This window comes from Equus quagga, chromosome 5 (assembly GCF_021613505.1).
Source record: "Equus quagga isolate Etosha38 chromosome 5, UCLA_HA_Equagga_1.0, whole genome shotgun sequence".
Taxonomy (NCBI): Eukaryota; Metazoa; Chordata; class Mammalia; order Perissodactyla; family Equidae; genus Equus; species Equus quagga.
In genome coordinates, this window is record NC_060271.1 from 57,287,622 (window position 1) to 57,359,710 (window position 72,089).

Consider the following 72,089-nt stretch of genomic DNA (forward strand, 5'->3'; position numbering starts at 1 on the left):
GCACGTCTTTATTTCTCCCTACAATATGTATTCTTGTGTAATAATCTCCTCCCCATTTCCTATACGCTCTTCCAGCCAAACGATGACAAATATATTACAAACACCACTTACAGAAGAGATGGCCTTTTATTAGTTCTTAGAAAGGCCTGGATTTCCTTCCAGGCTCATCTTTATAAGTGGGAACCAGCTGATGGTTGGGAATGGAGCAAATAGATCAGAAGAGTAAACACCAGGCTTTGGAAATATGGTTCTGCTTCTAATGGTAAAGTAATTATAAGAGAGGCCTTACAACAAGCTTTAGTTTGCCTCTAGGAAGAACTGTACTTTTACGGTTTTATGCTAGACTAAGATTGGAGTTTTAAATGATTTAATTGTGTCTCTCTTGAAGTGGTGCTACTTTATCTCTGGAGATAGGGAGCAAAGGATATTTGGTTTCTTATTCATAATGTTTTTTTCCTGAGGAGCTGTCTGCATTTCAGAGCTGACTTCTCATGCGGAGGAGATGTGGAAACGTCAGGAACTTAATGCCCAGTTCTGGTTGATGATCACCTCCTGGGATGGTTTGGTCAGCCACAACGAAAGAGCAGAGTTTCTGGTTCTGGTATGTAGGTTCTTTTTATGAAAATAGAATTTTACACAAATGATCTAAAATCCCAGTTTATTCATTTCTCCATTGTTTATCACTCACTTTTAAGTGAGAATTGAGTTCAAACCATCCTAGTTACAGACTGTACAGACAATTCATGCCACCCGCATATCCCCTCTCTGCCCCAGTGACTGTTGCTGCCACTTGAAATTAGCAGCCGTTGGGGTTTATTTCTGCAAATCCACATGCCTCAGCCCAGATATTGCAGATCATTAGCAAGCACAAATTGAGGCTTAGGAAATGAGCACCCTCCAGCGCTTGTCACTTCGTTTTGACTGTTGCCTGGTCTGATAAAATGGAACAAGCCAGCACGTGGGGATTTTCTCCTGACTGGGACATTGAACTTGCATAAAATGAGACAGCGCACTGGGCTGAGGCAGTAGGATGTCTCCAGAGAGACTGGCATAAATGTACATCTCCCCAGTCACTCAAGGAAAAGATTCCAGTGGATGGCAGGAGGCCAAGTGACAAAGAAAGCGAAAGTCACAACGGGAAAGATCCTCTGAGGCCACACCGTGAAGAGGTGAGAGAGACACTGACAATGGACCAATTACTGCAAAAATATCAAAGGTGCTGGCTGTGTACCTGGCACTGAATTTTTGAGTGACTTGCAGAAGGGAAAGGCTGGCCCAGAGTGCCTTGTCTAACGGATGCAGGTGGTGCATGTGAGCATCGGCTGGGCCTTTACTGATCTATCCTCTCCCAGGCCTGCACTGTGAGAGCCACAGGGGGAGTTCCCACAAGATCAGAGAGATTGGACCTCCTGGGAGAGTTCCGTCATCCCTGGAGGCCTTCCCTTCCACGGGGGAGCTCTCTGTCCAAGCAGCTGTGCCTGCATTCCCCCACCTGCAGCGGGTTAGAGAGCCTAGGGACCCCTCCCCCAGTCCCCTCCGCTCAGCAAAACCATCCAGGAAGCCTGGGAAGGAAGCCACTGCGTAATGAAAAACGAATGAAGGCCGTTATACCTAAATAATAATTATTAATTGATGCCAGGGACAAAATGTAGAAATTACCGTCGTGACATTTTTGTTGCCAAAACAAAGGAAACTGGTGGAGTCCATATTCCTTTTAAATAGCATACCTTTTAGGATGCCCAACCATCCTGGTTTGCCCAGGGTGTTCTGGTGCTCGCTTCTGCACAAACCAAGATGGTTGGTGACCCTAGTTTTAGTTAACATCAGGGTAGCTGGTTTAGGATGGTGTAAGGTAAATGATTAAGTTTTTTCAGACCTGGATAGAAAAATCTAACAGAGGATTCCCTCCCTTATCTTTATCTAGAGAAATAAATGTATTAAGGAAACCCCTGTGAATCAACTTAGCAGGTAGACCCAAATGACTCTGAAGTCAGGCTTGAACCCTGGCTCCACCACCCACCAGCTGTGTGAACTTGGCAACTTATCATCGGTCTCTCTGGGCCTCAGTCTCTCTCTCTGTAAAGTGGAGATGATAGGAGAACTCAGAGGGTTTTTAAATGAATTAAATGAGCTCATACATGTAAAAGGCTTAGAGCCGCACCTGGCACACATAGTTAGCGCTTCATATGTCTTAGTCATCATCAATCACTATTATTACCTCTTTTTTCATAAGCCCTGAATTACCCTCAAGTACAGCAAGGGTTAAAATAAACAACTCCTAAGTACGCATTAAGCCGCCGTGTCGTTACTTAACTGTTGTAATCCCTATGTCATTAAACATTGGCTTCTTTGAGATCTAAAAATGTGATTCTTTTCTTGACTGCCCTGGCCTGAAACCTTTCCATATCCTCTGGCTACATCTGCTTCATCCTGCTCAGAGAAAGGCATCAAGGACCTTTCTACAGCCCCCCTGCCAAAGCTCTCTCCTTAACCTGTAGTTCAAACGTCTTTAGCCTGCTGTCTTCCGTCTCTGCTCTAGGGCTCTAGCTGCCCCTCCTACACACACCCCAACATACACGTACATCACACACACATGTATGCACGCATATATGCATCACATACACACCACATAAACACGTATGCATGCACCCACACGCACACACGTACGTATAAGCGCACACATATACATAAACACACGTGCATGCACCCACATGTGCACATATACACACATGCACACACATATACACAAACGCACATGCATGCACACATCCACACATATACAAACATGCATGCATGCACATACACATGTGTGCAAACACACATGCACACCTAACATGTCACATATGCACATATGCACCCATATGTACACACACAATGTTGTACACCACATTCCTAGTAAGCTGTAAACTCCAGTTCATTCCCAGAGATCATGGCAGAATGTTTCCGCCATTTCCACATGGATTTAAAGATCGGCCTTTTTCTAATGAACCTTTAGCAAAGGAAAAAATGACGCTTATAAAAGGAAATTATATGTGGTTTTCTTCACTGTCAATTTACAAATATAGATCATGTACAGGACTATTTCAAATATTAAAACTTTTGTCTACATGCCGGCCATTTAATTTATTCAACAAATAATCACAATTGCATTGTTTGTCTCTAGGACTCCATAGTTTACAAGATGCTTCCTGACATGTCATTTCAATTAATGAGGAGCTTCTACACGTAAGACACTGCATTTAATGCTGGGAAATTGTCTGGCCTTGGAGCAAGTGTGTCTGCTTGGGGGGCAGCTCAAATGCGAAATATTTGGGGATAGGCAGAGGCCAAGGAATATTGACTGGAAGTGGAAGGAATAGAGACTGACCTGGCTCAAAAAGTACAGTTGTGGTCAGGCATTGTGGTGGACTGATTTTAGAAATGATTAGCTCTAAGTGACCAGTCGGGCGGCTAAGGGAAAACAGCGGGACATGAGTCCTGGCTCCTGGAGATCTGCCTCTGTCAGAAGTACCTCAGGTAAGGAAGGTACGTCTGTCCCTAGGACTACAAGTCCCTACCCCTTCATGATGTAAGCGGTTTCCTGTAATCAAGTTGCCACCACGTGGATGGCTGATGCACAAAGAGAATGGTGCCATATGAAGGCCTTAGCTCTGGCTCTGTAGTTGACAGGTTGGGCACTCAGCAGTGACAACAGCCAGACAACCTTGGCAACAGAAAGCACATGTTGCTGTTGCAGCTAGGCAGAGCCTCCATCCCTTATGCCATGGTTACACTGTAAATGGGCCCACTGAGCAAGGTTGAATGGCATCTCCGGATGAGTCTTGTCTACTCAATTATTGAGAGCCTCCTCTGCAACAGGTGCCCAGTGGGGCGTGGACATCTTCCAAGAGGTTCATCACCTCCTCCTCAGACCTCCTTGTCACTGATCTTCCAACCTTGTGTTTTTCAAAATCCCTAACCAGCCAACCAAACCAAAAGCCACTGCACTTAAACAAATGTAGATTCATTATTCAGGCTATGTGTCTTTCCACGTGAGTGAACAACCGGATGGACTAACGAAGTTTTGCCCACCAGAAGGATTCACTTCACCAGGAGCTTTCAGAGCATTCTAAGTGGGATTGTACTGCAGCAGCCATATACTTCCTGCTTGCCTAGCCATCCTCATTTTATTGATCATAAGGAACTACCCATAAGGCCATAGGTTGAGGGAGAAGGGGGAAATAGGAAAAGGAGCAGGTACCATGGGAATCTGATCCATTGGCTTGGGCAGTGTATTCATGCCTTTCAGACCTGCTCTGGCTCAATTGTATATTTAACATTTTGCATTTTACAATGAGATGCTATTATGTATGTGCTCTTTTATGATTTGACAGATCAAATAACATCTCGTTTGTGATAGCCAGTTGAGATTGTGCAATCACTTGATATCTGTAATGGATTACAAGTGGCTGCAAGTCTTTGTCACTTTTTCCCATCAAGAGATGAAGTTTATTTCCCCTCCCCTAGAAACTAGACTGATTGGCCAAGATAATGTGGTGAAGTGCCTCTGTGCTACGATGTTCTAGGCCTGGACATTAAAAGGCCTGGGAGCATTCATTTCCTCCTTCCTTTGCTCCCTGAAAGTCAACTATCATGCTGTCAAAAGCCCAAGCCTCACAGACAGGCCACATGTAGGTGCTCTGGTCAACCTCCCCAGCCAAACTCCTAGTCAACAGCCAACATCAACAGGCAACCATCTTGGACTTGATGAGCAATTGGATTTTCTAGGTCAATTGAGTCCCCAGATGATGCAACACAAGCTGACATCATGTGGAGTCTAAAAACTTCCCAGCTAAGCCCAATCAACCCACAGAATCAGGAAAGAGTAAATGGTTGTTTTAAGCCACTAAGTTAACTTACGCAGCAATAGATAACAAAGATTGAGTCCCAAGGGCAAGTCTTTGGTCCCCATCAGGACTCAATAGCATGCCAGGAGCTGTTTCTCAGGTGGATATTTGTCACCAGATGAGGACATTTTCTACAAAGCCTAGGGGTCTGCACTGTGCTCTTCTATTGAAGCTTGCCATTACAATATCCCTGTCTGCTAGAGATACTTCCAGTACCTCAGATTTGCTAGATCAAAGGCCCAAGAAGCGAAGGCAGCCTGCTGTAGAGACCTTTCTTATTCCAGGCTCCACTCAAATTGGCAGCCTCATGGTATGAAACCTAATATGTCAGTCAGAACAGCATACCTGAATGAGATATATGTTGCCCGCAAAATCCAGGGAGGCCCCGTAAGATTGTGCCTATTTCTTCATAACGGAATGGAGCGAGGTATAGAATTTAGCTTTACTTTAGAAGGAAGAACCTGATTTGCTCCCATAATGGGACCCCTAGAAACATCACCAATATGGCAGGGCCATGAACTTTCATAAGGTTTATCTCTCACTCTCCAGCATGCATGTGACTTTCTAAGGCATTGAAGAGAGCTGGCTGCTTCCTTCTGACCAGGTCAAATTATCATAATGTCATCAATGTTATGGATCAGCATGACTTTATGTGAGATAACAAGAAAATCAAGTTCCCCCTGGACTATATGTAGATGGGAATTGGGAGACATGACATAGCCGTAAGGCAGGTCAGCGATGTGCCTATTCTGTAGATGAAAACTGATTCTGATTATCTTTGCTGATATGGATGGGAAAAGAAGGATATGCTAGGACTATAGCTACACATCAGATACAGGGAACATGTTGATTTGCTTTGGTAATTATACCACAACCAGAACCACAACTGTGATCATCATCACCATCTGGTTAAATTGGTGATCATCTCAGTTACTCTCCAGGAGCTATCAGGCTGTTTCAACAGGTGATTTAAATAGAGATATGGCTGAGTCTCCACCCCAGTATATATCAGATCTTTGACAGTGGCATTAATCTCCACAATTCCCAGGGATGTGGAATTCCTGTAGTTTACTTAACGATGGGGTGGGGGGCAATTCCAGAGACTTTTCCTTGGCTCTTTCTACCATAACAGTCTTCACTCCATAGGTCAGGGAACCAATGTCAAGATTTGGCCAGGTGCTGAGTATATGTAGTCCCACTCTAATTCTGATAGTGGAGAAATTAACCACAAGACGGATTCTTTGTCTCACTAGACCCACGGTGAGACAGATTAAAGACTTCGTCTATCATTTACCTCAAAAAATGTCCCTGCCATGGCTTTTTGATTCTCCAGGGATTAGTGTCAGATCAGAGTCAATATCTAATAACTCCTGGAAAGTCTGGTTATCTCAGGGCAATGTCATGGAAAACAGCCTCTAAGGAAGGCTTGGAGGAAAATTCACAACTTGCCGCACTTCTGTGTACATATTGCTAGATCCTTCTTCAAAGGAACCCAGTCAATCTCTCAACTGAGCAGTTCTTGATCTGTGAACTGGCTTTTGTCAGAGAACTGTATTAGAGACATTGAATTCCCACTATAGGAACTCAGGTAAAGTTTCTACCCATTGAACCTAGAATTTTTTCACCTATAGATGCCAAGCAGCACCTTATGAGGCTGCCTATCTATTTCATTCCCGGGATCCTAGGGACCCACCTCTTGTCATGGGAAGGTCAAAACATTCTGATAATGGCTCTGTCTCTGTTGCTTATTGTGATCATTGCCCCTACCTTGTTTCTGAAGGTTGAATACCACCACTTCTAAATAATACCACTTTTAAAACTTCAAGTTCTCTTTGAGATCAGAAGACCCAATAAATTGCCACACCTACCAATATCCCCCACCTGCAGAGACAGCCACCTCAGTGCTTTTCAGTGATTCGGAGCCCTTCTCACCAATGCTCCTGGTATGGCCTCGGGAAAGGGAGGGTCCTCCCTTGGTTTAGGGTTAGCGGGTGTCTGAACACATTGCGCTTAGTGGATCCATCCCATCACTCCAGACGCACTCCTCTTCAGCTACCTTTTGAATGCTACTCAGTCTACCTTTAGCATAGGCATCACCTGGAGGCTTGTTAGAAATGCAGATTTTCAGGTCCTAACCTAGAGCTAATTAATGTAAATCTCTGGGGGCGAGGCCCAGGAAACTGTGTTTTAACAGGCTCACCAAAGTCTGCAAAGCATTACCAGGAAAGTTCAGTCTTGTTGACTATAGCCCACCATTTGAGTCAAGTCTTCAGTTAATCCTCACAAACAATTATGTCACTTTCAGGTGCAAAAGTCAACACTTTAAATCCCAAATCCTGAGTGAGTACACCCGTATTAATTAATTTGGCCTGGTTATGTTTTATATTTCTTCTTCCTTGGCTTTACATCATCAGAATTCACTTCCACACATGCTTCTGCAGCTCTCTTGGGTGTTTAGGTTATTGCCTTCCAGAGCAGATCTTGTTCATCCTTCTTTATCAGAGCTACACTGCCATGGAACTCTCTTTAGGGTTTAGAGGTGATGAGGGGTGGTGGCAGTGGCTCTTGTGATACAACTGTCCCATCGCAATTATGGAAAGGCTGCAGGAAAGGTCTTTGGGGAAGAAGTGAGGGTCTTCTTTCCATTGTCAAAAGATTAAGAGGAATTTCGTAGTTCAAAAGTCTCAGCCTCTTCATGTCTGCCAAAACGTCCCCATCCCATTTCTTAGGGTTCATATTATTCTTTACAGTGTCCTAGCACAGTGACAAAAAATCTTGGCATAAGAGGCTATGGAGTTGGGAGCTTAATGGATGCAGTAACACTAGTTGTTACAACCAGACCCTAGCCTTGGTGTTCAGCTCTGCCCACCTTACAACTATAGGAAGCAAGAGACTCCTTCAATGCGGTCACAGAGACTCTGATTTTTGAGTGTTCTGGGTTTTCTTTCAATTTTGTCTCTTCTCTCCGTATACTCCTTAGAGCTATCAAAAGCAGTCATCTGAGCCCATATCATTTGTAATCACTGTTGTTGCTTGCACTGGGTCAGTGCGAGTGTCCCCCCAGAAATTCATGTTCACCTGGAATCTGTGAATGTAAACTTATTGGGAATAGAGTCTTTGTAGATATTATCAAGTTAAGAAGGCAGACATACTGGATTAGGGTGGGCCTCAAATCCAGTATGACTTGTGTCCTCATAAGAAGATGGAAATTTGGACACAGACACACAGAGGAGACGCCATGTGAAGATGAAAGCAGAGATTGGAGTGGCGCATCTATAAGCCAAGGAACGCCATGAATTTCTGGCAACTACCAGAAGCTAGAAGAGGCAAAGAAGCATTCTTCCTTAGAGCCTTTGGAAGGAGCATGGCCTGCCAACATCTTGATTTTGGACTTCCAGCTTCCAGAACTCTGAGAGAACAAACTTTTGTTGTGTTAGGCCATCCAGTTTATGATACTTTGTTATGGCAGCCCTAAGAAAATAATACATTGCCATGGCCACCCACATCCCAATACCCAGCCCCCACCCACACTTCAACCCGTGCTGCCACAGGAAATCATTGAGTGCTGTTGCCACTCGTCCCCTGCCCCAGACCTAATTCTACTCAGGGACTGGAATCTGCTTTGTTATCGTTCCCACCCACCCATTTGACTTTTATGCCCACTGAAGTTTGAGAATTATTATCTTAAACCTTAAGGTGCTTAAGTAGGAATTGTTTGTCTCAGAGCTTACTAGAATGAGTCTTAAATGGTAGAGTTAGACAGAATGGCCGTCAGAAAGGAGTATGTTTTGGAAAAGGCCTCCTAAGAACCTCATCGATTTTGGTGATTTGTAAAAGATAATTTTTTTGGACTCTGAAGATCTAAAATCCCAACTATATCACTGCTAGTTGAGTAGCCTCAGGTCAATGATATAATATCCCTATGGCTCAGCTTCCTTGGAACTTCTGTGTGTTACATTTCTTATTTCTTCCTTTTCTGACCCCAGAATTCTTCCATGTGTGGGATAGCATAATAAAGCATAGGGAGGGGCTCAGATAGTTTGCTCAAGACAGGGTAATTCCTTCCTTGGGAGGCAAGCGTGAAGTGTCATCAGCGGTTGAGTTATCCTCACCTCTTGCTGATGGGCAGGCAAGGAGGCTAATGCAGGTCAAGACGGATCAGCCTTGGCACCTTTCCCCAACACCCTTTCACTCTTTTATCTTCCTTCTGTCCTTTCACTTTTCTGTTTTACTGTTTCTCTCCCCATATCCGACTTATAGTTTCTCTTCTTCCTATTCTTGCCTACCCACACACTTCTGACACTCTAACAGCTCTCTCTTTTCTCGTAGTTTTAAATATTTTCCTCCCCTTCTTGGAGTCATAAGCCCCTCGATGCTATGCTCTCACTTAATACCCCACAGTTATTCCCTTTCTCTCTTAAAGCCTCATTTTTTCCTAAGAAATCTAACCTTATTGCATATCCAGCTCAACTACAAGTTGAAAGGAAATACATATTACTTTTTCAACCCAGAGTTGAGACACAGCAGCATTTCCCAGTAGCGGAAGACAACTTTTACCACTATTGTATTTCTGCTCATGTCCAGACCCTGGGGCTTGCCCTCCATCCCCGTCCCCCCACCCCGACCCCCGGTGGAATGCTGGACCGGGCATGAGAACACCACGCTCGGAGGAGTCACCTTCTTGTCTGTCCTGTTGGTCAGGATCTCAACGTTCCCCCAAGCCACTAAGAGAATGAAATAACTTGGCTCTGTTGAAGCCTGGAAATAAAAACGTCCTTGAGAAGCATTTACGAAATCTCTATTACTGGAATGTGGATTAAAAAGGCTTGCTGGAGTGAGCTGCTAAGTCTTTACAAATGTTTAGGATAAAGCACAAATGAGAAAAACATGTTCAACTAAGCTTTTTGATTTTGGCTAAACCGTGTTCTTAATTCTCTTCTACTGGAACCTAAGTGTTATGGTCAGGAAGAATGACCACAGCCAGATGGCAAAACCATCGTCCTGCTGTTCTTGGGGTGACTTCTCCTCAAGGTGCTAAGTAAGCTATTTCTCTCTGACTCCGTCTCCCTTCCTCTTTTTCCTCTTCCTCCACTCATGACAAGGAAAGTCAATATTTTGTGTCCCCTTATTTAATCACATTACAGTGACTATGTCTCAGAAACAAAATCTTCTGGGCCACTGGCAAACTTTTTAGATGGAGATAGAAACTTAGGTGGGCTAAGGTTTTTACTAATTAGCACAGCTGAAAATAAACTGAAAAGGAACCATGTTACTATGAATAATAACAGCTGTATTATTTCCTTTCCAAGTCTTGAAACTTCTTTTCTTACCCTGTTGTACTGGCCATGTTATACAGTATAATACTGAATAGAAGCAGTGATATGGAGCATCTTTCTGAAAATTTTTGATCACAAGGGGAAAGCTTTCACTATTTCACCATCAAGTACGTTTGTTACAGAATTTTTGTAAATACTCTATCATATTAAGAAAGTCTCCTTTTATTTCTAGCTTGCTGTTTTTTAAATAAATAAATAGATGTTGAATTTGGTCAAGTGGTTTTTATAAATCTATTCAAAGAACAATACAATTTTTCACATCTATTCCAATAATTAGTAAATTACATGGAATGAGTTTTCAGAATCATTACTGGAATAAACTCAACTTCTTTATGATATGTTGCACTCTTTATAAATTGCAGGATGCAAATTTGCTAAAAATTTTTTTAGGGTTTTGCATCGTAAGAGAGATTGGCTGCCAATTTTTCTTTTTTTGTGTTGTCTTATTTTGTCTGATTTTGGTATCAAGGATATGCTGGCCTCATAGAACAAGTTGGAGAGTATTTCCTTTTTGATTTGCTCTGGAAGAGTTTGTGCGAGATAGATATCATTTCTTCCTGAATACTTCTAAGTATTCACTAGTGAATACATCTGGGTCTGAAAATTTCTTTGTGGGAAAACTTTTAATTTAAATTTTAAAATAGTTTTTTTGAGGTGTAATTGATAGACAAGAAACTACATGTACTTAAAGTGCAATCTATGTGCACACCCATGGAACTGTCACCAGTTACCACAAGCAAGATAATGGAAATATCCAGTATTTCTAAAAAATTTCTCCAACTCCTTTGTATTACCTCCCTTCTGCCCTCTCCATTCCCAGAACTACTGACCAGCTTTACGTCGCTTAAGATTATTTGCATTTTCTCAAATTTTAGAGAAGTAAACCATACAGTCTCTTCTCTCTTTTGGCTGTCTTCTTTCACTCAGCGTACTTATTTTGAGATTCACCCATGTTGTGCGAAGTATTAATTCTTTTTTGAAGCTGGGCAATATTCTGTTATGTGGACATATCATAAGTCATTTAGCCAATCACCTATTGATGTACATTTACATTGTTTCCAGTTTGGGGCTACTGCAAATAAAGCTGCTCTTAGTTGTGTAGAAGTCTTGGTGCGGACACGTACTACTTTTTCTTTTTTATCCAGCAGTGGAATGGCTAGGCCATATTGTAGGTATATGTTAACTTTTTAAAAATCCACCCAATTTTTCCAAAGTAGTTGTAGCATTTTACATCCCCACCAGCAGTGTATGTGAATCACAGTTGCCCCCCCATCCTCGCCAACACTTGGTATGGTCAGACATTTTAATTTTAGACATTCCAACCTACGTAGAGTGGTATCTCATTGTGATTTTAATTGCATTTCCTGAATGATTAATACTGTTTCGCATCTTTCATGTGTTTATTTGCCATCTGTGTAGCATCTTTGGTGACGTGTCTGCTTAAATCTTTTGCCTATTTTATAGTAGGTTGTTTATTTTCCTATTATTGAGTTCCAAGAGTTCTTTACATGTTCTGGATCTAAGTCCTTAAACAGATATGGGATTTGCAAATATTTTCTCCCAGTCTGTGGTTTATCTTTCCATTCTCTTAAAAGTGTATTTTGAAAAGTAAAAGTTCTCAATTTTGAGAACTCCATATTTTCCTTTATGCATCTTTCTTTTGATGTTTTATCTAAAAACATTACCTAACCTAAGGTCACAAACATCTTCTATGTTTTCCTCTAGAAATGCGTAGTTTTAAATTTTACATTTAGGTATATGAACCATTTTGTGTTAATTTTTTTGTATATGGCAGTTTGGCAGCTTCTTATAGAACTAAACGTGCAACTACCATATGGCCCAGCAATTGCACTCTTGGACCTTTATCCCAGAGAAATGAAAGCTCATGTTCACACAAAAACCCGTATATGAATGTTTGTATCAACTTTATTCACAATAGCTAAAAACTGTAAAGAACCCAGATGTCCTTCCATAGGTAAGTATTTTGACAAAGGGAGGTACATCCATTCCATAGACTATTACTCAATAATGAACAGGAATGAACTACTAATATGTGCACCAACTTGGATGGGTCTCCAGGGAGTTATGCCAAGTGAAAAAAGCTAATCACTGTCTCATTCCCTTTATGTAAATTTGTTGAAATGACAAAATTATAGAGTAGGAAAGAATAGTTGTTGCCAAGGGGAAGAGATGGGAGCAGAGGATGATAGCAAGGGAGAGGTGGCTATGGCTATTATATACTGCTCTGTATCCTGATTGTGGCAGCAGTCACAGAAATGCACCCATGTGGTGAAATTGCATATAACTGAATACTACACACACAGACACAAATGAGTGCATAAGACGCGCGAATCTGAATAAGGTCAGTGGGTTGTATCAGTGTCGATTACTCAGCTATGATTTTTAAAAACATTAGTTAGGCTGTTTTAACAAAGGTGTTGAGAGCGTGGACAAGAATGAGGACAGTAAGATGAGAAAGGAAGCAATGCATGTAACACACGTACAACAAAGGATAATGACCTGGAAAAATCTTTGGTAAAAATCACAGTGATTTGTTTATTTCTAATTTTAGTTCTGTCGAGTTTTGTTTTATATATTTTGTAACTATATAATTAAGTGCATACAAATTTATAATGTTGGTATAATTCTTTAAAATTGACCCTTTTTTATTATGAAAGTCTCTCCTCGTTTCCAGTGATGTTCCTTGCCTTGAAGTCTACCTTGTCAATTGACTAGTAGTTGATAGATCAGTACAGCTATACCAGCTTTCTTCTACTTTGTGCTTACTTGGTACATTTTTCTTTATCCTTTAATTTTCAACCTTTTTGTTCTGTCCTTATATTAAAATGTGTCTGTTGCTGGCTGCATATAGTTGGGGTTTTTTTTTGAAATCCAGTCTAATATTCTTTGTATTTTAATTGGAACAATTTTGTCCATTAACACTTAATGTGATTACTAACTTGTTTGGTAGATGCCATCCTATCTGTTTTGCAGATCTTTTATTTATCCTTTTTTTAAAAAACTTTTTTAGATAATTAAAAATATTTTATTATTTTGCAGTTTTCATTTTGCTTTTAGTTACGTATTCCTGGCCTGCTCTTTAAATGGCTATTCTAGAGACTACAGTCTGTGCTTTTTACTTATTGAGGTTCAATATAAACTAGTTCTTTAACCACTTCCCATGCTAAGACTTTTAACTCTACTCATTCTCTGCCTTGTGACATGGTTGTCATGAGCTTTAATTGTGCATATATTTAAATTACATGAGTTGTTGTGAACATATTATTCATTTGGGCATATCTCCTTTGTTCTTCATTCCTTTCTGTATTTCAACCTGGGATCATTTTCCTTTTGCCTCCAAAGCCCAATTTAGTGTCTCTTGTGTGGGGACTCCTGGTGATAAATTCTCTGTTTTTGTCCAAAAGTATCATTACTTTTTCTTAATTTTTAAAGAATGTATGTTTGAGTATAAAATTCTAGTTTCAAAATTACTTCCTTTTAATATCTAAAGATATCTTTCCATTGTTTCCTGGCTTCTGAAGTTTTTGTTGAGAAGTCAGATGTTAGACTTATTGTTCATTTCCCATTTGAAAGTGCTGTGTCTTTTTTCTTTGGCTGCTTTTAATATTTTCCCTTTGTCTTTAAATTTCTTTGTTTTTACTATGATGTATAGATGTATTTGGGATTTTATTTCTTTTAGTTTATTTATACTGCTCGAAGGTCAGAGTGATCCCTGAGTCTGTGGCATGATGCCTTTTGCAAGTTTTGGAAAACTGTCAGATATATCTCTTTAAATATTGCTTCTGCTTCAATCTCTCTATCTCCTCCTTCTGAAATTCCCACTGCACATATTTTTAACCTTTTCATTATAATCATTATGGTCTTAACGATTTTTCTTTGGTATTTTCTCTCCTTGTGACAACGTGTCTATTTTTCTACTGATCTATCTTCAAATATACTAAATCCTCTCCTTGGTTGTTTTCAATCTGCTGTTAAACCTATTTATTGAGTTCATTCTTAATTTCAGTTATATTTTTAATTTATAGAATTTCTAATATATTAATATTAGAGTTTCCCACTGACGTTCTTCGTCTTATCATCTATTTTCACAAACATATTAATCAGATAGATGAATGAGTATAATAACTAAAATATCTTGATTCCCTTTGTGTCTGTTTTTATTGCCTATTTTTCTCTTGACCCTATTTCACATACACTTGATATTTTTAATTAAATGTCAAACATTATGTATGAAAAATTGAAGAGGCTGAGTATAATTTTTTCTCCGTTCAGAGAGTATTAATGCTATCCTCTGCCAGACACCTCAAATATGGGCAGTTTACCTTAATCCTACGTTCAAAGTTATGTTACAGCCTGTACATGACTAAGTCTATCTCAGATTCAAACCTACATTTGGTTTATACTCCAGGCTCTCAACTGAGAGCTTGGGTGTTTACTAGAGCTTAGAGGGTACTGAACTCCAATTTTTATCTCCCAGATATGCAAGACTGCTAAAACCTCTTCTATATTTTCCAGCTGTTTTTTCAGAGGTTTCTGAGCCATTTGTATTACACAAATTAAGACTCAGTCAATTAAAAACTGCTGTGGAATGTGAGGATCACTTTTCTGAACTTCTCTTCGCTTTTCTTACTTGGCCCTTCAAGTCTTGGCTGCCTTGGCAGCCTCTCCATTCCTGTGAGATTATCAAAATCTCTCCTGGCTTGTCTGATTCTTGGTAGCCTCCTTCTGGCTAGTTCAACCTTACTTTCTCTGTGTCAGGAATGTCCTAAGAGGAAGAGCGAATGAAAATGGTTGAGTTCCCCTCAGTGAGCTTCCCTTTTCTCTAGGACTTTGGCCCCTCAAGTCCTGGCGCCTGCCCCAGCCTTTCTCTAATGTCCTCAAACAAATTTACTTTGTATTCGCTTTTCTCCTGTTTTCAGCTGAAGCATTAGTTTACTACAAGTCATTCCATCATAGCCTCAATAGAACTACTCTACAGGATTTTGACAAACATAAGTTTGAATTGTGAGTATCCAAAAGTCAAAGATTGCATATTACTTTTTATTTGACTACAATTGATCACACTTACTACTACTAGTGTTCATACGATATTTTCTGCCGTGCTCACAGTCAAGAAATAACTAACGGTGGTATTTGTGATAACAGTGGTAGATTCTATAGAAGGATTAAGTTTTGAGATATTAAATCTGCCAATATTTCCACCTTTTGCTTTATCCATTTATATAGATGGTTTGTTCTATGTCCATTGTCCCATGTGAAAATATGATAAAAATCCGAAGGGGCTTGTGAGTCTCTATCCTCTAGGCCAAAGCCTAGGCCTCTAGGCTTAGAGAATGTGAGCTATCAGCCAAATTCTTGAGAGATGTAGGGTGGAGAGGGTAGAGGTCCCCCCACCCCCAGACAAGAAAATAATTCCCTTGAGTTGGTGGCAGTAGAGAGAGAGAGATGGGAAAGAGTGCTGTGGGTAGCAGATGCTCTTGGTGCCGTCTTCCATCCCCTGGCCCTAGCAAACTACCTTAGAATATGTCAGTCTGACTTCCAACCGCCAATACCTGCACTTCTATGCCTGAGGGTTTTCTCTGGCCTCCAAATCCCACTTTGCTTCTCCTTTGGCTGACTGGAAGTGCTGTCGAACTGGTGCCTCACACAAGTAGCCTTCAACCAACGACAGAAAGGAGTCAGTATATAAATACTCCAGCCCCCAACCCCTGAGTTGTGTGTTCTACACTGGTTCCCAGATCATTCCCCCAGAAGTTGAGTTCCAGTTGGCCACAGTGGCTTGATAAAACCCACTTTGGGCTGCTTTCCCTTCTCTGTCTCTCCCCCCAACTCCCCTACTGGCATTTTCTTTACCTCTGAAAGAAATGCTTTACACTGGAATCCTTGTCTCAGAGTCTACTTCTAGGGGAACTTAAATTAAGATATGGCTTAGTCTAGTGCAGATGCACCAGGACCTGACTCCCAGGCAGCAACCGAAGAGATAACAAGACTCCAGAGATAAAAGGCTGAGGACGAATGAGGGCTTTGGGCCACCGTCAGCCTTGCAGGATGTTTGTTGAAGAAGTATTAAGTTTAAAAGAATCTTTTACACTAGTGAGTGGTCTGTTTCCTAGTTGAGTGGGTAGTGGTAAGCTACATCTTGAAAATAAGTGAATGACTCACCAGCTAAAAACAAGTGCTTTTCTTTGCAAGTGTAGCCTGGACTCAGCTTTTATCAGGATGACGTGTTCTGCTCCTTTTGCCCTTATTTGTCCTGTTTTAGCCATCAGAATGTTCAAAAACAGGGTAATTATCCTGAATGTATAGAAGCAAATAGATTTTGATGATTATTCTAGATGACATTCATTTCAGATCTTCTGAAAGATTTCAAAAAGGAGCCAGAAATAACTTTGTTTTTAAAAATTTTTCTTAAACCATTGAAAGTACATCACAAAATGGAGTGATTTCCAACTTAACTCCTTTCTGAAACTTCCATTTTGCTCGTTAAACCTTGTAAATCAGGTGAGATTATGAAACTGGTGGTTAAGTTAAGGCTCTTGGCTTCAAAATGCCAGGAAGCATTTTCTAGCAATTGAAATGTCCATTGTTGCCTGCTGACTCAATAAATTCACTCATGCTATACAGGTGACATTTTTCTGTGTGGTATATGTATTTGCAAATATGTCCCCAACAGACACACGTGTTCAATTTCTTCCTTATTCCATTTCTTCTCTCTTCAAAGTAGAAGGGAAACTATCTTCTGCATTCCTTTAGAAGGAAAACTGCAGAAGATCACATTAACCCAGTATTCATCATCCAAATTGCTCCAGTTATGGTGTAATGCAGCAAAGACAAGTTATAAAACTACAAGATCCATAACGAATGGAGTACCTACAAAGTTCGTTCTCATTCAAATTCCCTCTCTACTTAACATCAGAATCAACCAAGTCAACAAATCAACGTGTTTTTGGTCAGTATAATAGATATTTTTATTTGTCCTTCTGGACCCAATTTCTCCCTTTCCACTCTGTGTCCCTAGATGCTGAGCTCTATGAATATAATCAATGGGTTTTTTCAATTCCATTTGGTTTCACCAATGGGTGTCACTGGCAGGAGACGAGGAGACAATGGAAGAATGACGTCAGGATAATTACTCTCCCAGCTCTCTCTCAGCTAGGTTACTGCAAATGACTGTGCCCCTCTACCTAAATCACGGTTCCTCTGTGGCAGCCCTCCCCTCCACCCAGGGCTATGCTCTTTGGGTCACAAGTTGGGGTATGGGCAATGCGAGGGGCTGGTAATGGCTTCCTGCTGTTGCTAACCCAGATATCCTTCAGCACCCTTTACTGGTTTCCCCAACACTGCCCAACATTTTTAAGATTTCTTTATTAAACTTTCCTTAATTACACGGTCTGAGTGAGTATGCTATCTATTTCCTGCAGGGACTGAGACTGGTACCGTTTGCCCCTCCCCATTTGTGAGGCATAAGCAGAACAAGACAATGCAATACAATAGATATGCAATGTAAGTCAATTGCAAAGTGAAATTACACGTTTTGCAAAAGAAGGTGGGATTTCATGAAGCAGATGAAAGTGGTGTTGGAGGACTGTTTGAATCACATGTAAAGCTATTATGTAACGTGGTTTAGCAGAGTTTCTCCAGTTAAAACTGAAGAGATAAATCAATACTTAGGCACTCCAAAAGAGAGTGTTTTTAATGGCAGAGGATTAAGAGAGGTGTTAGGCAAATATATGAATCCTGTGCTTCTTCTTTTTTTAAAAATAATAAAAGAGACACTTTTTTTATGTTTGTGCCATAAAACTATGTGAAGTGAAGGACCTCCTCATATGATACCCTACTCTGGCAGGAATATTGCACTCAAAAGCCGTCCAGATCGTACCTAGTTTATTTCTTGTTTGTCTTAAGAATTGCACATAATTACAATTATCACCTACATTTTCATAAATGTAAGATAAACTTACTTTCATAATTTTTCACTTTGTTTTTAAAGATTAAGTCACAAGCAAATTTCTCATTTCTCTATTGAGTATCAAATTTTGGTCCCCACTTTGAGTGGATTCCCTCTAAGTGGCTTTTTTCCAGGACCAATTATGTTTGGCTAAGAGAAGCTTTTGAAAATCTTTGGAGGAGCTGCAGAAGGCCATGGGGGAGAAGAGGACATCTGTTCCATACAAGATTTCTGAGAGTGTCCCTTTGGATTTGGAGGTGGCTTCTGGAGTCACACAGCCTGGGGCTCAGACTCCAGCTCCATCCTCGGCTACCCCTTGGGCCTTGGCCAGGCCCTCAGCCTTGGGAACCCCATCGCTGAGTCACATCTCTGAAGCATTTAGCCCAGGTTTCTGGCACATGGTAAACACTCAGTTAACGTCAGCTCCTACCAGAATTACTAAAATTGTTGTGCCATTTGTAGTTCTGTTTAATATGCTGTTCTGTTAAACATTGTATCAGTCTTATTAAAATTAAAACAGTAAATAGTGCTTGTGTTTTTGCCAGTTTCAAAATGACTAGACTTAAAGAATAAAAATCTAGTGAAATTCAAACAGGATCTCTGCCTTTCAACGAAAGTAATACATAATTCATAAAAAAAAATCAAAACAAGAGAAGTAGCAAGAAATATAAAAAAGGAGAAACCTGAAAAGTAATGAAAGAAGAGGCAAGTAAATTAATTAAGACAGTAAGAGTAAATGAGGGGAAAATCCTTTTCTAAAGGGCAAATACCAGGTGAAACATAAAATAAACTAAGCTGCTAGGCTCCTAAAATCTACATCAAAATGACAAAGAAATATTAAAAGAATAAATAAAGATTCTCAGAAAAGTATTAACCGTAAAAGAGGCAGGGTTGTAATATTTCCATTCATACAAAGTCAAATTAGATGTAAAATGCATGGTAATTATAAGGAGAAATGGAATCATCTTATAAATTGGTATAAAGTATAATAAATAACAAAATTAAAGCAGGAAGGAACATTTCTGTGCCCAAAAATGTAGCATCAAAACACAGAAAACATAAATTTTAAGACAGGCAAAGACTAATCAAGAAACCCCAAATGCAGGCTTATAGTAACATACACATATCAGCCACTGGCACGCTGAGTATGAAAATAATAGCCAAGCCTTGGCTTCCGAACTTTAGAAGAGAGTTTCCCAACCAATAGGCACTCTTGTGCCACAGGACCTCTTGAGCCCTTAAGTCATCAATGGAGCTTAGGGATGCTGAAAACCTCAAGTTGGCCACCTCCAGCCTGGAGAGTTTTTTCTGGTACTCCTCAGAGAACTACTTGAGTAGCCTGGAGTCTGACAACACGGCCCACAGTCCCTGAGACCAGAGACAGAACACATTGAGCCACATCTGGCTCTCTCTACCGCACCGCAATACACCGAGCATGGGCTAAGAAGTGTCTGCCACCTGGGCGTCTGATTCACAGCCACCTGCAGAGAGCTCTGCAGCTGCCCGGCACGGAGCAGGTAAGTTCAGGTAGGGTGCCCAAGGAGCAAGTCGCATAGCAGGGACATGGCTGGGAGTTAGGGAGAATGAGCAGGGACATGGCCAGGCCTCAGCCCGAAATTTCATGCATCTTGGATACTTCTGTCCCTTTGTGGTGGATGTGCTTTGCAATGCTAGCAGCAGAGTGACTCTTCTAATGACGTATGCACAAACCGGAAATGAGAGAGTTTCATAACTATTTGAAAATATTGACGTGGAGTTTAATTCATTACAAAATCCATTCGCATTTCACAATTTATTTCAACAATGCATCTTTCAAGCAAAGCAAAGGAAGACTGTTAGATTCCCTAAATATCACTGTAACTGTTGTAGAAGTTTGAATAGTTATGTGTAAAAGTTTAAATTTTTCTCAGCTACTCATGTAAACAAAGTTTGTATCAATGGTAACAACGAAGTATTTGAAAAAATTATCCTTAAAAAGTCTTGTTGGGAATTGTATGCAGTACCTAACAAGAGAATACAAAATAATGTGCATGAAAGTTAAAAAAAGGGATGATTACGTTTAATCTGTGGGAGGACTAATACTTCAGTACTTATTTTAAAATATTAGTTCCTAAAATAACACTTCAAATAGATAAGTCCAAGCAATAGAAATAACGAAACAGATACACAAAAAACATCAGTTACCATTCTGATTTGAAAGCCACATACCTGTTTTAAAGCTCAGGATGCCATTTAAAATTTATTTTGGTGATGTAATGTAGTTAAACCTACATACTATCAATTGAATGACTTCTTTTCCCGCTGACATGCTTTAATAACACGTACGAGGTCTGATCACTGTCCTGTTCCCCTGCTTTCAGCATCTCATTTGTATGCAAATTCTCTTGTATGCAACTTATTCTCTGGTAAATGCTGCCAGCGGATCGAGTGTCTCTGTAATTACGTTCTATCCCTGTCTCCCCGATTCGTTTCTTATTATATCAACTGCAGCAATGCCTGCTTCATGTTCCACTCATGAATCACAGAGTGGCTCCGGCAGCAGTTTTTCTTACGAGCGATGGGCTGGTCTGCCCCCTCCCCTCAAGGTTACCCACCCACGAGTCCTTTCCAGACCGAATGTGTGGAATTGTTCCTTCTTCCTCCTGATTGTTTCCTTCTGTTATTTATTCATTTTTTAACTACAAGTCTTTTGGTTCTAACAGAGAGAAGTTGTTCAACTAACTTAACCCCTCCCCACTCCTTTGGTTTGATTTATACGATATGGAAAATGGCGTAAAATTAGATTATATACGTGTGTATGTTTCAGGTTTCTCAGTAAGGCTGAGAAAGCTGACGAAAATTTCATGTGGGACAGTCATGCCAGGAATAAACATTATGCATATAGAGTTACAAATAAATATAAACACAATGGGTACACCTATCTTTACACAACACGCAAGAGTATGTGAATAAAGAGTGTGTGGGGTGTGCAGAGAGAGACTATATTTGCTCTGGAACAGTAATACCTGTGTTTGAACTCTAGATCTATCATTAAATACCTGTGTGACCTTGGGCCATTTCTTAAACTTCTACGCTTCTTTTTCCTCCTCGGTAAAATGAGGATAAGAATACAGTTTTTCTCATAGGGGTTTTGTGGAGACTAAATAAATTAATACATACAAAGTGTTTCTCAGTGTGTCGTAAGCACTCAATAAATGTCAGCTATTTTTGTTATCACATAGGATAAACAATAGATATAGATATACACATAACAGACATTGATTAGATTAGACCCTTCTATTCACTCAACTGAAATTCGTAGCAGCTGCTGAGTGCCCGGCGCCTTGCTAAAGCGCCCAGGGGGATATGAGATGGGGAGTCTCTGCCCTCAGATGTGCGTGTGATCCTGCACGGTCCTCCCAGGCGATCACCCCAGTGGGCCTGCCCGTTCAATACCTATCCTCCGGACCTAACCTAGTACCTGGACAGAACCGGTTGCCAACACCCGTTCTGGTTGGCACGGTAAAGGCGCCAGTTGGCACTAACCAGTCCTTCCTCACGCACTACCACCTGAGCTGTTCCATTTGCCCAACAGAGAATTGCAGGATTCCAAAATAGACTTCTCCATCCAGCTTCACGGAGAGACTCATTCCCGCGGCCTCTTGGTGTCCAGCAAGTGCAGCCAATGTGGGCTTGTTTCCAGATCCTGGCAGACAGGACAAGCATGTTTCCTGTGCTCTCATTCCCCATCATAGGGCATGAAATGGATGTAAGATGCACCACCTCTGTCCAGGGAGCCCCTGAGAACTTTGCACAGTAAACAGGGAACGGGCTCAGAGGAACAGCAGCCCCATAAACATACCTTCCTGGGGGCGGAAGTGAAGCCCCGACTTTCTCACCCTGGAGAAGCAGGGCGTGTTAGGGCAGGGCCTTCTGCGCTATCCTGCTTAGGCGCAGAGCATTTGCCCACATCTCTCCCGCCGTCCTCTATCAACACTTCTCGCTCCCAGCTCCAAATCCACCCAGCAGCATTGCTCTTGTGAAGGACTTTGCAGTTTATGACCTGCTTTGGTAACCACCCTGGTCCTCTGGGAGGATGTGTATGGTGCTTCCCATTTTTTTTTTTGAACTTTTTATTAAGATTATTATAGTTTACAACCTTGTGAAATTTCAGTTGTACCTTATTGTTAGTCATGTTGTAGGTGCACCACTTCACCCTTTGTGCCCTCCCCACACCCCACCTTTCCCCTGGTAACCACCAATCAGTTCTCTTTGTCTACATGTTTAACTTCCACCTATGAGTGGAGTCATACAGAGTTCGTCTTTCTCTATCTGGCTTATTTCACTTAACATAATTCCCTCAAGGTCTATCCATGTTGTTGTGAATGGGATGATTTTATCCTTTTTGTGGCTGAGCAGTATTCCATTGTATATATATACCATATCTTCTTTATCCAGTCATCAGTTGATGGGCACTTAGGTTGCTTCCACATCTTGGCTATTGTAAATAATGCTGTGATGAACATAGGGGTACATGAGACTTTTGGAATTGCTGATTTCAAGTTCTTTGGATAGATACCCAGTAGTGGGATGGCTGGGTCATAAGGTATTTCTATTTTTAATTTTTTGAGAAATCTCCATACTGTTTTCAATAGTGGCTGTACCAGTTTGCATTCGCACCAACAGTGTATGAGGGTTCCTTTTTGCCCACAACCTCTCCAACATTTGTCACTTTTTGTTTTGGATATTTTTGCCATTCTAACAGGTGTAAGGTGATATCTTAGTGTGGTTTTGATTTGCATTTCCCTGATGATTAGTGATGATGAGCATCTTTTCATGTGTCTATTGGCCATCTGTATATCTTCTTTGGAGAAATGTCTGTTCATGTCCCCTGCCCATTTTTTGATCAGGTTGTTTGATTTTTTGTTGTTGAGCTGTGTGAGTTCTTTATATATTATGGAGATTAACCCTTTGTCGGATAGATAAATATTGTAAATATTTTTTCCCAACTAGTGGGTTGTTTTTTGGTTTCAATCCTGTTTTCCCTTGCCTTGAAGAAGCTCTTTGGTCTGATGAAGTCCCATTTGTTTATTCTTTCTATTGTTTCCCTTGTCTGAGGGGTTATGGTGTCCGAAAAGATTCTTTTGAAACTGATGTCAAAGAGTGTACTGCCTATATTCTCTTCTAGAGGACTTATTGTTTCAGGTCCAATCTTTAGGTCTTTGATCTATTGTGAGTTTATTTTTGTGAATGGTGAAAAAGAATGGTCAATTTTCATTCTTTTACATGTGGCTTTCCAGTTTCCCCAGCACCATTTGTTGAAGAGACTTTCTTTTCTCCGTTGTAGGCCCTCAGCTCCTTTGTCAAATATTAGCTGTCCGTAGATGTGTGGTTTTATTTCTGGGCTTTCAATTCTATTGCATGGTGCTTCCCATTTTATAGATGAGGAAACTGTGGCTCTGAGATAAAACTTGCTAAAGGTCACATAACATAGCAAGATTAATACATGACAGAACTTGGGCTCAAGATTGGTTTTACCCAACTGCGGTGTGGTAACCTTTTCATTCATGTACTCACTCAACAAATATTTATCGAGGGCCTACTATGTGCAACAGGTCATGCAGAGTCAGGCATGGACAGGGCTGGCACTAATTCTACCTTGCAAAGCCTCTAGTCTCCTGGAGAAGACACACGACTAAGTAATTGATTGTAATTAAATGTGGTGGGTGTTGTGGCAGAGGAAGTACATTTATTAAACATTGTGCCAGATATTTTTCCAGAGGCTGGAAATAAATTTAAATGAATGCATCTGCAACCAGCCCAGCCCCCAGGGACCTGTTGCTGTTCACATTCCATGTCTGCCTTCTCATCTGTCCAGCCGTTCATCCAGGGAGGGGACATCTGCACCGGGTACACAAGGATGCTCGCTGAGAGGAGCATGGGCTTCTTGGAGTGCTCCCTGCCACGGCTGGGACTGCAGAGAGCACGTACAAAAGCACAGTGGTAAGATGCAGCACAGAGTGTTCAGCAGCTGGCTGGTGGTGGGTCATTGCTGGGTGAGCAGTGGGGGGTGAATGGAGGGTGAAAGTGGGGAAGACATGACTGGGGACATTTGCAGAGGTCCGCACATAAACAGCTGGCAGAAAATGCATTCTTTGACTCTGTTACAAATGTACACTAAAGAATTAACCCTTTTTTTTTAAATGAAGGCCTTCTGCCTTATTGGGAATAGCTCTCCTTGGTATGAAATTTATGAATTTTACAAGGAGTTTTCAGAATAGTAAGGCAAGCAAACAAAATACCGATGATGATGTTCCTCACCACTTACTGAATGCTTACTACATCCTGTACCTACATGATAGCGTTTAATTTACACAATCACTCTGTGAGGGGAGTACTGCGTAGATGAGGAACCTGAAGTTAAGTGATGTGCTGAAGGTCCCGCAGCTACTAAATGGTAGAGACAGGGTTCAAACCCAAGTCTTTCATATCTCAGAGCCCACCCTCTTAACCACCAAATCACCCATGGTACCATCCAACATGGAGGCAAATGGCTTCAGTGGCAGCCCACAGGCATTATGAATCCTGCCTCAGAGAGGAGTAATGAGGAAGGGTTTTTAGCATCCATGGGGATTTGCCAGACAGCCAATGGAAGTAAAGGCATCCCCCAAAAAGGAAACAGCATGGGAAAAGACAGCGTGACCTATGGTGGCCTGGATGTTCACCAGGAGTGTGTTGTTGGGTGGTGTGGAGGGAAGTAGGTAGAGAGCATGACAAGAGATGGCGTTGGAGAGGGCAGAGGCTACTGCATCAAGCACCTTGTCCACTCAGCGATGGAATTTTGGGATTTTCCTGTAGGTGAAGAGGAGCCATTGAAGGGTTTAAGGACTGGGAACGGGGTGAGGGGAGGGTAATGTTATCATTTTTGCAGTCTATTGCAAAGAAAATTTGAAGGCGGTTTGAAAAACACTCTTGAGGCTGTCACCTGGGAGATAAGTTTGGAGACCACGTGTCCACATTTCTGATCGTGCACCCTCCTCGGTTAGGAAGTCTTCACAACATGTTCCCAGTAGAGGTGTGACTATTCACAAAGCATCACAGGATAACTGTATTCATACTTCACATGCCTTAAAATGTATACAAAAAGTAAACACTAAAAATATGACATAAAAGTAAATGTGAGTCTTGGGACTAGATGGAGGAGGTGCTTGCGTGATACTGTGAATATATTCAGTGCCACTGCATTGTGCATTTCAGAACAGTTAATGGTTAATTTTATGTTCTGTGAATATTACTTCAATAAAAATGAATAAACAGGTAAGCATGAGTAGATATTCAAGCCTTTTCTTCCCACACCTCAGGGAATTTTCTTGCAGGCCTTGGGTGTACATGCCCATTTAGAGACTAGGGCAGTGATGACAGGCCTCGAGTAAGGGCCTGGCTGTGGGAAAGGAGAAAACAGAAGGGATGTGAGGCGTGGTTTAAGAGGTAGGATTGACAAGGCTTGATGATTAAAGGTCGAGGTGTATGGGGGAGGGAGAAGAAGGCAGGAAGACTCCCCATTTCTGGTTTAGATGTAAGAGAAAGAAAGATTTTCCCCTTGCTGGGGCCTGATGTGGCCAATACTTGGATAATTCCCAGTGATTGGCATAGGATTGGGTGGGATAGTTTCTAGAGGACATGTCCGGAAGTGAATCCAGCCTGAGGATACCGAAGGATGGCCTTGTTTGGACGAGGACAACTGAGGGTCAAACTTGAAGAAGCCATATCAGCCAAGGGCAAAGCACGAGGAGGAAGTTAGGAACAAGGCAGGAAGGATTTCACAGGCCGCATGGAAGCGATGAGGCAGGGAGTCAAAGACCAGCGTTTTATTTTGACCGGTTGGTCCTGAGTGCCTGGAGGATGTCCTGGAAGATCAGCAGAGACTAGTGAATATGTGGATACGGGCTTGGGAAGCAGCATGTAGAGAGCGGGAGAGGCCATCCATGGAGAACAGGAACCACTAGACTGAGAATGGAGCCCTGGAGAAGGACAAAAATTTAGATGTTGGCAGAGGAATGGAAGCCTGACCATGAGTGAAATCACCTGACCGAAACCAGGAGAATGTGGAGTCTTGGGGGCCCAGGGGAAGTTCCGGAAGGAAAGAAGTGCTCACTGGTGTCAAACTCTAGAGGGGGACAAATAAGACAGGACCTGAAAAAGTGGCCATTGGTAAGGTCCCTGGTTATCTGATTCCTTGATCTAGTGCTCTTTCTCCTCTCCCAGTGCATCTCTGTCCTAGAAAGTTCTAGAAGACCTATTCCAGTCTGGAGGCAGGATCAGGCTTTTGGCTCTGCTCTCTGGGATATCTAGATAGTTGGAAGGAATCAGCAGAGTTTCAGGCAAGTTAAGTAGCCCATCTAAGTCAGCATACCCAATGATAAGAATATATTTAAGGAGTTTCAAAACGCTCCTGGGATTCTTTTAAGGAGTCTGCATAGAGTTAGGCAGAGGTAGAGCAATAAAGAACTTCTCCTGTCGGCCTCCACGACCACATTCTTCTGGTTTGTGTCAGGTGGTCCCCGGAGTGGGGCCCAGGCTCCTGCCTCCAGCCTTCTGGTAGACCTTGCCCTGCGGTGGGTGGGAGGAGGCCGGTTGGGTGTCTGGTGGGGAAACGTCGTTGGCTGGTTTAGTCCCCTCGCCTCCACACTTTCACATCCTCTATCAACACCTGCACACTTCAGTCGCGACCACACACGCTCTTCCTGTTTATACAGAAAGTGCCATTCAGAAAGCCTGCCAGTGAGAAGGCAGCCATACACTCAGCCTCAGAAGAAAGAAGCTGAACGAATTACTTGAGAGAGAAAGAAGAGGAGCGAGCGTGTGAGCTGAGAGGTAAGATCAAGCCAGAGGGGGCCTGGGTCCTCTGGGCTGCCCTAGCTAAAAAAGAAGTGACCCTTACTCTGTACCCTTCAGGGAGGGACTTGGGGCAGCCCAGCTCATGCTCCTCAGGGCTGGGCGGCAGGGAGCCCTCCCAATCTGCCCCATAGAGATAATTCAGCCTCGGGTGAGCAGCTGGACAGATTGAGGAGGCTGACTTGGAACGTGGTCAAAATAGGTCCCAGAATTCATGTGGGTGTAGCATGCAAAGAATACACAACCTAGGTGTGAACGTGTTCACACACATTTACGTCAGTAACTGGGCCTATGGGCCTTATGGAAAGTGTTTCTGAGTCTCATTTAGGCCATTAGCTGCACCTCAAACAAAGAACCCATGATATAGTTGCAGATGGGGCCCCAGTGCATGGCGCGGGGGAGTGAGCTCACAGAGGCCTGGGTGCAGGATGCCACTGCTCCTGCAGAAATAACTCAGAACGCATGACCTCCTCACCATCAGGGGCTGACAAGCCTATTCGTATTCCTTGAACAACATGTTATGTATGCATGTGTGTGTACATATGCACATGTGCACATACATGGCACATTACATGTATACACAAACATGCACACATACATATATACATGTAAACATACATATCATATAGTACAAAATAGCAATAGTGACAATATTTTTGAAACCAGAGAACTAATGGTGTGACAAAGGACTTTTTTCCTAATATGTGAATTCTTTGCTATTCAAGTCTTACAAATATAAAGGGGAAATCATGTTTAGATATGCATTTCATAACCGCTTTTATTCAAAGGGGTGAAAATTCCACGAGATGGGGACCATCAGGTAGTCTAGAACCTGATATTGCAACACGAATCGCTAAAGGCCGAATGTTAACTGATACCCATGTCAGCAAAGAAGTGGCAGAAAACTCGCCCTTTGAGTCTTGAGTGTATACGCTAAATAATCAGGTTTTTAAAAAATTATGGTCTCTGCTTTTGCCAAAAGCATTTGGCCCTTGGAGCAAAATTGAAGAAGAGTACCTTCCTTTCCTGAGGGCTGTCAAGGTTTCCCGTCTCGCTGCTGGGGTGAGACGAGCACAGTGAAAGTAAGAGGAGCACAAGGCGTTCTACGGTTTTGGTTGTGTTTCTGTCGACGGCGGTTCCCTTGCTCTGTGCATCACCTGCATTTGGTGTTTGGTTGTGTCATGCATATTTTTATTTATTTTGCATTATTTATTTTGCATTAGAAGATGGGAAAAAATATACATTGCTCATTCGCTAGACTTCTGGATTCAATTTCCAACTCTAACACTTCCTGTGACTTTGGGCAAGTCATTCCACCTCTCAGCATCAGGGTTGTGGTATCTGTGAAGTAGTACAATAATAGTGTCTGCCTCTTCACTAAGGATTAGATGGGCTCATACGTGCAAAGTGCTTAGAGGAGTGCCTGGCACATTGAGAAGGCTCAGTAAGTGTTAGTGGCCTTTATTATTATTGTTATCATTATCGCCAGCTTTTCGGCAATTAGCTGTCAGGCTTGAAGGGAAATGGTAAGAGGGTAGGAAAGATTGAAGGTGGGAAGAGGGGTATGTAAGTGAGCGCAGAAGGAGACACATAAGAGGTGGGAGCCATGGCACCACCACGTGCAGTCCTCACCCTGCAGAGGTGTGGGGAGCAGGAGGCTGGCAAAGGAGCACAGGAGCCTCTCCCCATGAGTCCCGCTCACGAGAGGAGCAGGCTGAGCTCAGCGGACTCAGTTACGTGAGCTTGTACACATCTTGCATGTCCATGTGCACAGCAACCCGGAAAGTAGATACATGTAACCGTGGCGTCCAAATGATAGTAAATGGTGTATGTTCAGTGCCTCTCACGTGTGAAGCTTGTGCTCACATGTTACATGTCTTCTATCAGATTATTGCATCAAATTCCTTGCAATTGTGTCTATTTTAGAAGACAGCTGATAGCTGGCCTAAGAGTGCAGAGTTAGGAGATGGCAGAGTTGGGATCTAGCCCCCACTCATTGCCTTTACAATCCAAATCAAGTGGTAATGAAATGTGACTGATGAGGAAGCCGTGTCCAAGAGAATGAAGAAACAAGTTCAAGGTCACACTGAGAGTCAAAGTTATGGTGAGCAGCTGGGGACTGGTCTCCAATTTGTAGACCCTTTATTTTACATAACAGTTCAGAGGAAGAACGCTGGGGCTTGCATCCTGCCTCCAGAGGTTGACAGCTATGGGACTCCTTCAATAAATCACTTTATCTTCCATGCTTCAGTTTCTTTATCTGTAATGTGGGCATAATAACCTGTCCTACATCATTCACAGGGTTTTAGGAGATTCCAGTGAGGGTACATATGTAAAATGATATTATATTATTTCTGATTCATGTAAGAAAAAAATGTTCAAAGTAACTTTCAGTGAAGGCAATTTAAAAGAAAAGGGGGTCTGGCCCGGTGGTGTAGTGATTGAGTTCACGCGCTCAGCTTCAGCAGCCTGGGGTTCCCGAGTTGGGTTCCCGGGTTGGGTTCCTGGGCATGGACCTACACACCACTCGCCAAACCACACTCTGGCAGTGTCCCATAAACAAAATAGAGGAAGACTGGCACAGATGTTAGCTCAGGGCCAATCTTCCTCACAAAAAAAAAGAAAGAAAAGGAAAAATGCAAATGATGGTGGTTCTTAATGACGTCATTAGTATGATTTAAGTTCTTCTTTCAAATGGCTACTTTGCATTCTCTGGTACTGATATTCCATAATTTGTTTACTTATTCCCATATTTGGAAAATTATTTATTTCTGCTGTTTTTGATATTATAAATCAGACTGCATTGACTGTTCTACAGATTTTGGACTGCAATCATTCTGTGAGTTCTTCTAATTTCTGCAAATCTGATAAGCAAATGGCACTTTCATTTTTGTTTTTGTTGGCTTTTCTTGGATCACAAGTGTGTTGATTCCGAATGTTTTAAAACACAGCTTTGCAAAAAAACTAAAGATGCTATCCCTCATCCAGAAAATAACCAAAATACATGTTGCTTTTAAAGTGAAGTAGCACCATTTTTCTCAGGATTAAAATGCAAGCAGGTATTTGTCTACAAATATAAACCTATTAAAAAGGCCCTTGCACAAATATTCCTCTTTATAGCTTTTATTGGTGCTAAAAATGGGGGGTTATAATGAAAACAAGACGAGACTCCTGCAATAACGAATAAACATGACAATTTGATTTATTGCTGTTCCTCCGCTGTAGCCTGTTGACAGATTTTTCTTTATGGAAAAATTACCATGGTTTAAATCTCTATCATATGGCACTTAATTCAATCGACAATATGTTACTAATTAGATCCTGCTTAAACTACCATCAGCCAGCGGACCACGGAACATCTTAAGTAGCATGACAATCAGATAACTAGTAAAATGCTTTGTGGCAGCTTTCTCAGGGCCAGGGAGCAATGCTGAGACAATGGATAACGAAGAGAGAAAGGGCAAAGAGAGCACTTACTTTTCCCCATCCTAAAAAAAGAAATTGTTTCAAGTTCTCCTAAAAGCATGCAAAGAGTTTGTGTCTGAGTTGATAATTGTGTGAGTTGATATTTGCTACCCCTCTTCCACCCCTCCATCCTCCTGCACCTTTTGATGATAAATTTGAAAACTGAAGGCATTCTGTCCCTAAATCCTCTCTAATGTGATGCTGCATGACTTCAACTCAGCCATCATGACCCACTTAGTGATGTGTTTTAAAATTTCACCCTTCTCCCAAGCCCTGGATGTTGACCACAGAAGGAGGGAATTCTTCTTAAGTGAGATGAGCCTCCTTTCCTTATTTTCCTCTCAGAATCTGGCTATATCCTGTTTGCAAGTACTCCTGTTGCAAGAGAGAGAAACAAAATTGGGTTCTGTTGAACTGAAACGCAGTCTTTTGTAACAATATTGGGGGCTGACCAGGCTTAAAGTTGAGCAGCGAGAGAGGGGTTCTGAAGCCCAGGCAGCCAGGACCAGTAAGAACGTTATTCAGAGTAACAGTAATAGAAACAAGGGCAGTGTGGGCCACATAATACAGCCACCACTGTCACAGATGTGGCCTCCATTGTCCCCAAGTTGGGGCATCACTTATGTGAAATACAGAATCCTGGAGAGAAGGGAGAGAGGGATGAACTGCATCTTGTTCACGTGCTTGTCCCCAGGGAAAGGTCAGATCCAGCCCTTTGACTTCAGCCCCTACTTGCCAAAGCTACGCACAGTGTGGCATCCCCAAAATGCAGACTGGAGTGGTAATAGGAAGCGGATGGTTGGAACGTGACGGCAAAACTGACAAATATCTGTTCACTGCACGGCAGTCTCTGAGCGAAGGCTGGTTTGTGACAAATGGGAGAGATAGCCATTGGTGGTTTGTTCATATAGATAAGTGTACAAAAGAGAGAATTAGGACACTGAGAACCCACTGCTTCCTGCGTTCTCACTGTGGTCGCTTTGCTTCTACAGCTGGGAGTGGAGTATGTGACCGACGAATTTTCCTAAGGACCTGAGCAATAACATGGACCCTCCTTCTAAATCATAGTAATGGGTACGGTCTCCCCAGCTCCTACCTCTGTGAGCATTTTATAGTTATTTTCTTACTGCCAGCCCTGCAACGTAGATATCATACACTTCTTTTACACGTGGAGAGCAGAGGCTCTAAGAGGCTAAGTGACCTGTCTGAGGGCATACAGGTAGATGCGGGGTTCAAACCCAGGCTGCCTAGCTCTAACCAGCCAGCCTTAGGGTGATCCCGAGACCCGGCTGCACGGCAGCAACACATGTGGTATTATTTGAAAGAAATCCCTTTCCTCCAGGACACCAGTGTGTGTGTGTGTGCGCGCGTGCACACACATGTGTGTGCTCCGGGCACACATTACCAGGAAGAATGCTGAGAGCAAAGTCATGGACTCAGAGGAAAACATCCCATATGTTATAACTTTGCCTGGGCTGTCCCTATTTCTGAATACCATGACAATATTTTTTGAAGCAAAGATCAAAGGACATATGGTCTGACTCACGGGTTAAGAAAGGGAAAAATATTTGAAATTGGGACTATCTGGGACAATTTGAGACGTGTGGCTACAATCATTCCCAGAGCACCTAGAAATTATGGAGTTCTTTGGGGAACACTATGAAATACTGGCATATTAAATCCCATCTCCAAACTAGGAATGATTTTATCAGCAGAATTTAGGACAGCCTTATACATTGGCTAAGTGATTCTGTAGCTGTAAGGCCTCATGCCCATGAAAATAACAAGGAAGTTGAAATCTGTTTATAGCACCTATAAAACCATTAGAAATAATAAGCAAATTCATCATACAAAAATAAATAGATTTCATAAAGCAAAAATAGCCATAATTCACAGAAGCCATTGAAATTTAAATACCTAGAAAAGAACTTAAGAGAAAATACTGAAGACCTGTATGAAAAAGAATCTACTTAGGGATGTAAAACTTAGAAACGGAAACACATACCATGAGGAGACTAGATAAGCAGACTCAATACTAACTCTCACCAAAATAATTTGTAAGCAAAAAATGTATAAAATAAAATTTCCAATGCATGTGGGGAGGAAGGGGCCTTGATAAAATTCCAATCTAAAATTCTGATGAATTTTAGATAAAAGTAAAAATTTTTGAAAAAAAGAAGAAAAGGTGGAGGTGGACATGGTGCTTGCCTTGTCAAGTATGAAAGTTTCAGTGGTCGTGTAGCTCCAGATGGATAGACAGATCAATGGGAGAGAAGAGAAAGTACACACCCACACACATTCACACATATGCAAATGGAGTAGAGGATAAAAACACCTTCGAAACAGTAATACCAAGAATGAGGACAATAATATCAAGAATGGTCAGTCCTCATCTGACTTGGTTCTTCAGCATTTTTGACAAGTTATTTACTCCTTCCTTGTTGAAACACCTACTCCTCTGCCTCCAGAACATCATTCTCTTATTTCTCTTCCTATCTCACTGGATGCTCCTTCTTGGTCTCTTGTTCCAATCTTCCCCATCTCTAAATGGTGGAATGCCCAGGGCTCAGCCCTCCAACCTCTCTGCTCTGTCTATATTCACTTCCCAGGTGACCTGATCCAATATGACCAGTCAAACGCCAGCGATGCCCAAACTTACATCACCCGGCCCTGACCATTTTTCTGACTAGACACCCAGCTGTCCAACCACACTCAGTGTCTCCACTTGAATGTGTGTTCAGCCTCACAATCTTAACATGTCCAAAATAGAATTCCTGCTCTCCCTAACTCCAGCCCTGCCCCTCCTGCAGTTTCCTCACATGTCAGTAAAAGTCCCCTTCATTCTTCCAGTGTCAGCCCAGCACACTGAAGCCATCCTTCACTCCTTTCTTTCACATCCCACATCTAATCCACTAGCAAATCCCACCCATATGACCTTTGAAATATATCCAGAATTGAATCACTTCTCACCCCTTCTGCTTCTACCTCCCTGGTGTCTTATCTGCTCTGCAAACTCATCTCCTTTCCACACTCTCCCTTTTTCATCCTGTTCTCAGCACAGACCCAGAGAAATTCTTATAAGACTTACGTCAAATCATACAACTGCTCAGAACCCTCCAATGGCCTCCTACCTCACTGTTCCTGTTATCTAGCGCTGTGTAACCAACTACCCAAAATCACGGTGGCTTAAAACAACCTTTCCACTTTGCTGAAGATACCATGGGTCAGGCATTTGGGCAGTTTGGTGTTGGCTGGGCTGGAGGATACCCTTCCAAGATGGCATCTTCACTCACGTGCTGGCCCCGTGGGGCTTCTTGGCTTCTCTCTCTCACCATGTGGCATCTCATCCTCCAGGGCCCTCCACGTGGCTTGGGCTTCTCACAGAATGGCAATCTTGGGGCGTTTGCAGTTTTTCCATTATGATTACCTTCTAAGAAGCAGCTGCCAGACTAGTTAAGGGCTATTCCCCAAACTAGCATAGCATCCTTTCTGCCATATTTTATTGGCTAAAATAGTCACCAGACCTGATCAGATTCAAAGAAGTAGAGAGATAGACTCTATCTTCTGATGGGGACATGGCAATATCACATTGCAAAAGAGCACGTGGGATATTGCTACGTTCCATCTCTCACTCACTCACCCAGTGCCAAAATCCAAAGTCTTTACCATGTCAGTCCTACACAGTCTGACTCCTGCCACCTCTCTGACTTCTTCTAGTGCCCTCTCCCCTAATTTGTGGTACAGTTTCAGCTAGAGTGGCCTCTTCGGCATTCTTTGAACACACCAAGCATAACCCCATCTCACAGCTCAGCACCTGCTGTTACCTCAGCCTGAACTGCCCTTCCCTGGGTGCAGGGTCATCTCTCACTTCCTTCAGGTCTCTACCCAAATGTCACCATTTTAGAGAGACTTTCCCTGACGCCTTGTGTAAAATAGGCATTCCGGTGCTCCTCATGCATTGCATTTAACACCACTTCATACAGTATGTGTTTACTTGCCCTTATCTGCCTCTTCCCATTAGAATGTAATATATCCCCAGGACCTAGAAAAATGCCTCCTCAGTGTAGGTTCTGGATAAATATTTGTTTAACAAATGAATGACTGGATGAGTAAATTTCAGTAAATGATATTGGGATAGTTTCTAACTGTTGGGGGGTGGTGTGGAGGAGAATAAAATTAGATGCATACCTAGTACGTTAAACCAAAATAAGTTCCAGAAAGATTTTAACGTGTTATAATAAAACTCGAAAATTACTAGAGAAAATTTTGGTAAAAATAAAATAATCTGAGGATGAGAAAGGTTTTTGTAAGCCTGGTACTAAATAAGTGAAGTGTGGATGTAAATAAGGATAGGCTTGACTGTCAAAAACATCACACACACAAAAATGAAAAGACGAACAGCAAACTTGGAAAAATACTTCAATATATAATGAGAACATACCATCTTTAATATATAAAGAGCTCTGTCAAATACATTCAGAAAAGAAAAAAATACAAAAGTTGATGGAAGAAAAATTCTACCAAGTGTGTGGTGGCAGGAAAGCTACTCAGTTCTATAAAAGGGGATGCCAGGTGGATTCCAAAAGTAAGTATATGTAGCTCTCTTAGAACAGTGTCTAGCATATAATAGGTGCTCACTGACCATTGGCTTTTAATATTATGATTATCTCCTAATGCCATGCACGACATACAGCTGGAACTTGTAAAAGTTCATTCATTATTTCATCCCTTCCTTCTCTCATTCCCTGGGGGTCAAGTGTCACTCCACTTCCGAAGCAGCCCTCTCTGTTTTCTTCTCCCATTGACTCATAAATATAATGAAGACGAGTGCTACAGGAGCTTGAATTCTTGAGAAATCTATTTTAAAATGCAGCCTCTCCCAGGAAGACTGCATTTATACCATATTAACAAGACTAACCTGACGATCATAGTCCTTAGAGTCGATTAGGGGCCGAGACAGCACCCTGTGGCACACTGAACCAGCACTTCCTCGGTTTAGTGAAAAAGATAAGTATGTCCATGGGGTCTGAGTCTCACAGGAGCACTAGGTCGCCCTGTTCTTAAAGGAACAGGGGTGTTGGGAACTGGGATGTCGAGTCCATCATTTTGTTTTTCAAATAGCATATTTACAACCTGGAGTTGGAGAAACTCTGGGCTGAAAATGTTGCTGTGGAATTTCTGGCCATTAATTTTATGAGTCTGTTATTTAATCTTTATTGTTGCCTGGCCTGCAATTATGTTTTTGTCCTTTAGGAGATGCTCAACAATCTTTGTTCTGTTTAGAAATAGAGTGAGTGGTTAATCTTTTCAAAGGGCAAATGCCCTTCTGCCATCTCAACCAAGATTTTGGCGGTATTGATGGTGCCTCAGTTGGGTTGTCCCACGAGGGAGCGCGTGCTCGAGGAAGTTGTGAGGCAGCCCAGTGATCTCATCACCCTGCACGGCATGAAATGGTTTTGCTCACAAAACTCCTAAAAGAACTCCAGAAAACTTTGTACTCTGAGTCTTTCTGGAAGTCAGTATTTGAACCTGTCCCTTTGATGCATGGGCTTTATTTCTGGGGCAACGAATGTCCCAAGCACTGTAGTAAGATTTGTGCAGGCAGTTATCTGCACGGGGGCACACTGCTGAGTGTGCGAGTAAAGACTAACACCCAGCCCACACTCCATTTGCCTGGAGGAAGAGACACCTTTTCTCTAATTCTCACAAAGGCACCAGCATCTCACCAAGCCCTGGGCCCCAAAGTCTGCACCCTTCAGTGTGGGTGTCTCTTATGCATGTGCATAGGACAGGCCCGGGTGAGGGGAATGTACGGTGTGGCAGAAATCTGTGGTGCAGGAGAGGTGGGAATGGAGAGCTGGCGTGGAGCCTTGCCCACAGAGCAGGCTTGGGTACATCAGTTTTAGGAAGGATGACATCCGCAACCTGAGAATCCAGCCGTAAATTCCATTAACCCTGAACGTATCAGCGAGCTTCTCAAAACTTCTTTGTGCATCCCACCCAAGTTGGGACACTACTATCTTAATCATTCTGTTTTGTGTACCACATGCTTGTAACTAATAGGGAGCTACTGGAAGTGTGACATATACAGTATGCCTCCCTTAAAACAAGGATTCCTGCCAGTGACACTTGGCCATCACACTCCTCCTTCTCATGCACAGTGCAAGTTGTATGAGGCAGAACCACATGGAAGCCGAGTGGAAAGGCTTTGATGAGTGCTAGACCTTGACTCAAATCTCAGCTGTGCCCCCTTGTATAAAAGAATATTAATGATCACTCATCCAGCACTTTCTATGCACCAGGCCCTAGAAGCTGTATAACCGTGGGCAAATTACTTTTCTGAGTCTCAGTTTACTCTTCAGTTAAAATAGGGATAATAATCATCTGGGTGGTTGTGAGGATTTAATGAGGTTGTGTGTAATGTGTTCAGAGTACCTGGAAACTACTAAGCACTCAGTAAAAAGTAGCTATTTTTTATTATTTAGACACTGGAACCACATCAACTTTAATATGCCTATTACTTGAAGAACAAGTAAATTAGACATGTTGAAAAGAGGGTTAATTTCTCAGATTGGTGAAGCATTTTGTGAATAACAATAGTAATTTTCTAAATGGCTCTGAGTAACCTGGAAAAGAGCATGCATGGAGTGCAGGCCCTGTTGGTTTCCCGGAGAGAAAATTGCCCATTGGAATGGCCTGACCATTACGTGCTCATAATGTGGACTATTTTATATATATATGTACTTAGTTGTAGCACATTTGCCAGGAAAACTACTAGGCTGATTTTGCTTAAATAGCCCATCTTTTTTTGTCTTGAATAAAGAGTCAAATACATGATTTAGATTTTATGTTTAGGGATTGTTTATATCAGGAAGCATCAATCCAGATAATTGGCAAGTGGGTACACATTCAAATGATATGATGATATCCCTGCCACATTTTCCTATGATTCTAGGAGGAAAAAAATAGTTAGAGATTCCTGTTTCAGAATCTCATCAAAATAGATCCTCTGGTTTAGTTAAGTGGTGGCTGCTGCTAAGTTTGTCAATGGTGACAATGAAACTGAAATCAGGGGGACTCAGACCCATTGGCTATGTATTCTGCCCGGTGGCTGTCTTCCGTGCCACAGCCCGCACACTCCTGGCTGGATTTAGTGAACAAACAGCTTGGGGTTAGCAAAGGCGACAGATGGACTGACGGTGCCTGACCATTGACCCTGAACTCTGACCTCTGACCCAATTCCTTCTCTCTGTACTCCAGAAATGTGTCCATGGAAAGGATAAACAAATTAAGTATCTCAGCGTTGAGACCTTAGAGGTCATCTATTTTAACCATACTCTCCTTTTCCAACACATTTTGATTAAGTGGTCATCGATTCTGTTTAACTACCTCTGGCAACAGAAAGCTCACGCCCCTTGATATGGCCATTCTTTTTCCAAAGAGTTTCAATTACTTGAAAGTCCTTCCATTCAAAGCAAATTCAGCCTCTCTGTAATTTTGACCCTTGTTTCCAATTTTGCCTTCTGGCGTCGCAGTGAATAAATCTAAGAATATGAGATTGACTTGGGCAAACAGATCACAATACTCTGCATTCAAAGCATCCTCTGGGCCAAATAACAATAACCGACAGTTATGAATCTCCAGGGGCGTGGGTTGGAAGAGGCAGGCTCAGAAAAGGCATTGCTTGAACTCTGAAATTAACCTTCCTTGAGTGGGTCACTCTGGTCATCCTTAACCAACCACTAAAAACATCAGAAGCCTCTTGAGAGTTTTCCGGTGAGAATGGGTTAGAGGAGGAGGGAGAGAGAGAGAGAGAGAGCTAGGGGTGGTATTGTTCATACTTGTTATAAAGGAGCCCCAGCTGAGAAAGGGAGTTAGCAAGAGAGGGTCCACGATCTACCTGCTCCATGAATAATTGTTCTCTGACTAATGCCAACTCCTGCAGGAGTTGTAAGCCATCCTGAGTTTTCCGTGCCCCTGGGTAACTCATCAGCATCTAGTTGGGAGCAGGAACCTCCCTGGGGCTGCTCTCCTCAGGCCTTGTTTATTTAGACATTCAAAGCATTTGTGTAGTGGGGGTGTGGAGGAATGGCTGAAGCTCAGAGGTCAGGCAAAGTAGGGTCTGGGATCAGAGTCAGCAAAAACTGTCCACAAAGAATTAAAAGACCCCCAGCCTGGTTCTGGCTGTACCACCAAGCAGCTGTGTGACCCTGGTTGGGCAAGTGTCCTCAACCTTTCTGAACCTGGTGTTCCTTAACTATGGAAGGGAAATAACCACTCCCATTGCCCCACCCACATCACAGCAACCGTGTTAGAATCAGATGAGACTCAAAAGTAAACGACAAGAGCCTAGCTGAAGTGACAGAGGGAGGGAGCAGGACTGAACATTCTGATTAAAACGTGACAAATTTGAGTCACTAATCCTGGATTTTCTAAACAGCTGAGTCATGGGCACTAAACACCTGGACGCATCACTTACTTTTTCTCCGACTGGATGAATTGTGATTGCAGACCTACCTCCTAGCGATGACGGATGATGCACTACTGTGCCAGCGCCCAGGAGTGCCAATGATGCTCCTGTAACCTCACAGAGCAGCATGACAGCTGATTGAAGCAAATTTATATGCATCAACACTGTTTTCATCTAAGACTTTAAACAACTTTAATTAATAATACTCTCCTTTCCAAGTGTGTCAACACAACTCCACCTTTTCATTTTTGAAAGAACTTAAATAAATATAGAAATAAGATATTCAATTATTAGAACCAGAAATGTGAAAATATAGTTGATTTGAAAGGCTTTTGCTACAAAAATTCCCTGGGGCCACTGACTACATTTTATTAAAAAATATCACACACATATTTCTACATTTCTTATGTAATAATTTTGAGTTTCTCAGGGGGAAAATAGTACTATTGAAGGAAAAATAATTATGACAAGTGTTAAAGATTAGTGAGCCGGATTCCCCTGGTGTGCAACCAACATCCTGGGAGTCAGTTAAGTGCCTTAGAAATCGACATGAACTCTTGTCATTGAGTAAATTACCGCTTCGATGCACTAACAAGGACCCTAGTGGGTTGGAAGAGTTCATTCAGCTTCCCAGAGCACCGAGCCTAATCCCCAGGCAGCATTTGTGCTCCGTGAGAATCTGGATCTGTGTTCATCCACATCTATCTCTGTCTTCTAAGAATAGGCACTTCTTCAGGGTAGAGCCCGTATCTTTACAATTATCATTGGCATCTGGCCCGGCCCCAAGCTCCTGAGAGCCCAGGAAACACTCCTCTGGCTTCGTAAATAGAACATGCTTTGCCACTGATCGATGCCTAAATTGCCCTGATAATGTTTCACTGCCTCCCTTTGAAAACACTGTCACAACTCCCTGACAAGCACCAATACCTTGGTGATGAGGAAAGCCAGCCATTTCCCCAGCATTCTCAGCACATCTCATTCAACTTATCCAATAAGCACGCAGTGTCTGCAGTAAGTTGACCGCATTCTACTCAGTTATCCAAGAGGCAGCATTTTCTTCTCCTTTGGTAGCTCAAAATTATTAGATACTAACAATCAAATCCAAAAGTTCAGTCCTCTCCTGATAGGCCAAGAATAGAGCTATTTGGAAGTTCTGGTCCCAGGCACATGCACGGAGCAGGGAGTACCCAGCCTCACTGGTGATAATGAAATACAGACAAGTCATGGGCTTCATGTGGCATTTCTTGAGTTATTTGCCAGCATCCCTAATGTGGCCTGCATGGTCCTCATAGACGTGCCCCTGCCTACTTCCCAGGTTCACACGAGCGTTCCTCCACACCCTACTGTGCCCCAGCCACCTGGATCTTCTTTCTACCTGAAGTCTTCACATGCATTTCCTCAGCCTGGAACACTCTCTTCCCTCTCCTGGCTTATTCATCCTCCAGGTCTCATCTTACTTGTCACTTCCCAAGGAAACCACCAAAATAATACCTTCATCCAGTGACCATTCAACGCTGGGAAGATGCAGCCCTAGCCATCCCCTCCCTACTCCCAGCACCATTTCCAAGAGTCAACTTCTTTTCATTTACCCTGTATCAAGAAGCGGTGCCAGGCACCATTCCAGGCACTAGAGATGCAAAGCTGAACAAATGAGACAGACATTAAAATGAGTCCCCATTTTAAAAGAATGTTTCCATTTCAATTCTTCTACTCTTGCCTTCACATAGACAAGATGCTTATAACTCTGTTTTTTAAAATTATCAATCAAAGTTATTATTTATAGACTCCCCAGTATGAAAGCTAAGGATTTAGCCCAGTACTCCCACCTCTCTCCTCTCAGAATCCTGGACATTCCCAGGGTCTGACATTTATATTATTCTTTTTGTTCTTCCAGTGCTTATATTTGTAATTTAAAGTATTATATTAAATCTGTATTTCTCATTTCATTAACTTTTGATAAGATTGTATCTCCTGATTCCTCACTTTAAAAGATAAAGTTATTGGTGCCTCTGCCCTTTTCTCCACCTTCCGTGTCCCACTTTGTCAGATAAACATTTACTTTACATTTTGTCCTGAAGTTGCAACAAAGTCGCCATGATTCACCCACAGGTGGATCAAATCACGTGTTAGGAGAACGTTCTTTTTAACAAGTCTAACATCATGACCCCTGGGCCAATCAAGAGACAATGTTCTCAGCAGCAAGGTTCAATAGAATTTCCCTCTCTTTGTTTTTATCCTTCAATATTGCCACATTTTAGTTTGCTTCATATATGAATTATGCTTTTACTCTGCATTCAGCTTTACTATACGTTCCTCCACCCTCCCGCTGATCCCTGGCACTTGCAATTGATGCTGTTATTTTTCTTGCATTGTTTTCCCTTGTGATTAATTTTCCCCAAGACCGTCTTTTCTATGAAGTCCTCCTTTTCTCCTGGAAACCTTCATCCTGATCTCCCCACCACCCGTCTGCTCCAGTCTCTACTGGTTGTCCTCTAAGCCTACTGTGCAATCGCCATGTTGCAGTTTTTTTTCCACTGCTGTCAGAGTGTGGATTGGAATCACAGATTCCTACACCGTACAATCTCCTTCTCATTCTACTCTTGTTTTTCTGGATATATCTTCAAATACCTTTAAAGGAAGGGATGTATGGGAGATAAACTTTCTGAGATCTTTCTGTCTGAAAATATCATTATTCTGCCCTCATACTTGATTGATATTTGGCTGGGTATAGAAGCCATTAGAAGTTTCTCTTCATCTTGGTACTCCGACACACCAAAGACGTGTTCAGGTATGGCTCTCTTTTCATTAATTATACTGGGAACTCCAGAAGCTCTTTTAATTTTGAAGAATTTTGTCCTTCAACATTGGAAATTTTCTCTTCAAGTATTTTTCTGATAATTTGTTCATCTCCAACCCTGTGTGTGAAACCTCCTAGACTGAGCTTCTGTTCTCTGCTCATCTTCTTTCTCATAGTTTCCAATTTCTTTGTCTTTTTCCCCTTATAATCTAAGAGAGTAGAGAGAGTTTTGGGATTTATTTTCTGGTCCTTCTGTAAGTAAAAAAAATTTTTCCAATCAATATTATTTTTTTAAATCTGCAAGCACTCTCTTTTATTCTCTCATTGTTTCTTTTTCTTAGCATTTTGTTCTAATTTTAAGGATATAGTGTTTTCTCTAAAATTCCCCTGGCATATTAATTAGAATGCTTTTAATGTTGTCTTCTGGTCCCTAATTGTCTTTTTTTTCTAGGTCAGTTTCTGTTTCCTTTGGTCTTTCTTTTCACGCTGCAGATCTCCTTGTCTGCCTGGTGATCCCTAGTTTTGCATTTCCATTTAAGAGAAAAGGATTAAGTGACTGTATTTCATGTGTTTATTGTTAGTAGGTCTATTTTCCAGCTGGATCTCTCTCCTTTAGAACTGGGAGTGGGATGGAGTGGGGTGTGTCTGCCAGGAAGCTTTGCTTTAGGGTAGCATGATGGTGAACAGCAATCATCCTGAAGGTTTCTAAAGGCTAAAATGAGGAAGGCTTTATTCTGCTACTCTATTAATTTCATTTTACGAAGAGGAAACTGAAGCTCAAAGATGTTCCTATGGTTAAATGGCTAGTAAGTGATGAAGCCAAAATTTGTACTGCAGTTTGCCTGATGAACACCTTTATTCTCATTTCACAAAACCAAATAAATTCCAATATAAATTGAAAAATAGTGTTATAAGAATAATTAACTCTATCTTTCTTGTAAATAAACACTTTTGTGTGCTTTATAGCTTCAACCTTAGTGGTCCTATCTTCAGCAGCACACCAGGGACTCTGCACCTCTCCACCCGTGTAACAAGCCATCCTTTTCTCTTAAGCAATTAATCTATTCTCTGCTATTAAAGAAAATGAGACAATTAAATTTCACTCACACTCAGAAGGCATCTAAGCAGAATTAACAGTTTCAGAGGAACTGTGTGCTGTGGAACTAGAGGGAATAATTTACCCCTGGATCGGGCAAGCTATGAGATGGTGGAAAATTTTTAATTATTTTTAGTAGATGTTAAGAAAGCCACATTCTTCCTAATTTTAAAGTTTTGCCTGATTCTGAAGGTCATGGCTCCTTTTTTTTTTTTTTGAGGTTATGATAGTTTACAGCACTGTTAAATTTCAGTTGTACATTACTATTTGTCAGTCATCTTATAGGTGTGCTCCTTTACCCTTTGTGCCCATCCCTCTCCCCCCTGCCCCCTGGTAACCACTAATCTGTTCTCTTTGTCCATGTGTTTGTTTATCTTCCACATATGAGTGGAGTCATATAGTGTTCGTCTTTCTCCATTTGTCTTAATGTGATACCCTCAAGGTCCTTCCATGTTGCTGTAAATGGGATGATTTTGTCATTATTTATGCTGAGTAGAATTCCACTGTGTTTATATATACATACTATGTCTTCCTTATCCAGTCATCAGTTGATGGCCACTTAGGTTGCTTCCACGTCTTAGCTATTGTGAATAATGCTTCAATGACATAGGGGTGCATAAGGCTCTTTGAATTGCTGATTTCAAGTACTTTGGGTAGATACCCACTAGTGGGATGGCTGGCTCATATGGTATTTCTATTTTTAATTTTTTGAGAAATCACCGTACTGTTTTCCATAGTGGCTGCACCAGTTTGCATTCCCACCAGCAGTGTGTAAGTGTTCCTTTTTCTCCACAATCTCTCCAACATTTGTTATTTTTTGTCTTGGTTATTATAGCCATTCTAACGGATGTGAGGTGATATCTTAGTGTAGTTTTGATTTGTATTTCCCTGATGATCAGTGATGATGAGCATCTTTTCATATGCCTATTGGCCATCCGTATATCTTCTTTGGAGACATATCTGTTCATATCCCCTGCCCATTTTTTGATTGGGTTGTTGGATTTTTTTGTCATTGAGTTTGTGAGTTCTTTATATATTATGGAGATTAACCCTTTGTTGGATATTAGATTTGCAAATATTTTTTCCCAGTTCGTGGGTTGTCTTTTCGTTTCAATCCTGTTTTCCCTTACCTCGTAGAAGCTCTTTAGTCTGATAAAGTCCTTCTTGTTTATTCTTTCTATTGTCTCCCTTGTCCAAGAAGACACCATGTCCGAAAAGATCCTTATAAGACTGAGTCAAAGCATGTACTGCCTATATTTTCTTCTAGAAGTCTGATGGGTTCAGGTCTTACCTTCAAGTCTCTGATCCGTTTTGAATTTGTTTTTGTGAATGGCATAAAAGAATGGTCTATTTTCATTCTTTTACATGTGGCTGTCCAGTTTTCCCAACACCATTTGTTGAAGAGACTTTCCTTTCTCTGTTATATGTTCTCAGCTCCTTTGTTGAAGATTAGCTCCTTTGTTGAAGATTAGCTATCCATAGATGTGTGGTTTTATTTCTGGGCTTTCAATTCTGTTGCATTGATCTGTGCACCTGTTTTTGTACCAGTACCATGCTGTTTTGATTACTGTAGCTTTGTAGTATGTTTTGAAGTCAGATTGTGATGCCTCCAGCTTTGTTCTTTTTTCTCAGGATTGCTTTAGCAATTAGGGGTCTTTTGTTGCCCCATATGAATTTTAGGAGTCTTTGTTCTATTTCTGTGAAGAATGTCATTGGGATTCTGATTGGGATTGCATTGAATCTGTAGTTTGCTTTAGGTAGTATGGACATTTTAACTAGGTTTGTTCTTCCAATCCATGTGCATGGAACGTCTTTCCATCTCTTTATGTCGTCATCAATTTCTTTCAGGAAAGTCTTGTAGTTTTCATTGTATAGGTCTTTCACTTCCTTCGTTAAATTTATTCCATGATATTTTATTCTTTTTGTTGCAATTGTGAATGGAATTGTGTTCTTGAGTTCTCTTTCTGTTTTTTATTATAGAAATGAAACTGATTTATTTAAGTTGATTTTGTATCCTGCAACTTTGCTGTAATTGTTGATTATTTCTAGTAGCTTTCTGATGGATTTTTTAGGGTTTTCTGTATATGACATCATGTCATCTGCAAGCAGTGAGAGTTTCACTTCTTCATTGCCTATTTGGATTCCTTTTACTTCTTTTTTTTTTTTTTTTTTTTGCCTAATTTCTCTCGCCAAAACCTCCAGTACTATCTTGAATGAGAGTGGTGAGAGTGGGCACTCTTGTCTTGTTCTTGTTCTCAGAGGGTTGGCTTTCAGTTTTTCTCCATTGAGTATGAGGTTGGCTGTGGGTTTGTCATGTATGGCCTTTATTATGTTGGGGTACTTTCCTTCTATACCCATTTTATTGAGAGTTTTTATCATAAATAGATGTTGGATCTTGTCAAATGCTTTCTCTGCATCTATCGAGATGATCATGTGGTTTTTATTCCTCATTTTGTTAATGTGGTGTATCACATTGATTGACTTGCAGATGTTGAACCACCCCTGTGTCCCTGGTATAAATCCCATTTGATTACGGTGTATGTTCTTTTTAATGTATTGCTGTATTCAGTTTCCCAATATTTTGTTGAGGATTTTTGCACCTATGTTCATCAGTGATATTGGCCTGTAGTTTTCCTTCTTTGTGTTGTCCTTGTCTGTTTTTGGGAACAGGCTGATGTTGGCCTCATAGAATGTTTTAGGAAGTGCTCCATCTTCCTCAATTTTCTGGAATAGTTTGTGAAGAATGGGTATTAAATCTTCTTTGACTATTTGGTAGAATTCTCCGAAGAAGCCGTCTTGTCCTGCACTTCTATTTTTGGGGAGGTTTTGATTACTGTTTCAATCTCTTTACTTGTGATTGGCCTCTTAAGATTCTCTATTTCTTCTTGATTCAGTTTTGGGAGGTTGTGAGAGTCTAAGAATTTATCTATTTCTTCTAGGTTGTCCAATTTGTTGGCATATAGTTTCTCATAGTATTCTCTTATAATCTTTTGTATTTCTGTGGTGTCCATTGTAATTTCTTCTCTTTCATTTCTAATTTTATTTATTTGTGTCTTCTCTCTTTTTTTCTTAGTGAGCCTAGCTAAGGGTTTGTCAATTTTGTTTATTTTCTCAAAGAATCAGCTCTTTGTTTCATTGATCCTTTCTGCTGTCTTTTTTATTTCAATTTCACTTACTTCTGCTCTAAATTTTATTATTTCCCTCCTTCTCCTGACTTTGGGCTTTGTTGGTTCTTTTTCTAATTCTGTTAGGTGTAGATTGAGATTGCTTATTTGAGATTTTTCTTGTTTGTTGAGGTGAGCCTGTATTGCAATGAGTTTCCCTCTTAGGACCACTTTTGCTGCATCCCAAATGAGTTGGTATGATGTGTTTTCATTTTCATTTGTCTCCAGATAATATTTGATTTCTTCTTTTATTTCTTCAATGGTCCATTCGTTGTTCAGTAGCATGTTGTTTAATCCCCACATCTTTGCCCCTTTCCCAGTTTTTTTCTTGTAAATGATTTCTAGTTTCATAGCATTATGGTCAGAAAAGATGCTTGATATTATTTCAATCCTCTTCAATTTATTGAGGCTTGCTTTGTTTCCCAATATATGGTCTACCCTTGAGAATGTTCCATGTGTACTTGAGAATAATGTGTAACCTGCTGTTTTTGGATGGGGTGTGCTACATATATCTGTTAAGTTCATCTGGTGTAGTTTTTCATTTAATTGTACAATTCCTTGTTGACTTTCTGCCTGGATGATCTATCCATTGATGTAAGTGGGGTGTTGAGGTCCCCTACTATTATTGTATTGTTGTTGATATCTCCTTTTCGTTTTGTCAATAGTTGCTTTATGTACTTTGGTGATCCTGTGTTGGGTGCATATATATTTATAAGTGTTACGTCTTCTTGGTGGAGTGTCCCTTTTATCATTATATACTGCCCATCTTTGTCTCTCTTTACCTGTTTTGTCTTGAAGTCTACTTTGTCTGATATAAGTATGGCAACACCTGCTTTCTTTTGTTCTCTATTAGCTTGGAGTATTGTCTTCCATCCCTTCACTCTGAGTCTGTGTTTGTCTTTGGGTGAGGTGTGTTTCCTGGAGGCAGCATATTGTTAGGTCTTGTTTTTTAATCCATCCTGCCACTCTGTGTCTTTTGATTGGAGAATTCAATCCATTTACATTTAGAGTGAAATGTGGGGGCTTAATGCTGACATTTTATCGTTCGTTTTCCAATTCTCCTTCATTTCCTTTGTTTCTCGTCCCATGTATTTCAGACTACCAATTCAGTTAGGTAGTTTTCTATGCTGGTTTTCTTAGATGTTCCTTATTTGTAATTTGTGTCTCTGTTCTAATTATTTGTTTAGTGGTCGCCATGTGGTTTGTATAAAACATCTCATAGATGAGATAGTCCATTTTCTGATAGCCTCTTATTTCCTTAGGCTAATCCGGTTCCATTCCCTTGCTCTTTCTCTTCTAAGTTGTTATTGTCACATCTTTTTTCTTTTTGTGTTGTGAGTTTGAGGGCCTTCCTGAGGATTTCTTGTAGGGGGGATCTTGTGGCAGTGAACTCCCTTAACTTTTGTTTATCTGGGAAAGTTTTTATTTATCCATCATATTTGAAGGATATTTTCACTAGACAGAGTATTTTGTTTTTGGAATTTTGAATATATCATTTCACTCTCTCCTAGCCTTTAAGGTTTCTGCTGAGAAATCTGCTGACAGCCTGATAGGGGTTCCTTTGTAGGTTATTTTCTTCTGACTTGCTGCCCTTAATATTTTGTCTTTGTCATTGACTTTTGCCAGCTTTACTACTATATGCCTTGGAGTTGTTCTTTTTACATTGATAAAGTTTGGCAATCTATTGGCTTCTGTCACATGGATTTCCAGCCCCCTCCCCCCACCCAGGTTTGAGAAGTTCTCAGCTATCATTTCTTTGAACAAGTTTTGCTCCATTCTCCTTCTCTTCTCCCTCTGGGATACCACAATCCTTATGTTCCATTTCCTAATTAAGTTGGATATTTCTCAGAGAGTTTCTTCATTTCTTTTTAGTCTTAGTTATCTCTTCTCCTCTATCTGAAGCATTTCTATATTCCTATCTTCCAAACTGCTAATTCTGTCCTCCATATTATCAGCCCTACATTTCAGGGAGTCCAGATTTTACTTTATCTCATCTGTTGTGTTTTTTGTCTCCAACATTTCCGATTGGTTCTTCTTTATAGTTTCAAGCTCTTTTGTGACGTAGCTCCTGACCTTGTTGAGTTGTCTGTCTGTATTCTCTTTTAACTCATTGAGTTCTTTAATAATAGCTATTTTGAATTCTTTGTCATTTAGGTTATAGATTTCTGTATCTTCAGGATTGTTTTCTGGGTACTTGTCATTTTCCTTCTATTCTAGAGATTTAATAAATTTTTTCATATTGCTTTATTGTGTGGATTTGTGCCTCCACATAGAGATAGAGTTTGGTTACTGCTTCCACTTGCTGCCACTGGTGGGAGGGGGCAGGAGCTGTGTAATCTGGTCCCACCAGGATCCCTGTCAGCTGTCCCTGACCTAGGCTGAGCCACTCCTTGGGATCTCAGTGGCCATGTGGGGTCTCCCATCAACTGTGGGAACAATCATGTGGGGCCTCTGGGTTGCTGCCACTTACTGTCACATACCCACCTAGACATGCTCCCCTATTAGGGACTGCAGTGGTATTATGGGCTTCCAAGGCAGCCAGGAACTTGTTCGCCCAGACTTGCAGCTCCACCACTGTCTGGCCCTAGGCTGCACCAGCTGTTGTGCTTGTTAGTTGGGGTCTCCCCACTGAGTCTGAGCTTGTGCCACATCCTGGGACTGTGGACTCTCCCACTGGTTGAGAGAGTGATCACACAGGGACTCAGGGCTGCTGTTGCCTGCTTCCACAGTCCTGCCAGTCGTACTGCTCCTTCAGGGCTGCTGTGCTACTGTGGATGTTTGTGGTAGCCAGGGGCACTTTCACCCAGGCTGCCGATACACTGCCATCTGTTCCTAGGTTCACCAGCCTTTGAGCTTGGTGGACAGGGCCTCCCCACTGAGACAGAGCCCAAGTCACTCCCTGGGGCCACGGTGGGACTATGGACTTTCCCTTTGGACCTAGGAGCAATCACACTAGGGTTCAGGGTTGTCCCCACCGGCTCCCACAGTCCCACTGGATCTCATTTATCCCTTCAGGGCCACAGCAGAGCTATGGTCACTTAAGGCAGCTGTTGGTTTGTTCACCTGGACTCACAGCTGCACTGCATCTGCTCCAAGGTTGCACCAGCTTTTGTGCTTGGTGGGCAGGGCCTCCCTACCGAGTCTGAGTCTGAGTCACTCCCTGGGGCTGCAGTGGGACTGTGGATTTTCCCACTGGTCCAAAGAGCAGCTGGCTCTGGACTGCAGTCACTTGTTTCCACAGTTGCACCCACTCTCAGGGCCACAGTGGTGCTATGAGTGCTTCAGCTGGGAGAGAGTCACTCACAGGTACTAGGCTGTCTGGGAGCCGGAGGGTTCTCATGTATCTCTGCCTCCTCCCCGGGGGATTGTCCATCCACTTTGCAATGTATAGCAGTGTGGGTCTCAGGCACTGAGGTGCTGTGTGAGTATCCTCCATTGATCAGTGAATGTCCATTTAGTTGTAGTTCAAAGGGGGAGAGACAAAGAAAACTGCTCATTCTGCCATGTTGCTGACGTCACTCCTCATGGCTACTTTTTTAAAATCCATTTTTTTGGAAAAAACTGCTGACAACAAATAATGATTTTGTTATTAGAAAATTACTTCTAAAAATTCAAAAATAAGCATTTATTGATCACCTAGTTTATACCAGACTTGGTTTCTTAACTCAACCATGAAATTAAACATTGGTTTATTATTTCAATATTTCCCACAGCTTCCTGGGAGGTGGCAGTAGATGTTCCATGAAAAATGCATTCCAAGGTTAAATAAGTTTGATCAAATCTGGGTTAAGTGAAGTTAGTTTTCCTTTGCTGCTGGTCTTCTCAGAGATTTTCATTGCTAATATGAATCACAAATCTCTAAGAGATTCACAATTTGGGAAATGCACATTTTGGTAAATGCTCAATTTAGAAAATACATATTTTGAGAGACATTAACTTCATTTATTAAAGAGCCATTTTGTTTTCTTCTCCTCTCCAGAGACATATTCTCAATTCCTCATCCTTGGGTCATGCCTCCCAGCCTTGCAGCTTTTTATTCCAGAATCATATTCAGTTTTTACTACTTTGGGTTAGGTGATTCTGCTACTATATTCATCTTCATTCTCTGCTTTTCTGCTATGACCATCTCTCAATTTTGCAACTACCCCCTATGTCCTTGAATGATGCTGCATTTTAATGTCTTAATTTCCTCATCTACAAAATTTTGATGCAAACACTTTAGGCTTTAGAGAGAAATGAAAAAGAAAAATGACAGCCTATCTATTACATGAAGGTGATAAGAAAACACTTGAAATCAAGTTTCTGCTTTTAGAGGGTTCTCTCACAACCATCTTAGCCTTTAGTAAACAATATCCCATTGTGGTAAACAACAAAATTGAAAATATATGAAGACTCAAGCTCTAGGATAGTCACAGAATATGCTAATAAAAATGTTATAGGAGGATATCAGTTGTGTAAATATGGAGAAGGGTTACCTCATCAAGATGCACCAGTCTATTGAACATGAATTTCCCCAATGTGTGGCAAAATATCATGTGCTTGTTATTAATTTGACCAACACCTCATCCTTCATCCACCATCTTTTTTAGTTTATGGCACCATTGCCCATCCATCTGCCTCAGTGAGAACTTTGAAGTCATCCTCACCCCTTTGCATGTACTTTCCTTTCTGATTTGAAGTAATCCAGTTGCACCTAGAAAGCTAATTTTTCACAGGCTTACACTTACACTTAAAGGAGGGTTACCTTTAATTTTGTCAATTGTAAGCTTCTCTAAAAAGCTTCTTCAGAAGACCTACTAATGCCTCCTTTATGGATTATTTATTAACTACCATCACTTACATGACCAGATGATATTCCTTTGCTTCCAGGCTCTTCTCACCCTGTTCTGATGTGCCGGTTTTGATGTTTGCGAACCTATTTGTTTCAGTTAGATCTTCAGGCTCTATTCTCATCAGGGTAGTCTTTAAAGCATAATCTACCTCATTCTAACAGAGCAGTTCTGTAGAATGTCTACAGACCTATTAATTTGCTGGTCCTCTCTCCAAAACTTCACAATACCTTCCTCCATAATAAACTGAGAGTCTGCATGTCTCAGTTCTAATATTCTACATAGAAAGCACACAGACTCCAGGAATAGCTGACATGAACCCTGTTGCTGATTTGTGGCCTCAGGTCAAATACTTTGCCCCTGTAAACCACAGTTCCTCCTCTGTAAAACTGGGATAATGACAGTGCCTACCTCATTTGTTTGTTATGTGAATCAAATGAGAGCATGTGTGCACATTGTCTACTACATTGTAAACACGCAATACTTGTTAGCAACTATTAAGCCATAATTAACTATTGTTAAACCCTCTCATTGTTTTTCAAAGTCTTCCAAAAATAACATAATATTGTTTGCTACTTTTATTGACTTTTCACAAGGTTTTGACTTTGGGCTCAAGAATAGGTTAGGAATTAAGCAGCATGAGGTCAATGAAGACTCCTAGTTATTGGTGTTTAATTGAACCTGCTTTCAAGTGCCCATGAGGCAGAATTGGCAGGAATAGACTCCTAAAGAGTGGATAATCTCTAGACAAGCAAAACAGGGCCAAGTGGTTTAAAGTAGGGCTATAACAATGGGGCCTTGAGGGTAATCATAGGGACTTTTTGCTTGTAAACCTTTGGCCTTACCTGTGGGTGAACAGGGAGCTAGTAAAGACATTAAAACAATTGAGGTAATTGTGGAAACTTGGACACATAACCAGGAGTCTCACACATCTCTGCATGGAGGTATACTTTAAGGCTACATGTAGGCAAAGACAGAATTTTCCTTAATTGGAGTTTTTAATTGACCCCAGAATGCAAGGAACTATTCCACTGGGTCCCTGAGTTGTACAGCATAAACATTGCTAAGATTTGGGTATGGAAAAATTACAAAGCAAGCATTGCCAGGACCCCAAAGGCATGACTTAAGAGTTCTTTTCTGAAATACAACACCAGAAAAAAATCTCATAATTATAGCCACTTAAAATCTAAAACAGTTATCTTTGGCAGATGCTATTATATATTTAAATAGTTCATATTGAAGAGAATAGTTGCCATTTGATGGGTGCTTACACTAGATGCCAACTCTGTATTATATTTTGCGATATTATTTTATCTATTTGTCAACAGAGGAGCTATAATCATCACTCACATTTTACCAGTGAGAGAAGTGGGAATCAGAAAGTTTAAGTAAGTTGCCAAAAATCACACTACTAATAGAAGCAAAACAAGGATTTGAACCAGATTTGCTGGCTCCAAATCCTGTGCTCTTAACCAATACACAGGATAGTTTACAGCCATCCTGTGAAGGTCATCGTCAGAGAAAATTATCCAAATTCAAATAAAACTTTGTTTTTCATAGCATACATGCATCTATTCAGTTCTAAAGAACTTCTTGAATAATTATGATATAAAGGCATTAGAGATCTAAAAATTAAGTGAAGACTTGCAGAGCCAAGCTCCAGAAGAAAACAGAGATTAAAGGAACTGAATTTGGTGTTTAGAACCACTTTTTCCTGGAGGCTGATCCCAATTTTGGAGGCAGTGGTTGAGAGGCTAATGCAAGCTGTTGACAGCCTTCTTGGGCTCAGATGATGACAAGGGAGTCAGCATCCACGAAAGAAAAATAGGGCATAGTGAATCTCTATCATTTGGATTGGAATGCTGAAGAGTGCACCCTAAAAGAAATGGGGACTTGAAAATAGACATGCCCCTCAAGGGACTTTAATAGAGTTTAAAATCCCCCAAACTTGTGAATCATAGAAAAATACTTCTAAATTGCTAATGCCCCTAAGAACCTGGAGGGAATGGACATAATTCTCTGGAGAAAGATAACACCACGCTAGGCCTGAAATCATTTCTGAAAATTATTTTGCAAATATAACATCCATCATATAATTAAAAAAATAACTGGATACAAGGATGTGAGATTATATGAATGACATGTTGTCAGCAGAAAAAATAGACAGTAGACATATACTCCTAGGGGCTCTAGATAAAGAAGTCATTAGACACAAACTTTAAGATAACTATGCTTACAATGTCTAAATTGAAGAAAGATAAGATTGAGAATTTTAGCAGAAGATGAAAAAGTGAAAACAGGAATCAAATGGAAATTCTAGAATCAAAAAAGATTTTACTCTAAATTAAGAGCATGGTGAATGAATTTAACAGCAAATTACATATAGCTCAAGAAAGAATTAGTTAACTGGAAGATATATTAGAATAAAATATTCAGAAAGAAGCTTTAGCAGGACAAAGCAATTAAAATTGCAAAAGACAGCATAAAAGATAAAGAAGACATTGAGAAATTCTAACATACATAAAATTGGAGTCTCAGAAGGAAAGAGAATGAGTAAAAATCAACAGCTAAAGAGATAATGGCTAGGAACTTAAAACTGCTTAAATATATTAAATTCAGATAAGAAGCTCTATGAACCTCAAGTAGGATAAAGAAAAAGAAATCCACATGTAGGTACATCAAAGTAAAACTGCTGAAAGCCAAAAGCAAATAGGCAAATATTAAAAGCAGCCAGAGGAAAAAGAGGCTTTACGTTTTTTTTTTTTTTTTTGACTTAATGATAGGTTACAATCTTGTGAAATTTCAGTTGTACATTAGTGTTTGTCAGTCATGTTGTAGGTGCACCACTTCACCCTTTGTGCCCACCCCCTACCCCACCTTTCCCCTGGTATCCACTAAACTGTTCTTAGTCCATAATTTTAAATTCCTCATATGAGTGGAGTCATATACAGATTATCCTTCTCTCGCTGGCTTATTTCACTTAACATAATTCCCTCAAGGTCCATCCATCTTATTGCAAATGGAATGATTTTGTTCTGTTTTACAGCTGAGTAGTATTCCATTGTATATATGTACCACATCTTCTTTATCCATTCGTCTGTTGCTGGGCACTTAGGTTGCTTCCATGTCTTGGTTATTGTAAATAATGCTGCAATGAACATTGGGGTGCATAGGACTTTTGGGATTGCTGACTTCAAGCTCTTTGGATAAATACCCAGTAGTGGGATGGCTGGATCGTATGGTAGTTCTATTTTTAATTTTTTGAGGAATCTCCATACTGTTTTCCATAGTGGCTGCACCAGTTTGCATTCCCACCAGCAGTGTATGAGGGTTCCTTTTTCTCCGCAACCTCTCCAACATTTGTTACTATTAGTTTTAGATATTTTTGTCATTCTAACGGGTGTAAGGTGATATCTTAGTGTAGTTTTGATTTGCATTTCCCTGATGATCAGTGATGATGAACATCTTTTCATGTGCCTATTGGCCATCAGTATATCTTCTTTGGAGAAATGTCTGTTCATGTCTCCAGAGGCTTTACTTTCAATATAATTGACAGCTGACTTCTTAACAGGCATGATAGAAACCAGAAGACAATGATATAATATCTTTAAATTACAAGGGGAAAAAAACACCTGTCAACCCAGAGTTTTAAACCTAGCAAAAATATGCTTCAATAATAAAGGTAAAATAGAGAGGTCAATAAAGATGGCGACACAGGAGGCTACTGCCCTCCTCCCATGGAAACACTGAATGTGTAGGTATACACAGAGAAATTACCTCCAAAAGACATAGAGAAACTATTTGAGAGACTCCTACACATCAGGCAAATGAGAAAATACCCAAATTTAAATGGGTAGGAAATAGTGAGACACACTTGTGCTGTAAACCCCACCCCTGGCACAACATCATATAGTCAAGAGGAAACTCCAAACACCCAGCTTTTCTCTGAGGAGTGAAGGGTTTGAACCCCACATTTAGCACCTCAACTTTTAAGACTCCTTCCGAGGGACAGGCCGCCACAACTCCTAGCTCTGAAAACCAATGTGCCTTGCATCCATGAGACCCACAAGACTATAGCAAACAAATAAGCAGTTATTAATGGGCATGCAAACACTCACTATGGCTGTTCCTTTAGTGATAGCACAGAGCGAGCAGAGAAAATCACCTATCTCCCAGTCTTTCCCTGAAGGGGTCCATTGTATACTTTGAAAGCTGTTGCCTGTGGGTCAGTTTTCTAATTTAGCCTACATCAAGGGGCTGGCTGTGATCTTCCCTTAGAACTGGGGAAACCAGCAGACACCTCTTCTGTCCTGTTCCTCTAGCCTGCTCCAGGTCACCAGTATGTCCCTGGAAGAAGCTTGCACACAACTCTGCACCCAGCTTTTGTGCTGCTGCCTGAGCAATGGGTCTCCAGATCACCTGGCTCTGATAGCCAACTGGGCTTCCATTCACAAGTCCCACAGGATACCCTACTGCAGCTATGCACCTGGGTCCAGTGCAAAGGGAGGAGGCAAAAATGACATTTCCCAGTTTCTCCCTGGAAAGGGGTTAACTACATACTTTCCCAGCTGCTGTCTAAGGGTCTGGCTTCCAATTAGCTGGCATTTAGGTGCTGAATGCAATCTTCCCTTTTTGGACACCGACAGGTCTTAGCAAATTCTCAACTACTTGGAGCCACTAATAACAAAGAAGCCAGCTTAGACAATCACAGAGGTTTGAGAGGTAACCAGGAGCTCTGGCTGGGCTGATTGATGAGGTCCATGTCCTTCACAAGATCACTCTGTCAAGACTGGGAGAGGTGGCTATTTTATCTAATGTACAAAAACCAACACAGAGAGTCAAGAAAAATGAATAAACAGAGGAAAATGCTTCAAACAAAATATGAAGATAAATCTCCAGAAACAGATCTTAATGAAATGGAGATAAATGATTTACCTAATAGAGAGTTCAAAATAACAGCCATAAAGATGCTCTCCAAGGTCAAGAGAACACCTCATGAACAAAGTGAGAATTTCAACAAAGATATAGAAAATATAAAAAATTACCAAACAGAAATCACAGAACTGAAAAATACAATAACTGACCTACAAAATTCAATAAAGGGGTTCAACAGCAAAGTAGATTATGTGGAAGAAAGCATCAGCCAGCATGAAGACAGTGCAGTGGATATCATCCAATCAGAGGAGAAAAAGAAAAAAGAATGAAAAACAGTGAAGATAGCTTAAAGGACTTATGGGAAACCATCAAAAGGACCAGCATACACATTATAGGGGTCTCAGAAGGATAATAGAGAGAGAAAGAGAAAAATTTTTTAAATTAGAAAAATAGAAAGGAAAATTACTCAAAGAAATAACGGCTGAAAACTTCCCTCACCTGAGGAAAGAAACAGAGATCCAGATCAAGGAAACCCAAAAAGTACCAAATAAGATGATCCAAAGAGATGCACACCAAAGCATTATAATTAAATTGTAAAAGTCAAAGACAAGGAGAGAATCTTAAAAGCAGCAGGAGAAAAGCAACTTGTTACATACAAATGAACCCCCCCATAAGACTATAAGCAGATTTTTCAGCAGAAATCTTAAGGGAGTGGGATGATATATTCAAAGTGCTAAAAGAAAAACACTGCCAATCAAGAATACTCTACCTGGCAAAGTCGTCCTTCAGAGCTGAAGGAGAGATAAAGAGTTTTCCAGACAAATAAAAGCTGAAGGAGTTCATCACCACTAGACTGGCCCTATGAGAAATGTTCAAGGAAGTTCTTCAAGCTGAAACAAAAGGGCACTAATTAGTAACAGGAAAACATATGAAAGTATAAAACTCATTGGTAAAAGTAAATATATAGTTAAATTAAGAATATTCTAATATTGTAATGGTGGTGGGTTAATTGCTTATAACTCTGCTATGAAGATTAAAAGACAAAAGTATTAAAAATATCTACAACTACAATAATTAATTACTGGATACACAATGTGAAAAATGTAAATTGTGATATCAAAAACAGAAAATGTGTTTTATGTTTAAGAGGGTAGAAGTGCAGAGCTCTTGTATGTGTTTGAGTTAAAGCTATCAGCTTAAAATAGACTGCCATAAATATAATGTTTTATGTAAGCCTCATGTTAACCTCAAAACAAAGACCTATAGTACATTTGCAAAATGTAAAGAGAAAGGAATCAAACCATACCACTACAGAAAATCATCAAATCACAAAGACTGAGAGCAAGAGAGAAATAAAGGAACAAAGATATTACAAAACAACCAAAAAACAATTAATAAAATGGCAATCATAAGTCCAAAGTTATCAATAATTACTTTCAATATAAATGGACTAAAGTCTCCAATCAAAAGACATAGAGTGGCTAAATGGATTTAACAAGCAAGACCCAACTATAAGCTGTCTACAAGAGACTCACTTCAACTTTAAGGACACAAATAAATTGAAAGTAAAGGGATGGAAAATGATATTCCATGCAAATGGAAACCAAAAGAAAACAAGGGTAGCTATATTTATGTCAGAAAAAATAGACAGTAAGCCAAAAGTAAGAAGAGACAAAGAAATTCATTATATAATGATAAAGGGGTCAATTCATCAAGAGGATATAACAGTAAATATTTATGTACCAACATAGGAGTACCTAAATATGCAAAGCAAATATGAAGAGATTTGAAGGGAGAAATAGCAATACAATAACAGAGGACTTCAGTACTCCACTTTCAATAATGGATAAATCATCCAGACAGAAAATCAATGTGGAAAAATTGGACTTAAATTACACATTAGATCAAATGGACCTAACAGACATTTACAGAACATTTCATCCAACAGCAGCAGAATATATATTTTTCTCAAGTGTACATGGAACATTCCCCATGATAGATCATATGTTAAGCCACAAAACAAGTCTTAATAAATTTTAGAAGATTGAAATCATATCAGGCATCATTTCTGACCACAATGGTATGAAACTAGAAATCAATTAAAAGAAGAAAACTGGGAAATTCACAAGTATGTGGAGATAAACAACATGCCACTGAACAGCCAATGGGTCAAAAAAGAAATCAAAAGAGAAGTCAAAAAATATCTTGAGACAAATGAAGTTGGAAACACAACAAATCAAAACTTACAGGATGCAGCAAAAACAATTCTAGGAGGAAAGTTTACAATGATAAATGCCTACGTTAAGAAAAAAGATCTCAAATAAACAACCTAATTTTACATCTCAAGGAACTAGTAAAAGAAGAAAAAAATGAGCCCCAAATTAGTAAAATCACACAAATAACAAAGAATGGAAATAAATGAAATAGAGACTAAAAGGGGAATAGAAAAGATCAATGAAAGTAAGAACTGTTTTTTAAAAAACATAAGCAAAATAGACAAACCTTTAGCTAGATTTACCAAGAGAAAAAAGAAAGAAGACTCAAAGAAATAAAATTATAAATGAAACAGGAGACATTACAATGGATACCACACAAATACAAAAGATCATAAGAGACCACTGTGTACAATTACATACCAACAAATTAGACAGTATAGAAGAAATTGATAAATTCCTAGAAACACAACCTAACAAGACCAAATTATGAAGAAACAGAAAGTCTGAACAGACTAATTACTAGTAAGGAGATTAAATCAGTAATCCAAAATCTCTCCACAAAGAAAAGCCCAGGACCAGATGGCTTCATTGGTGAATCTATCAAACATTAAAAGAATAATTAATACTAATCCTTCTCAAATTCTTCCAAAAAATAGTTGAGGAAGGAATGCTTCCAAATTCATTTTATGAGGCCAGCATTACCCTGATACCAAAGCCAAACATTACGAGAAGAGAAAACTACAGACCAGTATCCCTGATGAACATAGATGCCAAAATCCTCAACAAAATATTAGCAAACCAAATTCAGGAGCACATTAAAAGGATCATATAACAAGATCAACTGAGGTTTATTCCAGGGATGGAAGGATGATTCAATCTAAAAATCAGTGTGATAACCACAACAATAAAATGAAGGATACAAATCACGTATGATCATCTCAATAGATACAAAAGCATCTCACAAAATTTAACATCCTTTCATAGTAAAAACTCTCAACTATTTAAACTATTTATAGTGGGCATGCACCTCAATATAATGAAGGCCGTATATGAGAAGTCCTGAAAATTTTTCTTCTAAGATCAGAATAAGACAAAGATGCCCACTCTCACCACTTTTATTCTGCATAGTATTGGAAGTCCTAGACAGAGCAATTAGTCAAGAAGAAATAAAAGGCATACAAATTGGAAAGGGAGAAGTAAAATTGTCTCCATTTGTAGATGACATGATCTTATATGTAGAAAACCCTAAAGACTCCACCAAAAAAACTGTTAGAATTAATATAAAATTCAGTAAAGCTGAAGGATACAAAATCAATATACAAAAATCAGTTGTGTTTCTATACACTAACAATGATCTATCAGAAATAGAAATTAAGAAAACAATTCCATTTACAACAGCATCAAAAGAATAAAATAGAACAGAGTAGGTATTTAATAAATACTTGTTGAATGACTGAAGTGTGAAAAATAAATGATGCTGATGTGGAGAGATGACAAATTAGTCAAGAATTGGAAATTAGCTATATGTGTATGCTTAAGTGGACTAGTAGGAGCACCGGTATATAGTGTATCATAGTATTGTTTGAGCTTTCTTAAACTAGTTATTTTATTGGATTTCATAATCCTGCATTAAATAACCTACTTAGGCGTTGTAAGAAATAGAACAAAATACTTAGGAATAAATTTAATCAAGGACGTGAAAAATCTATACACGGAAAACTATACAACATTGGTGAAAGAAATTGAAGAAGACAAAAGCAAATGGAAAGATATTCTGTGTTCATGGATTAGAAGAATTTATACTGTTAAAATGTCCATACTGCTCAAAGCATTCTACAGATTCAGTGCAATATCTATAAAAATTCCAATGGCATTTTTCACAGAAATAGAAAAAACAATCCTAAAATCTTTATGTAACCAAAAAAGACCCCAGATAGCCAAAGAAATCTTGAGAAAGAACAAAGCTGGAGGCATCACACTTCTGATTTCAAACTATATTACAAAATTATAGTAATCAAAATACAGTGGTATTGGCATAATAACAGACACATAGATCAATAGAATAGAATAGAGAGCCCCCAAATAAACCCATGCATATATAGTCAATTAATTTTTGGCAAAAGAGCCAAAAATATATAATGAGGAAAAGATAGTCTCTTCAATAAATGGTGTTGGGAAAACAGGATAGCCATTACAAAAGAATTAACTGGATCTCTATCTTACACCATACACAAAAATCAATTCAAAATGGATTAAAGACTTGAACATAAAACCTGAAATCATAAAACTCCTAGAAGAAAACATAGAGGGTAATCTCCTTGACATTGGTCTTAGCAATGATTTTTTGAATTTCACACCAAAAACAAAGGCAACAAAACCAAAAATAAACAAGTGGGACTACATCAAACTAAAAAGCTTCTGCTCAGCAAAGGAAATAATCAACAAAATAGAAAGGCACCTTTTGAAATGGGATAAAATCTTTACCCTCCTCAAAGAGGAGGGGGATAAATAGACTTGAAATGTTCTAAAATATTTGCATTTTCATGGATGAGGATAAAAGTAACAATAAATATTAGATTTTATAAGTCAAGGATGCATGTTTTGCTATCTAGTTCAAGCACTAAGGCATACTAAAAACAATAACAATAAAAAACATATAACTTCCAATTTAAGGGAGGAGAAAAATAGAATAATAAAAATACTCAAATAATCCAAATGAAGATAATACAAAAAGAGAAGAAGAAACAGAGCAATCAGAACAATAGAAAGCTCCTTGCAAGATGACAGATTTAAACATCTACACAAATGTAATTATATTAAATGTAAGTAGATTAAATACTCAAAGAGCAAATTTTGTCAGACTGTGCTAAAATGAAATCCATAGAGGTACAAGCTACTTACAAGAAACTCATCTAAAGCATAAAGATATAGAAAGATTAAAAATAGAAGAATGGAAACATATTTTTTCTACAAACAGTAACCCAAGGTAAGCAGACACAGTTATATTTACATTAAAGTAGATTATAAGGCAAAAATCATCATTAGAGATTAAGAGGGACATATCATCCTTTTAACAAGGTCAATTTACCAGGATGAAGCAACCATTCTAAATTTTTATGCGACAAATAACATGACCTCAAAATACATAAAGCAAAACTTGAATTATACGAAGAAATAAAATCTTAATTACAGTGGGAAATGTTAACATATATCTTCAAAATGATAGAAAAACAGACAAAATATCAGAAAAGATAAAGAGCTTTGAACAAGATCATTAGAAAACATGAGCAATAAATATATAAGGAACACCATACCAACAATAGCATAATACAAATGGAATATTTACAAAAATGACCATAGGTGGGACCAGAGAGTAAGTCTCAACAAATTTCAAAGAAAACTCTAAGCTCAGATAACTTTACTAGTGAATGCCACTAAATTGTTAAAGAAGAAATCATGCCAATATTACACAAACTCTCCCAGAGAATAAAAAGAAAAAGAGGTAAATCTCCCCACACCAATTTATTTTCAAGGGCTTTCTTAGTAAAAGCTAACAGGGTCATCCCAAAACAGGAAAATTTGACTCACTTATATATGACCATTGGTGCAGAACCTGCCCCCCTGCCCCACAAAATAGCACATTGAATCTAGCAATAAATATGTAATGAGTGGGGCTGGCCCTGTGGTGTAGTGGTTAAATTTGTGCACTCCACTTTGACAGCCTGGGGTTCAGCAGTTTGGATCCTGGTGTGGACCTACACACCACTTACGAAGTCATGCTGTGCCAGGTGTATCACATATAAAACAGAGGAAGATGGACACAGATGTAAGCTCAGGGCCAATCTTCCTCAGCAAAAAGAGGAGGATTGGCAGTGGATGTTAGCTCAGGGCTAATCTTCCTCAATAAATAAATAAACAAGCAAACAAACAAATAACAAAAGTAACGCGTCACTCTACCAAGTTGTGTTTATTCGATGAATACAAGGCTGGTTTGACTTTTGAAAATTAATCAACGTAATTCACTACATAAACCATTTATAGAAAAAAGTTGTCAGATAGTAGAAGCATCTCAACAGGCCACAGAAAACATTTTATAAAATTCAGCATCAATTCATGATTTCAATAAACAAAATAAAACAGCTATAACATTAAAAAACTAGCAGTAGATGGGAAATTGCCTAATCTGATAAAGGCTGTCCAGCAATCCCTAATTTTGAAATCAGGAACAAGACAACGATGCCCAGCATTACTGCTTCTACTCAACGTTGCATTTAAAGCTCTAGCTGGCAAGTTAAGACAAGAAAATAAATAAAGGTGTAAGGACTGCAGAGGAGGGAAAACTCAGCCATCATTTACATGATGATATTATTGAATTATTGTGTACATAGGAAACAAAAATAAAACTACAGGGGCCGGCCCCGTGGCCAAGTGGTTAGGTTCCTGCGCTCCACTTCGGCAGCCCAGGGTTTTGCCCGTTCGGATCCTGGGTGTGGACATGGCACCACTTATCAAGCCATGCTGAGGTGGTGTCCCACATGCCACAACCAGGGGCACTCATAACTAGAATATACAACTATGTACTGGGGGACTTTAGGGAGAAGAAGAAAAAGAAGATTGGCAACAGATGTTAGCTCAGGTGCCATTCTTTAAAAATAGATAAATAAATAACTACAGACAAATTATGGAAATGAATAGGTTGGTTTAACCAAATACCTAGGGAAAAAGAATCTAACAAATGATATGCAAGATCTCTATGCACAAGAATATGAAACATTATCCATAGAAGTAAAGGAAATCTAAATGAACAAAGGGACACAGCATGTGTAGGTATGAGAAGACTCAATATCTTTGACATTAGTTCTCTCCAAACTGATCTATATATTCAAAGCAATTCCTGTCAAACTGCTAACAGGTATTCGTGTGTGTGTGTGTGTGTGTGTGTGTAAGTAATAGACAAGCTGATTCTAAAATGATAATGAAAAACAAAGGAATAGAAGATCAGCTTAGAGAAGAACCAAGTGGGAGTAACTGGCTCCACCAGCCATTGCAGTTTATCATAAAGCTACAGTAATTGAAAGGGTGGAACTGATGCAAGGATAGACAAATAGACCAATGGAAATGATACGGTCACCAAAGAAAAGGACTTAGACCAGGGCCAGAAGAGACAGCTTACCTTGGCCATCGCTTGTGTGGCTTCCTTAAACTCACTTCACACCATTTAAATCAGTGTGTCGGGGTCGGGGAGGGCACTGGAATTTTTTCCCCAGGTAATTCTAATCTGCAGCTAGGTTTGAAAACACCCCCTCGAAAACACACACACACACACACACACACACACACACATGTCTCCCTAAACTTGGATGAGCAATGCAGTCTTTTATTTAAAGCTCATTAGGAGGATGGAGAATGGGATTACATCATATTGCAAAACTTTCTGAAATCCCTTTTAGATCTTTCTGTCTTTCCCCAAAATTCTACTCCGTTAAGCTGCTGCCTCTTCCCTTCCCTTCCTCCTCCAGCCAAGCTCTTCATTTCTTCCTGTACTCCTGTTATTTTGTAGAATAATTTCCCCCTTCCCTCAGTTTCCCTAACCTACATCTCTATCATCTTCTTGCTTAGCAAAAAGAATTCTTTTTGAGGACTCACTCGCATAAAAAGGGGAGAGGAAAATGGAAAATACTTATAATTTAATGTTTCCCCCTGTCACATACTGCTGTGCATGGCTTGAATTGTCTTCTTGCGTGTATGTTTTCAATATGATCGGGGAAAAAAAGAACCTTTTCCTTGTGGAATGATCTCAAGCGCAGGGGGGCTCACAGGGTGCAGCCTGTACGAGCACAAGGCTGTGCTCTAGACGTGCTGCTCAACCTGTCCTTGCAACTCCAGGCTGCAAAGAGCCAGCACCCGCTTACCCAGTTAGTAAAAAGGAACCCCACAGCACCAAAATACCTCAGCAGCCTCAGCTTCACGGGCCTGTGACCTATGCGGTCACACAGGTCCCCACACTCAGAAGCATTAAACCAAGCACAGGAGCTCTGTGTCATCATTTTGAAATTCTTAATAATTCATGTACCAGGGGCTCCACATTTTCATCTTGCTCTGGGTTCTGCAAATGATGTGGCCAGCCTTGTGCTGAGGGAAGAGTTTGCTTGATTTGACAACAACAACAAAAAGAAAAACCTCTGGGCTGAGTGCTCTGTGAAATACTTTCTCTGGTTTCTCAGAAACCGTTTCCCCTTTTCAACTCTCAGTTGTCCCCCTGGGTTGGGCAGCTGGGTATTCACTTGGCGCTTTACTGAATCTCTGATGTTCGCTTCCTGCTCACTTAACACGTTTTCCCACCAGCAAAACACGGTCTTCACCACCTCGCCCCGACCTCTTGCCCTAGCCTTGGCTCCTTTTCCCTCTCCCTTCATTCTACTTGTGTTCCCACCCTGAATATGACCCCTGACTTCTGCAACTCCCCCCCTTAAGGCCACATGGAACTTTCTCTGTTACCGGAACATGACTGACATGTTTCTTCTCACCTCTGGGCTGTGTCATGTGCTTTCCCTTCTGCCTGGAATGGTTTTCCACCACTACCACGTACCCTCACTTTGGCTTTCATTCTTTTAGACCCAACCCAAATGTCAGCTTCTCTATTAAGAGTGCCTCAGACAGAAGTCATCACCAGCTCTCTCTTGCTCCTATAGTTTTGACGACACATCTTTGTCCTAGCAGGTAACAGAGTATAGCATACAGAGTTTGTTCTTCTCTTCCATCCTCTCCCACCCACCTTACTCTGGATAAGTGAGTTCTGGACTTGGAATACAGGTCAGCCATTCTTTCTAGAAAGATCTCCCTGAATATTTGCATTCCCCTCATCATAGCACTAATCACATTATAACATAATAATTTCCCTTCCTCAAGGCCATGTCTGTTTCACCTAGGGTGGTAACCTGAGTGCCTAGCATAGTTCTGAGCACATAACTGGCTCAATAAACATTTGTTCAACTCAAGAATGAATAAGCGAATGAAGATATATGTGTATTATCCTCTACACCGCGGGCTTTTAAAATTTTTTTGACCTCTCTTTCTCCTTATTTCTTAACTCACTGACTGGCATATAACAGTGCTCAATAATGTTTGTTCAGTAAATAAATATCTGAAATGACTTCCACGATCATTGAAATTATCCTCTTGGGGCCTGAGCCCAAGATCTGAGTCTGGGTAAGTGTCCCCAGTGACTTCATCAAAAGAGGATGACAAGGATGGCAGCGTGGGAATCAGGGCTGACACTCATTCCAGTCCAAGAGCACGAATTTCCCTTTATGTAGTAATAAACCTCACATTGTTGTCTAGAGAGTGACAGAAAGTAATGCTAAATTCATAAAAATGTAACTGTCTGTTCCAAGTATATAAAATTATAACAAGCACCACAGGAGAGTTGGAGCTTTGGAAAAACACAGGGAACCATCCCTCCAAAGAGCTACTGTCTCTAACTGTGGGCCTGGCCCTTTGGCTATAGCTTTAATCAGGACTCCTTCCTGTCCACACTATCAGCCTCCTCCCATGATCTTGGGCTCCCATTGTCTACCTCCCACTGTGAACCTTCTTCCTTGAGAACCAGGAGGGAAGTATCTTTCTTGCGAGGAGCTTCCTGCCTCCCTATCTTGTGGTGGGCATTTTCCTTCTTGTGGCCAGCTCCAACTTCCCTTGGAAGCTCCTTTCTTCCAAGAAACCAACTACCAGTTGGAAGAAGTTGGGGTTTCTCTCATTCCCCTGTGCGTGTGCTCCTCGTAAGAGACTGGCTCCCCTTCTCTGTACAGTATTCCCAATGAACAAAGAATTCCCTTTGCCAAGGGTGCTGAGGAAATTACTTGAGCCCACAAGTCTCAGTACATGGAGGACCAAGAGAAAGCATTCAGTGAAACTGAGCTCTAAGTGAGTGCTTACTGTAAGCAAGTAATATGCTAGGAAGTTACATGGAAATCAATTTAGGATTCATAAATATAAGAAAGAATGTTGTTCCAGTCAGAGCTGAGCTCTTTAAAAATGGAATAGGAAGCCTTTTGAGAGAGTGAGCTACCTATCATTAGAAATGTTCATGTGTAGGTTGACTATCTCAGGGCTGACATAGAGGGAATTCCAGCGTGGGGTAGGAGTTTAGCCAGAGAGAGCCTCTATGGTTTCTCCTGACTTTCAATCTTCTGCGATTTTATTCTAGGGTTCTAACCTTATAATGCAGTTTATATTTCACAATACTTAATTAGTTGTTTTTCTAAACTCCTTCTGAAGTAAATCAGCTTCATACAGCGGTAATTAGTTTATTGGTAGAAACAATGACAGAGTCTGAAACACGCATATATTTATGTATGTGGCAAGGACACAAGAAAGGCTGACTATTATTATTCCTGCACTATTTTCCAGAAATGAGATCTTCTAGTATCCCTGTGAGGATATAACCGTAACTTGATCAGGTTAGCAAATAACACAAAAATAAAGAAACAATTATTAATATGGAATATTACAAAAATGCTGGAGCCAGATGAATCAGTCTTTAGACAATTGAGCATGGGTTTCTTATTAATTGACTTTCTTACAATTGGAGTGAACCTAGAAGGCAAGATTATGTTCAAGAAAGCAAACATAGGCTTTTCCAAATCACAGTTGGTTCTCTTGCAGTACTGCCCTTGCTGGGCACATAGGCTGGGACGTCTGGTAGACCTGACTGTAAAGGGCAGTGTGCAGGGCACAGTGGAGGGACCGTGACTTCTCTATCAGTTAGCTGTACTAACCAAAACATGATTACAGTGGCTCAGCCAAATATGGTCTTATTTTGTCCCCAAAAGTTCAGAGCTGGGCAGGTGGTTCAAAGACGGTACAATTGTATGAAGAAACCATCAAGGACCTAGCCTCCTTTTGACTTTAGATCTGCCAAATTTACTCTGTGTTTTTTGCCCTCAAGGTCTAAGATGGCTGCTCCGCCTCAGGCCTTCAATTGCATTCTGGACAGGAAGAAGCAGGAAGTGACCTGGAGGAAAGGATGGAGACTATTTCATCAAAGCAAAACTTTCAAAGAAATCCCAGCTGACTTAAGCTTATGTCTCAATGGCCTGAACTGTGTTACATGCTCAGTTCTTGCTGTAATAGAGACTGGAAAATGTAGTTATTTCAGCTGGCCTCATTACTTCCCCAAACCAAACTTAGGTTTTGTTAGTAAAGAAGAGGGTGGATGGATATTGGGTAAGCAACCAGCAGGGACTGACCTAACTTGTTTGTCTCAAGCTCCTGAGGAGGGAGACTCTGCTCTCTGTTTCTTCTATTTCTACACTGGAGGACCTCCACTATGGACTTTGAGCTATAGGAGATGCCTCGACCTGAAAGACCTTTTGAGGATCTTATACTGCTGTCCTTTGCCCATCAATGTTTAATCCATCAAGATATAATTTTGAAATTTCTCTGTCTTCAGGCTGTGAGTCATGGTTGGTCTACTTGCACTTGTGTCCTCCAGGGGCTTCATGGGGGTCGTCAGCTCCATGGTTGAATACTCTCTGGTGCCAGAGAGAAAAAGGGTTTGACACCCACAGTCACGTTGCGACTTCCTTCCCACATTTCCCACCAGACCTAAGCTAAGTCCTCCTAAACACGTTGGCTTTCCTGCTGTCTGTTAACACTTAACAGAACAGCAAGCCCTCCTGTTTGGAACAGATCAACACCTTGAGATTTGTTTAAGACAAGGAGGAGGTCCTACCCTTAAACAAGAGAAGATTTATGGCTCTCCTGATGTACTCCAGGGAGTCCTGTCTGGCAGTGCTCAGGAGGAACAACTGAAAACAGAACTTGAACATTTTAGAACTGTCAGAGACAAAAACTGACAAAGAGACAAAAAAAAGTCCAACCTAGCCTTCTCACATTGCAAAGGAGGACACTGAGACTCGAGAGAAGGAGTGCCCTCCTCCAGCTGTGGTGTGGCAGAGCTCTGGAGTCAAAACTAGGGGATGGAAGATTGCACAGAGAGAGGTAGAGGGCTCTCTCTCACATTCTGACTAGGTCTGTGTTCCATTCATTATTGAAGCACCTGCAGACAGGGAAATGCTCCAATGCTATAGATACTAAGGCAGAAGTTATGAGAGCTGGCGTGGTATTGTGGCGGCTAGATCCAACGCCCAACCTGCCATGCTTTGGCTTGTGACACTTATCTGTTCCACTTAGTTTATTCACTTGTGAAGCAAAAACAACAGTCACATACCTCATGTGGTTTTAGGAGGAATAAATGGAGTTGATAGTTAGAACAATACCCAGTACATCCTAACTTAGAAGTGTTTGCTATCATTGTGGTCACTTATCGCCTATTCCCAACAGGTTCAGAGTCCTTGAATTTTGCATGATGGTTAATGCACATCTTGAAGAAGCAGGACAAGGAGCCAGTGGGGATACTAAGTCTTAAGTCAGGGTGACTGGTTCTTGTTACCAGCATTAAGCGATCTTCTCGTATCTCAAATGATGCTATTATCCTCCAAGTAGGTCAGCATGCACGAAAGACATGATCTGTGATACGAAATATTTTTCTGATCCACTTTTATGAAGAGCCTATGACTTTTCCACTGGCATTTTTGTTTTCAGCACGTGTGCCTGATTTGTTTCTTTTCTTTTTTAAAATGTGATGAGCTTCACACACTAGGCTTTTGTACCCACTGCATAAGGAGCGACCACCACGAGAGAAGTTGATGCATGGAATTCTTATACCAAATCAACTTTTTTTATAAAAAGAACTCTTTAATTGGACAATACTTTAATCCTCTAAACAGTGTTGTGGTAGTTGACCATATTTTGAAATTATCTTTGTCTTATTTGGAACTTGAATGGCATGAAAAATTTCCCTCTGCTTCCTTACCCTCTCCCAAGGGTCATTCTCCCCACTCTTTTCTCTGCCCTGCCTGGCCTCTGACCTTGCCCAGCTCTACTGTTTCTATGGACTTCTGAATCTAATTAATGTCTTAGCGGCTATATAAGTGAAATATGTAGGCAGGAGGATGTTGGAAACTTTGAGGAAGGTACCTTCCTTAGGGAAAACCTGTTTTTGTACAAAAAAAAAAAAAAATAACGAATGCACATGGAGGGGGTAGAATGTCAGTAAAGTTTAAAATGTCAGTAACATACTTACACTCGTTAAATATCTGTTACCTGATGAGCAGATGCAGCCTTAGGAGCATGTCTTCTGAAATCTGGGCAATAATCAGCCATTATGGAATCTGGCTGAGGGGACAGACAGTCCAAATATGCCACCATTGCAAATCGGTCTCAGCCACATGACTGGGGTATTGGCACCCCTCACCCTCCCCTTTCCAGCCAGTTCACAACCCTTTGTGGGGAGTATGTCCTTAGGTGATCTCTGATATGACCCTGGCTTCCAGGGCCTCAGAACATTCTCAAGCTCTCCAGGACGTGGGCAGGCAAGGGGGAGGGAGCCAGAGTGCTGAAGTTCTTCGCCAGAGGATACTGTCAGAGAGCCCAAGGCAGAGATGGTCCCTATGCCCCATGTTTCCATGGAAACATAGGAGGAGTGATGACAGCCAGCACAGCCACACCATCTGCTCGGGACCTAGTGAATGATGAAAAAAATAGAAAAAGGAAGGCACCTCGGATCCTAGGCTAGAACCACTCTGAGATAGCAGTGAAGAGGGAAAGGCCTGGAGACGCCAGAATTCCCAGGTGGATTAAAACCCAAGCTGTCCTGAGGCTCGACATATTACCACATAATCTGCAAGCAGAAAGCCTAGAGGGCTTGTCCTGCAATCCCTACTTAGAGTTACAAACACCCAAGAAGGCTCTGGAAGGAGAAGCAGACTGCTTGATTCATCTGCAGCCTTGCTGGAACAGGAGAGAGAGTGCAGTGCCACACAACGCCGGAGGAGGTGGAGTAGGGGCTCCCATCACCTTCCAGCAAGACCACCCGCATGGCTGGCCTTTGGCCAGACATATTTTCCTAGGGGAATGGTGGGATTACAAAAGAAAAATTTTCACCTGGTCACAAAACCAACCTCTGAGTTGCAGCCACATCTTCAGAATAAGGCATGAATTGACAAAGCCACGTAGTTTCTGTTCCCTCAATTCGTGTCCAAAGGGAGATCTTAGTTGGATGCCACGGATTTGCTTCTGGGTCTATTGCAGGTTGGCGGGATGTGAGGGGGGTCCTCGATAAGTGCACGTGTATGCCTCCCCTGGACCCAGTAGGATTCATTTCTCAGCATCTTTCGTTCATAGATTTAGCCTAAACAAACAAACCTGACCTAGGAAGCCGAGCACCTCCTCCCCTTCAGCCGCCTCCCCACGAGGCTTTCTGCAGTATCACCCACAACTATCTGGGGGAAGAGGTCCCTCAAGTCTCAAGGGCTTTAACATTAAAGCACAAGGCTACATCAGCTTCAGAGGAAACACCCATTTTTATTTTTATTTTTAATTTAGGTATTCTCTTACTCCTTTAAAAAAAGTCTCCCCTTTTCGTTCTGGCATTCTAATCCCAGGAAGCCCAAGCCCTTTTTTGCTTTGTATTAGGATTTAAAATTTTGGCAACCAGATTAAGCACTTGTTTTGGTTCGTGTACCTAGGGGCTGGAGGATAATGGGAACATCTTAATAAACCAGATAAATAATAATGATAAAAAAGATCTCCCTATAAAGGTTCTCATTAACTGTTCTACATTTTACTTGTAAATACCATTAATTTAGATTTATTTCCATAACGACTTAGTAAAAATGGTATCTACAACTATTATTTGGGTTCCTTCAAAAGCCCCTATTCTCCAACTGGACACTATACACAAAAACATACACTGGGAATAAAAGTATTAATGCAACTTCCCCTATGTTAGACGCCCCAAACAGAAAATAAGTGCTATTCCTGAAGACAAAATCTTAAATACCCACAAGTGAAATTGCTTTAGGCTGAAGTACACTGATGTATTAACATGAGGCACCATGTTAAATTCCAGTATAAACATACCCATTGCTACGTGGCTTTGGGGGAGAAGCTTTTTAGGAGTAAACCACTGCACCAGTTCTATGCCCCCAGGGCTTTCTCCTTTCCTTTTCCGGAACCATCTATTTATCTTCAGCCTCCATGGTGAGGGCAAATCTGTATCTTGAGCTTCAAGCCTGAGATGGGACTCCCAGTAAACATGGTTCTGTTTGTTCTTCAGGCCTCCTTTGTATAAACAGATGTGGTGGGAAGGGAAGGAAAGCCAGATCTCTGTGATGGGCGGGAGGGCTCCTTTCTGGAGAGGCTTCCCGGCTGCAGCCACGAGCACGGGGACAGGATGCATTTCTTGTTCAGGCAGTGGAACTGGCAGTTCTTCCAGAGAGGGGCTGTTCCTCTTGCCCTCCTCCACCTCCACCCCCATCCTTTGTTCCTGGGAATGCTGTCTGGATGGCTCAGGCATCCCACTTTTGCCAGAGCAAACATTTCCAACCAGGCTTATGCTAAGGAGATATTAAGAAGACAGATTTTTTTCTTTCTCTCCAAATGCACTGTAGACTGGGATTGAAGACGGCCCTTCACACCTGTACTTTCTCCTGTATTCACAGTCTCTTTGTTCTTTTGTAGCCCTGTTACTACCTTCAATTAATGAGAGAGGATTTTAGGGGCTGGGAGTTGTAAGCTTGTAAAATAACAATTCTGTTTCCTCAAACTATGTTGATGCTCACTCTGCCTTAATTTATTGTTGTACATTTTGCACATTAGGTATGGATGCTAATAAAGGCAGGACTACTCCAGAGCTGAGGGAGGAAGGAGGCTGAGTGTTTTGTAATTCAACCCCAAATAGGAAGTAATTCTCATTGGTCTTTTCTTCTTCTACATGTTCTCCAAACTGAGATTGTTAATCCTCCTGCAGAGGTCAGGGAGGTGAGGAGGGTGACTCCTAGGCTTGACCCTGGAGGGCTCCTGTGAGTTCCACCCAAGGGTCTAGATTTCTGGCAACTTCAGTCAGTAGTTCTCCTTGTCCAGAATGAACAAAGGAGAGAGTACCAGAAGGGCCTCCCTTATGGCAGGGGATTGGGAGTTTGGTGCAAATGATGGGATTAACGACGCTGCTCTGTACTGCTCTCTCCAGGAATTCTGTGGAATCCCGAG